Source organism: Ischnura elegans, chromosome 7, assembly GCF_921293095.1.
Source record: "Ischnura elegans chromosome 7, ioIscEleg1.1, whole genome shotgun sequence".
NCBI lineage: Eukaryota > Metazoa > Arthropoda > Insecta > Odonata > Coenagrionidae > Ischnura > Ischnura elegans.
The window spans coordinates 55,935,980-55,996,927 of record NC_060252.1 but is presented as its reverse complement, the minus strand read 5'-3'; the positions used below and the strand labels follow the sequence as shown (position 1 = coordinate 55,996,927).

The window sequence follows — 60,948 nt, the reverse complement described above, 5'->3', positions numbered from 1 at the left end:
TTAAAATTAGTTTAAAACCCTCTACTTATTATTAGTACCCTATTTTTTTTTAATTTCCATCCTTGGTTATGCCCCCCCCCCCCCCCCCCCCCCGAAAAAATTCCAAACTACACCACTGTCCCATACCTTAAAAAAAAAGGAATAGTTTTGTAAAGATCCAAAATGAAAATAAATTAATTTAGGATCTTCTGCACCACATAAAGAAAACATATCTGTGTAAATGTCCTCTACGAAGCAAGGGTCTCCATCCCTCCAAGGCTTAAGGCAAGAACTTCCCCCTCACCGATACATGATGCATCCGCATTTTAAAAATCCACTAAAATGTTATATTCCCCCCTCTAATTTTTTCTATGGCGCAACTTGCCCTCCTTCGTAGCACACTCATGCCCCTATCCTCACATCTTCTTCCTAGCTATAAATCAAGGGGAAATGCATCAGGAAGGGGACACAGCGAGACTGCATTCGTGTGCGTGTGTGGGATGCAAGGCCATAGCCGGCCGGCTCTTTCCTTCTCCCACTCGTTCCTTCCATCCAGACGTACTCTCCCATCCTCGGTCACGGAGAATACCGCCCCTGCCAAACTCCCTCCCCTCCCACCCACGCCCCTCCCCCTCCGTCGCTTCTTTTACTCCCCCTCCTTCCGTCAGTCTACCCCTCCAACGCCGACGCGTTCCACACCCCTCTCGCGAACGTATATACTCAGCGCCCCGCCCCGGCTAGCCGGCAGATACTCTGCGAGAAGGAAAGCGTCCAGGTCGTTCACGAGGAGTTATAAAGCGAGTTAATATCACCGGTTTTCCGCACCTCATTCTCAGTGATTTTTTCGTGAGACAGCAGTTGATTGAGGAATAAACCGCTTCGTCGGCTTCGAATCATCTATAATTTTTTTGACGCAAAAAAACCGCAAGAGATAACGATGGCAGACGGTGGAGTTAAGAGGAACATCCCCATCAAGCTTGGAGACTTCAGCGTGATCGACACAGAGTTCAGCAACATCAGGGAGCGCTTCGACGCCGAGATGAGGAGGATGGAAGACGAGATGTCCAGATTCAGATCCGAGCTCATGAACAGGGAATCCAACTTCTTCAAGACCACCACGAGGTAAGGGAAACAAATTATAGAAACCTACCTGAACCGGTGTCTTTCAGTGTGTGTTTAAGCCGACGAAGAAAGGACTATATTAGTGGTGTTGTTCGCATTAAGGACTTCCATTTTCGCTCTCGGTGGAATCCGTTTCTTTGGCGTGTGCTGGCCTTCTATAATTTATTCTATCCTATACTCACGGGTGACTCATTCCCTGGCGAGCCGAAGAAAAGTGTTGCTTCGTGCCATGATTGGGATCTGCACCCATCGTTGTTCCTCTCCGACTGGTCCCTGTATGATTTTGACACCCTTCCGAGGCTGGCCCGTGCACTCAAAAGGCCGCTGGTTCGTTTCTCGCCTCTGACTAGAAGTCGACACATTAAATTGACCCTGGAGATATAAGTTAGCGGCTCTGCATCAGTTACCAAATCTTCTATTTCAAAAGCATACTTCTATAAAGTAGCCACAGATATTCCTCTCTCTGTACATGAATGTGTTTGTTCGCTCTAAGGAATGCTGCTGTTTGTGCGTTAAGCATTTTTTCTTATCTCACAGTACGTGTCTACGCTTTAAAATTAGCGAGTAATACCGTCGGGAATTTCAGGGTCTCTGCCGGCGTCAGCGCGGCGCCCGGCGGAATGTGAGCGAGGTAAATAAATCGAAAACGTCGATGCTCTTCTATTTCAGTGAAAATGCAGATATGTCCCTTTGAAAAGGTTCCACTATACTGAATCTGATGAAAAGAATTTACCAGTTAATGAAGCTCATGGATTGGGTTGCAATGTCCCCATTATTCATACCGGTGATGATACTTTTATGTTCGTAGCACGCAATGTGGACTATTTCTCTTAGCCAGGCAACAATGTGAAGGGCACAGAAGTTGCTCTAAACTAAATTGATCGAATAGAATGAGACCAGGTTAGCGTATAATGAAGGTCATGGACATAAGGACCATGGTCATGGATTTGGGTTGAAATGTCCCCATTATAAATACCGGTGATGGTACCATGTTCGATACCTCAGCTGCATAAACGCTCAACAATCGCCCACCGAATCAAATCCGCTCATCTAGATAGCCGTTATAGTACATACTAGATGAACAGATTTGATTCGGTGTGCTATTGTTGAGCGTTTTTGTTGTGGAGGTATCGTGTTCATACCGGTGATAGTACCATGCTCGTAGCAGGCATTGTGACATATTTCTGGAAACCAGGCAACAAGTTTCAGGCATTAGGTTTTCCTAATAGGAGGCTGACGACCCCGCACCCGTCGTAGCTAACGTCGCCGGAGCCACAGTCACGTTTCCTCAACCCTTCCCTCCACACGAAACAGGAGGAATCTCAGAACTTGTGGAGTCTAACGCGAGGTGTTTTCGAGACAACTCATTAGCGACGTCGGGAGCCGGAAAAGAGACGGGGCGAGGTAAAGCAAGCAATGGTGGAGATGTGGAGAGCGATAGAGAGAGGGTTGGTTGGGAGTGCTAGGGAGATGAAGGGAAGTGGGATGGGAGACCCAAGTCATCTCATCCCTGTGGATGAGAGAGACGTTGGGGAGAGGGTGCTGCATTCGGCGTCATGTCCAAAACGGGAGAGAGGAAGAGGGTGGGGGTAGCGGAGGGGAAGAAGGGCTTGCATACGTCACGGGCGGGACACCACGAGGAGAGGGGGGGAAGAGAGGAATTCATGGGGGAAAGGGGCACATTACGTCATCAGATGGGAAGCGCGAGTGGGCGTAGAGCTAGTAGAATCGGTGCGCAGGTTGGAAAGATCTCACATAATTCGAAGCGCCGCTAGCGCGTTTCAGCCAAACCGGTGAACCAAGTTCACCACAACCAGCCAGTGTTCAATAACAATGAATATTGTGCGCATCTGTTTGCGTTGTGTGGGTAGTGTTTTGTTTGTGTTGGCGGAAACATTAGATACTAAATTGAAAACATTGGTAGATTCGGATTCGCCCTTCAAGTCACAGTGTCCATTTTATAACCTCCCTACGTGCACACTTGAGCATAATAATGGACATAGACCATTAAATTTACTTCGCAAAATAATAACCTTTCATATTTTACATATACTTAACATAAAAATTTTCATGACTCCATAATTAGAAAAAATAGCTGACTGAAAAGTTTAATATCATAATTATCTTTTTTGACATATTTTATATATTTGGTCCTTTTTTCTTTTTTTTATATTTTTTAAAATTGCAATCAGCATTTTTTAGCGCTTCGTCGTCATTTTTGTAATTTCTTTTATTTCTTATTACATATATTCTTTTCTTAATAACAGGATTTATCCAGCAAACAATTAATCAATACAATCAATTCAAAACATTAAAGCTAGAAGGAAAGGCATGGGATATACTCACAGAAGAGTTGCTTGAAGAGACAGTTTACATTTAGTTGGAATTGAAGGATCATATTGCGGACGTTGGGTAGATGAGGAGTGAGGCATCTGAAGGAAAGAGGACAGCGAGTGCGCGGAAGCTCGTGTCAATTGTTGAGCGCTCCCCTTTTCGTTGGCGGGGCACCTAATTTCCCCCCGAGCACATTGTTGTGTGAAGGGGGATCCGCCTTTGCATTGTTGCGGTCGCGCCGCTAGCGGTCGCGCAACAAGCGGTGCGAGTCTCGTCGGTGTCGCGAATAAAGCACACAGTTAACCCGTTTGGATTTACGAATGGAATCCAGCCACTATCTTTTCATAATTAAGGAATATTACGCACACAGAAAATAAAGGATGCACATTATTTGCATTTACGCATCTGGGCATTTCAACTATAAATAAATTGTTTAATTAACTAATTTCTTATTCCAATCATGCTTTATCCAGGCTTTGGATTGACTAAATGATTAAATGCTGAATAGTTTATGGAAAACCTCAAGGTTAAAATTTTCAGTCAGTTATTTTTTTCTAATTATGGAGTCATGAAAATTTTGCCAAAAAGATCTGTTATTATTTTGCGAAGTAAATTTAATGGTCTATGTCCATTATTATGCTCAAGTGTGCACGTAGGGAGGATATAAAATGGACACTGTGACTTAAAGGGTGAATCCGAATCTACCAATTTTTTCAATTTAATATCTAATGTTTCCGCCAACACAAACAAAACACTACCCACACAACGCAAACAGATGCGCACAATATTCATTGTTATTGAACACTGGCTGGTTGTGGTGAACTTGGTTCACCGGTTTGGCTGAAACGCGCTAGCAGCGCTTCGAATTATGTGAGATCTTTCCAACCTGCGCACCGATTCTACTAGCTCTACGCCCACTCGCGCTTAAAACACTTGCACAATGCCTGAATAATATCGCAGTATCATTCGAACCAACATTAAACAAGCACAAAATACACTTCTATTACCTCTCTGGCACTGCAAAGAAAACCCACATTTCAAGTAAAAAAAGACCAAAAAATGCAATTAAACTTTCCACACAATATTACGCGAATAATTGTGGGCTTACATTTAACACAATAACGCCATATTTAACATAAAACGTCAAATACCGATCACCAGCAACGGCTGAACATTGTCAATAACTTTTAACGCAGTTACAAAAACAGCGTAGAATCCTGATTCCTCAATGTTAACTGTTTGTTAATATATTTACAGTCTTATCAGTGTAATTAGGTTCATTCAAAATCAGCAAAAGTGTAATAAGTATTGAAGCAATAAACGGGCTAATTTATTGCGGCCCTTTGAGGATAAAGAAAATATTGTATCGCGAAACAAATATCGACACTCTCATCAAAATAAACAATGCCAAAAATCGCATTGATTCATTGAATTTTTTAACCAATAAAGATCAGTGCACTTAAAAATAATATGTCATCATCATTAGTCAACAATCCTAAGATTGGTTTGACGCAGCTCTCCATTTCTCTCTCCTATCCGCTAATCTCTTCATAGTTACATATTTATTCTCTTTTACATCCTTTATAACCTGTCCTATATAACTCATTCGGGGCCGTCCCTTGCCCTTTTTCCCTTCCACTTGTCCTTCAACGATTGTCTTCATCGTGCCTCAAAATGTGGCCAACTAAGTTGTCCCTTCTTCTGCTTAATGTTTTTAGGAGGCTTCTCTTTTCTCCCACTCTCCTTAGCACTTCCTGGTTACTCACACGGTCAATCCATTTTATCTTCATCATTCTTCGGTAGCACCACATTTCGAATGCTTCCACTCTTGACTTCTCTGCTGCTGTCAACGTCAAAATAATATGTATTTTTAAATATTTTATTGATGTGGTGGTAATGTGACGTGGAGCATTTTGGCCCTCCGTACAACGTGAAATCTTTTTTTGGCCATTACATTAAAAAAGGTTGAAGACCCCTGCCCTAAACTGTCACATTGGCCCTTGTGCGCTTTCTTCTCACATATCTATGTTTGCGCTTTTTTCGCTTTCCGTTTTTTTCGCATACCTAGCCTTTTCATCGTCCCGACTCGGCATCAACAATCGGAACATGGTGCGTCGCTAACGGGCCGTCGCAATGATCACGTTCCTAGCGATTGGAGGGAATTCCGGAATCATGCAATTTTTTTTCTCCCTAGCCCGCATTCCAATTTCCGCCCCTGGCGAGGAATTCTGTGTTATTGCGGTGAGGTTAGAACGATCATCACGAATCATCAGTCACGAATGCGCGGCATGAGAGAATCACGATGTTGAAGAGACACGACTGAGAATCACCGACCGGAATCGACGCGAAAGCGCAAAAAAGAATAATAGTTCACCAATTCCGGTTATGCAACGTCCGGTTTGGAAATGCATTTCCTGGCTTCATGATCTTATGCATCGATTTATGCTCACCTGAAAAGAAGAGGTAGGTAGGCATGTCGCAAGGCACGTGTTGGAACAAAAACACGGGGGGAAGTTATTGAAGACCGGTTCTGCGGTGACTACGTCTCAATGACGCCGAGATAGAGATGAAGAAGGATGGCGCATGAAAAAATACATTCTACACCAATGGTTTTTTGTGTCATCTGAACGGCATTATGTAATTTTCAGTCTTATTTTAAGGCGCAGACGAAGGGCTTAAACTACGGAGAAATTTCCCGTCGGCATTTCCCTTCCACTACTCCGGCAATCGTTGAAATTTACTTTCCTTGAATTGAGGAAGTTTAGATTTAGTTGGAAATGTGATTGAATTGATGACGCGAATAAATGTTTATCCTAACAGGACGGTCATGAGCATGGAGTTTATTCTCGCTGGTAGGGAAACTATTGATCATAATTTTAGGTAGGATGTCATTTGAGACTTGTTGAAGTTATTTCGGGTTTCCCACCGGATAAGGTTCTCCATCTCTGCCGACGTTTCGATGGTCGTGTCGTCCATCGTCATCAGCGTTGAGTGATCCCACTTAATTAGTATGGGCTCCAGGTCAGGTGACTTGTGATTGGTCCGCCTATTTTCCCGGGCCTCGCTGACGTATTTAAACACCGGTTTCCAGGAGTTGCTTAGGGCGTAACCAGAATCACGGTTCATGGTGTTAGTCGTCGTTCGAATTAAAATAGCTTCCTTGGTCAGCCTTTCCCAGAATCTGTCCACACGGCACAGGACCTCATATCTTTCTTCTGTCATTTGAGACAATTACCGACCTCATCTATAGTTTTCATTCCGCCAGGTAAACCAAGCGTGCGTAATCAAATGTTTATTTCCCGCGAATACCAGCTGTTTTCAGGCTATATTCACTTCCACCAGATGAAAAGCGTATGTAGAAGATGAAATGTAAGGTCAGGGAGATGTATATTTTTACATTTTAACAGCGTCGATGAAATTAATGGAGTAATCTCAAGGGTTTCTATCCATATTATGTGATTTTGTTTCCTCTTAATCAGCGTATAAGGATAGAGCATAGCGGCCAAATTACATGTACTTCTGCCCCTCCTGATTTCTTCGTCACCACTAATATTTATTTCTTAGGCATCGCTTTTCTGTACCAGTAATAATGTTTTTCTTTTCGTTCATTCTTTGTAATCATCCATTTTGACGTTCTTGGTGGTCCTATATTTTTCTAAATTAGGTGTCTTTTCGAAAGTCATTCCTATATCGACCTCATTTTTCTCACTGTCATTCCACCGTACATTAGCGTCCTCTCAAAAATATATACTGGGATTTATCTTTAAAAATATCTTTTTTGTGTAAGTAACCAACGTCTCAAATTTCCCATTTCTCTAATTCCATATCATTCTCACCCATCATATACTCAGTAAGCAAGTTCTATCATCAGATTCCTCACAGACATTGTTGTGAATATCCATAAGTTTCTATGCATATTTCTATGACGCTATCAAATGAACAAGGCTGATGGTTACGCTCATTTTAAAAGGTAGTCGACGTTTTATTTGCTTCCTCAAATTTTCGAGTGTTTGTTCGATTAACTCTAAAGGTGGGTGTTGTGAATTTGTATGTATATGTTTCAATGCATGTTGCTATGATGTTTTATAGTAAACAAGGTTGTTGTTACGCTTAATTTTAAACGAAAGTCGTCGTTGAATTTGCTTCCTAATTACTTAGAAGTACTGCAGACATGACTGATTTCATTTGGCTGTAGGAAGTGTTCACATAGTTATATTTGATAAGGGTTCTAAATATAGTCGATCTGCAAACATGGTTTATTTACTTCCGTCTTCTTTTTTAGAATTTTTTCTCATTAATATTTGACTTGTATGAACAGTCATCATCAGGAGGTAAAAAAAACGTCATTTTCATTATTTATTATACTCAGGTTTCCCTCCGTCAATCCCCGTAATGGCCTGAAAAATATCATTTTTCGTCGCGGACGAGAGACTAATTTATCATTCCCACCACCCTGAATTTGTTATTCTCCCGGTTAAGCGGAGAGAGACGAGAGAATTAAGGGAAGGAGAGTGAGTCTACAGTCCTCCCCCCACCACTAAAATTCCCCCTTGCAGTACCCGACCAACCCCGCCACCAACAAAGCGACCAACCAAATCGATAGGAGGGGGCCGGGAGAGGGAAAGAGGGTTGTGGGCTGCAGGGGGGTGGGGGTTCAGTGGGGGTGAGAAGGGAGAAACGGGTAAGACCACTGGGGGTGGAGGTGGATGAGAGAAAGTGAATCTATCGGGTGCCTACCAAAGGGTGCCTCGTTTTGATACATTTTTTTTCTTCGGACAAATTTTCAATAACCCAGCAACACTCGCCAAACCGTATCTATTTACGGCTATGGATGTGAATTTTGTGTCCGAATCGATGAAAGTATACGGTCGGAATGTCTTTCTCAAATAATATATATACCGGCGAAAAATAACAACTCCGTTATCTTTATTTTAATCTCTATGGCGACATTTTGAGATGAGACGTATTGTTTATGATTAGCATTTTTTATTTATTTCCAAATTCCCGTAAATAGCATGTATGATTTGCTTTTACACCGGGGATTCCAACATCAACTATACGTAGCACAAATATCCACGCTCTGGAAAGGAACCATCTACCTGGGCGGTACTCGAACCCGCGACCTTCGGTTTGGCCGGTCAGGACACTACTCCAGGGCCACCGAGACCGGCATTCATGAACTCTGCAATATATAAGTTTTATGCATATCTTTCGTCGATTAGTTGACTACATTAGGTGTTTCGCGTGGTCTTTAAAGTTTCCAGTAGTTACATTTCCGCAAGTAAATATGTCTACTTCGAATAATTCCATGAAAGCGTTTTTCTCGGTAGAAGTAATGGCAACAAATTATTGAAGTAATTCATGTAGACTAGGGAGTTTAATGATACCTCATTTCTTGTTAACTAATTTTCACTATTATTCGTGTTTCCTTATATTTCTGGGCCAGCTAAGGATAAATCTAATGTCATCATCCCTTTCATTAGCCTCAAATATTTGTCGTTAAGAAATTCTGGCAAGATATTAGTAAATATTGCGGACTTTCCCAGCGAATGCTATTGATAAAATCTTCTCGGATTTGGCACGTGATTAGATTAGCCGGCGTTTCGAAGAAAAACTTCATCATCGTCAACAGGGCTAACACTGACTATCGCACGCATGGTTTTTATTTTATTTTTTAACCCGACGAGGACCAAACTCCGCAATCAGTCTTAGCTCTGATGACGAATAAGGAGTTTCTCATCAAAACGTTGGCCTTAAACAACCGTATCTGTTGCCATACCCGAGAAGATTTTGTATGAGATATTGGTATTTGGAAATAAATCGCACCTGAAATAGCTAAAAAATAAGGCTTATATAGCCGTGGATGGTCCTGCTGCCGGTGAGTATATATACCACCTCTTCAGCGGCGATGATTGTACACAAAGTGCATACGAGGGCCAATTATGACGATATAAGTGTAAAGGGACCAGTGTAACCTTTCCAGCGTTAGTGAAGGAGAATTAGAAAGACAGGCTTCTAGTGAGCGCGTGCAAAAGCACTCTAAAATTACGAAGACGAAACCTAACCGATATCGGAAGCCGGGAACAGCCCTGATTGGCCCAAAACATGACATTTTCACTATTCAATATTTTTCAGGGTTTTTTCACAATAGGGTAGTTTCCTTCATCAAAGAAAACGATAGGCATTGATTGCGATTCGTTACCCACCATTAGTGTATTCATAATACACAAATTATTTGGTTTTTGAAATACCGGTTTAGACGAATGGCAAGAGTCAAATTTTATCCTCATTTGAAAAAGGCCAGATTGGCGCCCATGCGATTCCTCTCCGCGTGACGTCACAGGGACCTAGTTTCTACACGAGAGGATAGGAGTTATACATTGTCTGAGGTTACCAATGCATTCATGAGGCACAGAGCTCAGGGAAACATGTCTTAATAATCACCTATTAAAACTGGCTAAGGTCGGAAAGTTTTCTTCGTTTGATAAGGTATTAATAAACCTTTTTTAAGCCAAGCGCTACCATTCAGCAAGGTACTCTGCTATCCGCTAGCATCCTGCGTCCTATCAGCGCTCAGAGCCTCGATCAAGGTCACTTCACAAGGAGAGAGGGGGAACCAGAAATGCGTCGCACGGACTTTGCTACTTACGCGTCGCGTTTTTGCGCGCTTGAAATTTTTCACTTTTCATTTAATCGCGAAAAATAGATATCGTCATTTAAAAATCTAAAAGCGCGAAATACGTACTCCAGGAGTAATAATCTTTCGATTTAGGCAATAAAAAATAATAGGAAACCACCCTATTACATCATTTTATTGGTGTATTAGTGTGCATTTTGTTCATTTTATATTTTTTTGCATATATTTTACCAATTTTGTCATTTTTTTGTTTCTTTCTGTGAACAGAGTGGCTAAACTATGCAATTATATATACTAGTACCTCCAACCCCCATGTGTACTTAAAATGAATCCGCAGCGTGTTCCTCAACTAGCTTGTCGGCGGCGACGTCTCTCGTTTGTTTTTTTTTTTTGTGGGGCAGCCGTCCGTGCCGCTTGCTGAGGGAGAAAAAGGTCGTCCGGGGTCACGCCCCGCAGTGAACACACACACTGCGACCAGGAAAGCGGGAAAAATAAAACGCTCATGAATGAGAAAAAAGGGTTGATTATGCGAGGAATGAGGAAGGCGGAGTCACACTGAGAGAACTGAACGAGGGAGGGAAATTTCCTCTCTCAGACGAGGCATTTATCGTGTCTGCTGGTACGAACGAACACCGTGACAATCGAGGAGAATTTTGGAAGTCTACTCTGTCGAAAAATATCATTTTAAAGTTCTTTTTTACAATGGAAAAAAAATTTTTTCTTTGGTAAAGCTTGGAATTAATTCCTGAAATCGATTTTTGAAGCACTTTCTACGCATGGCAGTGAAGATTTCTTGGGTCTCACACCGGGTAAGGACCTCTATATCACTTTCCGACGTTTTGATGTGCGACTCGCTCATAGCCCTCAGGGATTCAGGAATTGGATTGGATTCAATCAGTGGCGTAACTATGGGGGGATGAGATGATAGGTACCCCCGAAAGCAGGGCCGGCCCTAGCAGGTGCGGGGCTAGGGGCGAACCTTCAGTGCGGGGCCCTTCACTTAAAATATTAAACTCTATACCCCATCTACAAACTCGAGCATTTTGAATCCCTACCACTCTCTGGCTAAGTATGTGTTCCCCTCCCAAATTCGGACTTCGTAATTACGCCGTTATGATACCATCACGCAGTTGAGTTTAAAAAAATACGGACAAACGCAATTGCACAATAAAAATTACTGCATTATTATTCCTTTTTCATAATATTATTTTTTGTCTAGCACGGACTTAACAATACAGTAATAGTTGAAATTGCGTTTTCAAAAATATCGTATATTCTAATTTTTTTTTCACGAACGCCGGGCCCCCCAAAGCGCGGGGCCCGGGGCGATCGCCCCGGTCGCCCCGCCCTAAGGCCGGCCCTGCCCGAAAGCCTCAGAGAAATAAAAAAATTATTAAAAACTATTGTCTAGTTATGAAACGTAATAACTGCATCTGCTTAAGGTTAAATTTTAGTGCCAAAATGGTTTTAGATGTATATTCAGGCATGTTATTTTTCATAAATGTTCCCGGTTCCCTGGTTGCCACCCCAGGCTATCCTATCCCCCCAAAGTGTATTCCTAGTTACACCACTGGATTCAATTGTACTCGTATTCCCGAATCCGTGAGGATGATGGGCGAGTTGCACATCGAAACGTCGGAAGGACCTTACCCGGTGTAAGACCCGAGAAATCTTCACTGCCATCGTTCGCCGGGAAAAAAATAGGCATTACATATTCTAATCATTATTGCTTAGTAATTATTGCTCCAATAAAATGTTGTAATCGTATGTATATTACTTAGCTCAGGCTATTTGCGCTATAGTACTTAGTACATTAAAGTAAATAAGATGTGAAACATTTTATATTTGTGTCCTATTGAGAGCTTTAACTACTACATTGAGAGGTTATACAGAGTGGGGCAGAGTGGGCTCCCTGATTTGAGAATTGAGACCAATTTTGGACCCGCTCATTTAGTACTATTAGGGCTGCTAGATGAGCGGATTGATACGGTGGGCGATTGTTGAGCGTTTGTGCAGTGGAGGTAGCGATTTTTCGTATGCTAAGACAAGAATATTTCTTTAGCCATGAGTCTGTAGGGTGTCCATTCTGACCTACCCTGTACATTATTTGAGTAAAGCTGAAAAATTACGTTGAAAAAAGATTGCTTCGAATATTTCGTTATCGATGTTCGCGAGTGTTTTTATCTTAATCACGTTTCATTGCCAGTAAAATGCTTGAGCTGGCACTTTTTATTCGCCTTTCCCATAAAAGACCCGGGGAGAACTGTCAATAATTTTGATGGATGAGGCAGATACTTTGTGGAGATCCATTATGAGATATGAAGTGAAATACTAGGCACTTTCCACGTAAAAAATGTATTAAACTACAGTTGACATGTTTCGCTGCACTGATGCATTATCAAGACTCAAGATTGCAGCACAGCGAAACATGTCGACTGTAGTTTAATAAATTTTTATGTTGAAAGTGCAAAGTGTTTTCCTTCACACCTCGAGAACTGTCAGTTTTAGGACCGCGTTCTGTTCCTGCGTTATTCGCTACACTCCCCATAGGGCGCCCTTCCCGTGACAGTCGCAACTGTCTTCGCCCCCTTACCCCCACCCTCGGCTTTCCACCTCCTTCCTCTCTCTCCCCGATCGTCTAAGGATAACTCTCATTTTTCTTCTTCCTCCGCCTCGGATGTCGCGTCCTCGTCCCACATTCAGCCAGCCAGAGGAGTCGGTCGCGGTACTACTACACGCGGCTCGGGTACCGCTGAAAACACGTTCTTTCGTGTTACTCCCACTCCGGCAATTTATTCGTCAAATGTACTGCTACAGCTTTCACTGCGCTAACAATTAATCTCTGTCTTTTTTAAATTGGAGTTTGTAAATCTAGGGATGAAACACTTAGTGTCGTCACTTGGAAATTAAAAATTATGAATTACGAATTTATTTGGTTAAAAAATCATTACGCTCGGTGAACGGTTGATCTCTACTGGTCTCTCGTTAATCCGTCAAATATCGAACCAGAGCACAGCCGAATTACCGAAAACCTGGATTACTATAAATCACTAATAAGTACGGTAAAAAAATAGAAGCAATTTTTTATTGTAGACATAGGTGTGTATAATATATTCAATTAAATACACTACGTTATTACATACTCGTGATTGAAATGTTAACGTAAAGTAAATCTACAATAACTACTTTCCCCCTCCCTTTCCACCACTGCACAATTGTTCTTACATCTCCCTCCACTTAGTAGGCACTACATATCCTATTTTCTGAGTTGAAATAGGCTCACCTGCGAAGTAGACTACTCGAAATACCTGCTTGGTAGATGCCTGTATAAAACCGCCGGGTTGTTTGCAGGGCCGTAAAGGTGAAGTGCTGGATTATTGAGGGAGTTCTGTAGATCGGTGGCAAATACCCCGGCGGACCCTCCTGCAGTCCCCTGGACTCAAGTTAATTACATTATCTCAATAAGGGCGCTTTTCTTTGCAATATATTTCCAGATTGGTGATGATAATAACTAGGGATTTATGAGGAAGTCTTACAACTTAAATCAAAATCTTCTTTTACGACATATTTCAATTTATCTTCTGGTACTTCTCGATATAGTAAGATTAATTTTTGTGGTAATATCACCTTGTGTGAGTAGAATTAAAAATATCTCACTTGTATCCACTATTTTATCAAAATATGTTCGCCACAGTGTCGCCACTCCTTAAGGAACGGATAAGATACGTCAAGATAGCGCATAGCAGGCGATGAAGGATGTGAAAGAGAAGATTTATGAGACACTATTAAAACCAGTTGGTTGGCAAATTGGAAAGAGCTGTGTCGAACCATTCTTCGGCTGGATAAGTGGTGATGATGATGATGATAAGGAACATGGATACATGTTCGATTACATACGGCTGTTGGATCCAGAGAAAGAAAGTAACAACTTTTTCTGTATTTTTCTGTTCGAAAAAATTGGATTTTTTTCTCCTGACAATTCTGAGAAAGAGATACAAGCTTACGGTAATTTAAATTCCAGTTCAAAAGCTATGGTTTTGTGAGATTCAACAGTTTGCGCTATTCGCCGCCGCCAAATTAACCTTGCTAAATAAGCTGCCGCTGCTTTCAATCTATTGGAAGATGCAAATTGAACTGTAAGCAGCAATGACGCTGTCATTACTATTTTTAAGCCATAGACACGACCTTTTGGCATTATATGCCTAGTATGTGCTAAAGGGGAGATGAGTCATAAGTGAGGAAACAGCATTACCTCACCCAGCTAAGGTTTAGATGCCGACAGCGGCAAGAAATTGATCTCGGAAAAGCTTACGTAACTTAACTGTCATCGCCTATGTTTCTCACTGTTATTATATCACTTAACCTTGGTTCCTTCTAGAACAAAAATTATCTTTGATTAGTGTCTTGGAGAATAGGTCTTGAACACTTATAATGAAACTGTTTGGCAACGTTTCGGTATATTTCAACACCTTCATCAGGGCTTTTTTTGGAATGAATTGAATTTTTTAACTGATGGCAACTAAGCTAATACAGTTCATAGTTACTTATCAATTTTGACTTCCTAATTAAATAGTACTAAAAAGGTTCTTCAATTTTCGATGTCTGATCTTTTATGGCAACTGTTTTTGTTTATGGAAATAAGTATCATTGCTTTTAATACTTTTTATATTACTTTCAAAACCTAAAATTTCGGTATTATCGAAGTCATAAGTATGGCTGCAAAAATTTAATCACATATGAAAAATATACCGAAGCGTTAAAAAAATTGAATTCAAAATTTTCAAGACCTATATTCCAAGATACTAATCAACGTTAAGCATAGGGGTCAAGAGGAAAAAACTAAATTTGCCTAGAGTATACCCTCTTTTCTGTTTCGTTTTAAAAATTTCTTTAATTCCCGCTCCATGTTATTTTTACCAATGTCACCATGCCAACAGGTCCATGTTTACTTTTTCAAATATCTGTGGTGAAATGATACTCGATTCCGAAAATATAAATGGGACACGGGCGCGCCAAGTTTTCGTAATTTATCGTGATGGTTATTTGAAAATAAGAGTAATTTAATGTTTTATTTATCGTTTATAAATCAACTTTTTTCCACCTTTATTTTTTGTTGTTGAATCTTGAATATTTCAACTTCATTTTCATGTAGAATTTCCATGAATCCAATATTTTATTTTCCATTGCTGTTTGAAAAAGACAATTTTAGCCCTTATCTATGTCCCCAACAAATTTATCGTTGAAGATATTTTGTTCTCAATGCTGAGGTAATCTTAGAAAACATTATCCATTATATTGTCTTCTTACGATTCCTGAAGTCGTAAATTGAGGCTCGTGTAGCCAAAAAATTGACGAAAAGGTTCTTCGTAACAGAATTGGTCATTACTTGTAATTTTATATTGAGGTCGGAATATCTCCAAGGGTTAGGGTAAAATTTGTCGTTTTCTTGTAATCTTTCTATTGCACACTCTTTCGTCTCATGAAGTGGGTCCATACCGAAGGAGGAGGGCTTACATGTTAGTTGCTTGGCTCTGTGGAGTCACATTTTCTTTACAATGAGATTCCATGACTGCGAGGTCCTTATGGCCGCATTAATAACATCTCGCGAAGAATAGCTACCGCCACAGGTCTCAGCAATCAGCGCGGTGAGATAATGTCTATGCAAATTAATGCTTCGGTGGACCTCGAATGAGGTTGGGAACGCCCACAGGACACCAACGCAGTGGGTAATTCATCACTGTGCATCTTACGAGGTGTTAAAACATAAAAGGTCAAAGGTGCATAAGGACAATCAGTTTGACGATTTCATTTCGAGGTATTCAAGTCACATAGGTGTACTTTAATTCATGCCTCGATTATCCTTTTGCATAAAAATGGAAGAAGCTCTGTTGTCTGAATATTTCATGGAGTCAGATAGCTACTTACGCCCAAAACTTTTCACGAGCCGTCTCTGGGGTGAACATAAGCTGAAGTTCAAAGAGAATTAAAGAGAGAAGGTACCGTATGAGCTCGATTTTACCTATTGAATTCTATGGAGCGCAGATTATATATTTGTTGAGCACCTTTACAATTCATTGTAACTTTCGTCGATTCTTTTAAGTCTGATATGTCAGCTTAAAAAAATTGGTATCATCAAAATTAGGCAGTAATATGTCCTCAAATGAATTATGCCTGGTGATAATCAATGACGAAGCCAATGCATATATGTAATCCAAGTTTTTTTTAATGTATCGATGCTTTCATCATTGATGTAGAGAGTGAATGTACTCATGGAAGACTGAACATATGCCGCGGCAGGATCAGATAAGGCAAAATTTCCACAGCCCTCATGTACTGAGATCAATTTGTTCATGCTCAATGGTTGATGATATTGACTTGAACTAATTGAATAAAATGCAAATTTTATACTATTTTGTCTTTTCATCTTTTTCTTTTTTCATAATTTTATTATTTTTATTTTCATCGAAAGTAGCTATTTCGTTCATTTCTTTTATTTTTATGTACTTTCTTGTGTGATAGTATCAGTTATCACCGTGAGGTTGTCTTCATTCCATTTATCCCCGTGATACTGTTCATTCTGCCTCCCTTGTAAGATATTTCACCAGTCCCCTCCATGATCCCGTCTCGGACAAGCCTTGAAAAATTAAAATCAGGAAATCCTCTTCCCGAAAAAACTCTCATTCCACGTGGCTTTGCTCGAGGCGTGCATCACTAATCTCACCCTTATCCAATCCCTTTTCTCCAGGCCTCGCCACTCTCCGTCCAAGCAGCGTCCATTAAAGCCTACCCTCAAGGCTTCCTGCCCTTCACCAGGTCCTCTTTACACGACGGTAGATAAGACTTGAGTCACAGGCTCCCCTTCAGATGCTGGCAGCGAAAGAACTGCCGACGCGACGATGCATAGAAAATGGAACGATATGCTTCAAGGCTTGGGTTTTGAGGGTACCGTCTGGATAAGCTGTACACGTGGCTTGATACCAAGAGTGGAAAGGATTTTTTCGGTGAGGGATTAGCCGCTACTCGTTCCACAAAAAACGAATAGATGAGGGGATATTAATAAATGTGATTTTGAAAACCTGAATACTTATAATCTGTAACAACCATTACCTCTTTCAAAAAATCGTTTAGGAATAAGGCATTCGATGCATTAAGTGAGGGTAAATTTGATCTACCTATCGCCCGTTATTGTGCATAGAAAATAATTTTCTCGAGAACTGGAATCTTCAAAGGGGTATTCATCGTCAAAAACTGAATCGTAGGAGTTGAAGTAATTAAAACTTTGCTTTTTCCGCATGATGTTTTATTTTTTCTAACCATAGCTTCGCTTCATAGTATCATTATCCTGGCCATGAAACTATGGTCGGTAAGAATTAAATATCACGTGGAAACAGCAAATTTTTAATTCCTTTAACTCGTACGATAAAGGATTTCGACCTAGTCATGTCCGTCACTATGACTTTAAAAAATCATATTAATCGTTAGGACATGTCATATGATTATTTATGCGCCTAGATATCTTACAAACCTTAAACAACGTGAGTAATTGGAATTCCTATCACCCATCACAGAGAAACAAAACTGAATTCATGCATACCCTCTATCTCGATTTTTTTGCTGAACAAAAGTGAATATCACATTTAACGATCATTAACTGAAAGAGTTCAAAATTTTCATCTGAGTAATGTTAATGTAATGTTAGTGTCAAGATGATCTACGTTCAAAGAGTTAGCAAGCATGAAGACTAATACTTTTATAAGAATTATTATGCGTGGTTAGGCTCTTGAAAACTATCAAAATTAAAAAGAACATTGATTAATGAGAGCGGAAGTACACAAATTTTTGAGGTTTTTGATTTTTTATGAGCCCTTTCGGAATTTCTTCTGTTGTTAAGAAGTACGTCTCGTTCGTAGCTCTTAATTTTTGCGGGCTACTATAAAAATAAATATCATTTTCTTTATTTGCTCATAATTTCAGGCGTTTGCTACGAATACTCACTAGTAGACGAGATTGCAAGTTTTCTCTCTCAAATGGTGGACAGAATTACTGATGCATTTTTTGCTCTTATGTCACCTTCTAGCGGCTCTTATCCTCGGATCTACCCGCTGCGTGTCCATATGACAGCCCGATGGTCTTAGTGTCACGAAAGACAACCGAGGAACCGGAATTTCTGAATGATTTATTTCTCAGTCTAAGCCTAATGATATCCCATAGCTTCCCGAGGTGCATAGTATACCTTTTCACGTCTAGTTATATTTTTTATTCATTCTCCCTCAGCTTCAAATCCTGGGTACAAGCTGAACCGCTAACAGCCGAGCTAGAGTTATCGAGATTGCGAGCCGAGATAGAGGTATCCGACTACTCCTTACTACAAGCTCTCTCTATTAATAGGTACATGGCAAGTTCTTTGCGGCATTCCACTGTCACGGCGGGCGTACGTTGTACAAATTAGCTATTTGAACCCAATTATTCACCTGATCACACTTTCAAACTTGGATGGGAACACTTTTAGATTCCTCCGTACTTCTCTGAATTTTTCTGTAATTTCTCACATCTTCATTAGTACCAAGACGCAGTGGCGTGGGTATGGGATTATGTGGTTGTTTTCCTGCTGTGGATTTTTTTCAATAAGGACGAAAGTCAATATTCTTAGGCGTATTCCAGGTTTGTTCGCATCTTTTTACACTTAGTAAAATTAATATTGATCACTTTGCATATTTTTGTTTTTTTAAGCATAATTTTATGTCTCTTTCGTTCTAATATGGCTACATTTAATTTCAAGAGTAATAGTGAATTCCTCTGCGAATATTTTCTATTAATTTATGACGATAGGTGAGATAGAACAAAGGTATCATCGCAGTGGAGGTTATAGGTATTATCAACACTTTTTAGATTGAACGTTTTCTTCCTCGGATTGAAAATATAATATACTCGGGATAGTAGTACCTATCCGTGTTTCGCGTTTACCAGAAATTTGGCAAACCAATCTTGGAAACCAAAACAATTTTGAAATTTTGCAAGTTAGTCAAAGAACCTTTTTTAAATGCCGATGCGTGGCTAAGCTTCAGACTTCAGATTCAGTGGGTTCGTTGAAGTGAACGGAGGTTATCATTGAAACAATAAACAGTTTAGCTTCTGCTGCTCATGTTTTTTAAAATATCATTTCCTCTATGCTTAGTTTGCTAGAGTTAACTGTCAAGTAAGGTCAACCGACGCGACGTATACCCGGAAGATGAACGCTGAAGAGTTAACTGATAGAGGTGTTACGGCTTCGGTTATTTTAGCCTTTCTCCTGAAGTTAGAGACTGACGCTATTTGATATCTCAACCGCTATTCCAAATTTTATGAAGGCGTAATAATATCAGGAAGTAAATATCTTATTGTTTCGAGTTAAACATAATATATGAGAATGTATTACGTTGAAACCTCTGTTTACGGACGCTTCTGACTTATTCATCGGTATTTATTTCCCGGGCAGAAAGGCATGTATTTGTATAAGGATAGAATTTTTAGTATATGTACTCTCTCACTTCCGAACACGGACACTTTAAAGGCGCAATTTTACTCTTTTAAGGACACGATGACCTAGAGGTTTCTGAACAATCTCGAAAAAATTTAGTTGAAAAATGTTTTTTTGATAAAAGCATTTCATTCGGCTGCATACACTATACTGGCGGAATAATATTATGTGTAAAAATGAGTTTTCATTCAGGTCACCTCCGAATTATGGACACCTCTCACTTACTGACACATTTTCGTTACTCAGGACCATTAGTGCCCGTGAAGGAGAGGTTTCACTGTATTTCCCTTTGAATGAACCGCAAGTTTGTGCGTCTCTGTGTAGATATGCCCGGCCATTCAACATGCCTGCCCCGTGAGGGATTGAGACGTTTCATAGAATGAATGATGCATATAATTCAAATTTATCCCCTCCATTCTTCTAGGAATAACAGTCATTTCTGAAAGGGTGGGCGCTTCAGCGAATGACCCAGCCTCATCGTCTAAAGCCTGAATCACAGTATCATTTTTTCCGTGCCTCGCGGCAATAGCTCCATCCAGTGGCGTAACTGGAGGGGGCCGATGAGGGGGATAGATCCCCCCCTAAAGCCTCAGAGAATTTTATAGTGTACTACTTTTTTCCTTGTTGTTATGTTTTCCCGCAGAATTACGAGTGGAATTCAAATTTTAAGTGCCAGATTGATGTAAAATGTATATTCATGATCAAAAGTTCCTGGAGTTTAAAAACAATGAGTGTACAATATTGAAACATAAATAAAAGGTTAAAAGAAGTATTGTTTTACAATATTATAATAAAAAAAGGGAAGACAAAAATTTTTTGCATCATTTGGCCTAAACTCCAGGAGCTTTTGATCATTAATAAATAGAGAAAAAAAATCTAATGTATATTCATGCATGTTATTTTACAAAAAATTTGGGGGGGGCTGGAGGAGGTGTCTCTCCCCCCCCTCTTCAAAGCATATTCGAAGTTACGCCACTGGCTCCAGCGACAGGATTTCAGGAATGAGGAAGTTTAGTCGCTTTTTCCGTAACTTTCCGGGTTTTCGATTATCATTCAATTATATACCAAGCGTTGCGTTACAATTGCTGTTAGCGGCCTTGCGTTCTGATTGGCTGAAGGACGGTGCCAGCTGTGGGATCAGCGATAGAAAAAGGGACGTGCCGAGTGATGGGACAAAGGATCCCTCGAGCCATCGCGGAAATTGACCGCGTGAAACAGTCATTTTTGTGCGCCATCGTTGGAGCTGCCCCTCGAAAGGGATGGAAAAAATGATCGTGTGAATTCATTTTTAAGTCTCTTAGTTGGTCAGGAGAGTTGCACACCCCAGGGCCGACCCTGAGTACCCAAGAACCAAATAACTTGACTTGATATTGTCGCAGCCGTGAAAATTCCAATTTCCTCATAATTTTCATCTGAAGATTTTCACAGCTTCTTTTATCAATGTTGGTGGTGGTTCTCGGGTATTGCTACACAGCAATACCCGAGAACCACCACCAACATTCCTCATAATTTCAGGAAAAAAAATGCTTTTTTAGTTTTATGTATTTTTTCATCTCGCCATATAGGCCTTTTTACAACAGGAAATTTATAGAATTCAACTACGAAGGACATTCACAGACACCCACGCTCTGGATGGGGGCAACCTACCCAGGTGGGACTCGAACCCGCGACCTTAGGTTTGACCGGCGAGGACGTTACCTCGCCGTCACAGAGTTCGCTAAGACTGATCTGATAAAATGTTATCAGTGATCGATAGTCCAGCATCAGATAGACACAGTGATCGCGGGCGTGAAACGGTCATTATTTCCGCCATCATTTGAGCGTTCGCTGGTGCTGTCCCTCCAAAGGGATGGAAGGAATGATCTTGTGATTCAGGCTTTAGCTCCGCTTTCTCAGCTGTCTCACACTCCTCTCATCTTGGAACTCACTCCTCGGCGACGCTTACAGCGCCGAAAAGCCGTTATCTTCGCGCCTTTCCATTCTATTCGCGATCCCCCTGCGATGCGCCATTGTTTGCTCGGAATTTTGGCGCCAAATCGTAATTTACGTCTCGGACTAGCATTAGATGAGGACGCGAGCCATTTTACCCCTCAAATAATAGGTATATCGAGGTCGAAATTCTCATATGCTTCGGTGCTTTCGCGCCGAAAACCTTCCACTGAGGCGGGAATTTTTTTATATTTTTATTCCGACGAGTCTCCCCGGAATTTGGGTCAAAATATGCGTGTCCGGAGGGAGTAAATTTTTTCTATCGGTTTCCCGTCATTCTCCGCCTACTTATCCTATTTGATGTTTTTCTTCAGAAGATTGTATGCGGTCGAATAAGTTCTCTATTACCTCTGCTCTGCATATTTCGTGGCTTTGGCGATAAAAATGAGAAATATATTCTCGGAGCCCGGGAGAATGACACGGAAGTCGTACCTAGTTTCATACTATCGCCTCCACCCCCTTCTCGTTCTGGTGCTCTTTAGTCTAATGGCCACACGGCATGAACTTAGCTTGCAGTGCGCTTAAAAAGCACTTGCAAAGGCCGCTTGTGGGAGGCCTAGTCTGGGGGATGCACGGGGTATTTAGGGCGATGCTCCCACCCAACCCCCGCACCTCCCCTTCTTTCCTTTGCAGTCAATTCTTCTCTCAATCCGGTTTCTGCGGCTCTCCGGATGCCTCGTACAAACCATATCGAGAGAGTGCAAGGCTTAAGTATGTTCAGGCACGCTGGGGATTTCGTTCTCTTGCACGCATCACACTGGTAAAAGGCGGAAGAACGAATACACACAGAAAGAATTATGCACTTTATACGTGACATTTCGCCTATGTTAATTTTTATCTATTCACAAGATGTTATACATCAAAAAGAAGACGGGAAAATTTATTTATAGATATATTTATTTGTTTATTTATTCCTGTACCACCGAAAACAGCTACGTTGGCCTTTTAAATTGGGGTTTTTTAACTTTTCAATTAAATTTACATAAACACCATACCCGGGATAGGGGCTACCTACCCCGGCGGAAATCGAAACCGAGACCTCTTGGGTGGCGGGCAAGGACTTTACCCCACCGAGGCCGTAATCGGCTCCACATTTTAATTTCTCGTATGGCAATTTTTATTTATTCCCATATTGTCATCCTCTTAGAAGAAGACCAGATCGGTTTCATCATCTGCGTATGCATTTTAAATCCTGTGAGAGCCACCTCTAGGGTGTTTGGCAGACGATGACTACTCACCGACATGCAATGCGGCTCTTGCGTACTTCATGGTCATCAAAAAAGTATTACATTATAAATGAAACGTGCGCCTGAAAATAGGTGTTAAGAATTGGTGGTTTGATGCATGTAACTGTTGGAAGAACTATGGAACAGGAAGAACTACAAAAGAAGGCCTCGAATTAGTTCTATAGGACTACTTCTTATCGATGTTAACGAGAAGATAGTAATTATGAGATACTAATAATTAAGATACGAGCTGATTGGAGATTTCAGGCGACAGCTGCGTATAGCCAATCACAGAAATGCGTAATTTTGGTCATGATGATAATGATAATGACGTATAACTGAGAACTTAAAAATATGGAAAAGGCACTTAAATCTCGTTAGAGTGCGCCACGAATGAGAATAATTACCGATCAAGGGTGGGACATATCGAGAAGAGTTTTAGTAAATAGACAATTCGGAGACATTAACTACCGATATTAGGTATCAACCACTGAAGATGATGAAAAAGGTTAAGATATCTGAGAATTCCAGGATTGAACTGTTCTGGGTGGTCACTCATGATGAGATTTGTTCATTCAAAAGGGGTGAATGGAGAAGCTATTTTAGTTACATTCACATGCTTTGACTTCAGTCGCAAAATAGCTAATCATGAAATGTAAAAATCTTTATAACTCCACATTAATTTGATACTGTACGACCTAGGTTTCGAATTGTCACGTCATCACCACAGTATTACAGTGTAGTATTAAATTTATGTGGAATTACAAAGTTTTTTACATTTCATTGTGTTACTTAAGTCTACCCCATGAAGGCACGCCCGAGACAACGAATGATAGGAAATTAATTTGCTAATATCTCGAAAGAAGTGTGGTGTGACATACATCCAAATTTGATGGTATGAAAAGGAGAATATTTTGAAGTTTACGTGAAAATAGTTTCTACCTCCTTCACCTTAAACCCATGAACAAGGCTTGTTTTAATCCCTTTGGTGAAGCATTAGCAAGCGAAGCACTCACGCCATCTTCACGAAAAATCTCAAGCCGTGAATGAGGCGAAAAAATCTTGGGGCAACGTACAAGCTGTGTTTTTTCACTTAACATTAATTGCCCTATTTCGGGAGTTTTCCCCGTGGAAGTTTACGACGCAGATTAATCGCATTTTGTCTTTTTATTTCGGTACTTATTTTTAAATCAGCGTGCTTGAGGATGCAATCAACGAAAATCACTCTCGCTCAATCTCATCCGAAAAGAAAAACGCGCGCGCAAGTCGTTTTTCAACTCAATAATGGTAGGAATATCGCCGTCAGTTGTCTTAAAAATCTTCCCGCATTATTTCGCGTGACCCAGGAAATCCGAGTTCCCATAGCCATTGATCTTTCCATCACTTCGGAATGATATACGACGTGAGTATCATCTATTTCCGTATATCCGGCTTGGCATTTCGGGTTCAACGTCGTACCCTTCCGACATTTCGTGCGTCTGGGTTACGAGCGTATTTGCTCTCGCGTGCGCGCGGCGAAGTGTTGCTGTTTTATTGCTACGACAGGACGGACACCACAGCGCACCAGTGTCGCTGGGCTGAATCACTCCCCGGAGAGACGAAGCGAAGTGCTTTCGCATCAGGTTAGAGGCGGGAAATGAACACGATATGAGCCACATTTGGGAATTAAAACTTAAAAATCTCATTAAAAGAAAAATACCTCTCCTTTGATTTAATGCATTCATTCATTTCAATCTCCCCCGAAAAAAACTCATTCCGACTTTTATATCGTCATAACATTAAAAAATATTTGGACGATCATAAACACTGGTTCGCTTTCGCTCGGTGTATACCCTGGTCACTCTGCCAGTTCTTTAGGCCGTTTCACACTGAGCACGTAATGCGCAGGTTAGAATTGCATTAATTTCACATTATGAGGGCCCTTGCCCGAATGCGCGAACGAAATTAGAGCAGGGGCTATTTTCCATCTCATGTCCATGCATTTTCACAGGCGTTCTTGCTATTTACACGACGCAGTTTTGACTGCACCTTTGTACTCACGTCAGAATGTGCAATTACGTGCCCCGTGTGAAACGGCCTTTGCAATTTTTGACAGCCGTTTGTTCCTTAAAGATCGTTTTTTTTTTGTTGGTATCTAACCTTCTTAAACTGAATCTCAGGAATACCAAACAGTTCGTGGCTTCCAGGTCATCTACTTGTGTGTTAACAAGCTTCTCCACGGTGAGCAAATTCCGCATTACCATCGATGCTTCGACCGCCAAATCTCCAAAAACGTAGAGGCATAGAGAAAGTTGGCTACATTGTCATAGATAGAAAATTAAGTGTTTCGACAATTATTCCTTGGTTTTCAGATGATTTTAGAGGGGGTCGATTCTTGACGGGGGGACGATGACTTTTTTCTTATCTCGTCTCGTTCACACCGAACATTTGTATGAGATCAGTCAGTCAGTGGTTGGAAGTGGGTTTTCTTGTATATAGTAAATATTAATTTATATCTATCCAATGTACAAGTTACATCTATAAATTCTAAGTGTCATAATTTTTTAATGATCTTCGATATTTCTAATAAACATTACTCATCATCGTCTTTCAATACGTAACGCTTTTTACGGGATCAACACGAATATTTATGGTAATGCCCGTCATATTTATGTTATTCCAATTTTGTAGATTTTTCTTTCTCGTTTAAACGATTAATAAAATGTTGGCAAACTGATATCCAGTATGTTGTTCATTCTTTAGTATTTTGTTAGTGGAAAAAGAATCATTATGCCTGTTTTCTCGTGAATGACCAGCCTCATAGTCCTTCCATTTTATTTGTGGTAGGCACGTTCATAATTCCAATCATGAAAGCGTCACCGTGTGAGGTTTGCTATTCATTTGGAGAGTATTATCAATTGATAAAACTTTTGTGTTAACCCGCATCTTTTGGGTTAAAAGTCAACGTTTCAGAACTAATATGCTTTGGAAAGGTTGTGCATTTGTTTACATATCGTCACGGCGGGGGAGGGTAGGGGTAGAGGGGATTTGGAATGGAACATTCTGGTATTATCCCCCCCCCCCCAACGTGACGATACATAAACAGGTGCGCAACCTTTCCAAAGTACATTAGTGCTGAAGTGGTCCCCGGGAGAGGGGAGGAAACGTTGACTATTAATCCACAAGACATGTGTTAACTAAAATTTTTTATTAATTGACAAAATGTGGACCGCGAAAGTTTTTACAACTTCGAGAGAGAGAATTAAATCTAAACTTAATGCTCGTACGAATTCATTTTCATGCACTTTCTTAGTAATATCAATCAGTTTGGCGTCTTCCCTAAGAAGACGTAAAGCGGTTGCTGATATCCGTCCGCGGTATAAAATGTTCCTAATCGATAATATTAATGGCGAAGAATTAATGTTATAGATAACCTTGCCTGCTAAAATGTATTACTGTTTTTTTAACGCATTAAAAGGATTCTTCATGAAATAGTCCTTCGTTTGAGTGTGCATCTAACTTTACCGTCTTGAAGGTTACACGTGGTGGAAGGGCTCCATAATGGCAATGAAAGTAACGAAGTGCTTTTCCTTTGCCATTATGGAGATTATTAGTTTTCTCTACAATCAAAATACTGAGAAATTCAAGAGCCAGAGCATTTAGTGTTCACTTTATGTCAGTAAATGGTGCCAATTAGGACCACATCTTTATTTTTTTCGATCATTGTGAACGTACGTGCCGCATGGCATTCTTTACATTGGCCAAATGTCCCCTACCAGCTGATCCTCCCTCCTCATCAACTTTTTCGGTGAGTTTTTTTCGAGAGGCGATTTCAAAATGCATGTCCTTAATCAAAATCGTGTACGTGCACAGTTGAGGAAGGATGAAAAAAGGGCTGTGTCGCTCATCAACAGCAGTGAGAAGTCATTATTGGGATTGCGTTGTGTAAAAACATATTTGATAATCATGTAATGTCGTTTTTTTTCTTATCACGTCGGCTGCGTAAAAAAATTACCTGGTAGTGAGGTAATAAAAGTGAAAAGGAGTTCTCGATTAAAAACATCAGATGGAAAGACTAATTTTCTCTCTGCCTCTGTGTCATCATCCCTCTCTCTCTCCCTCTTCCTAGAATTAAACACGGAGAGACAGCAGCTGTCGAGCGTGAGATACGGCTGTAATTCGAATAATTTTTCACTCCCCCACGCGTAAGAATTTTATCTCGCTGGAACACTCGCCCAGTTTGTTCGCGTGCAGGGTTGAGAAAAATAGCTGTTACTATGGAGAATTAGGGTTCGTGTGCCCCTTCGGCCTAAGCAGTCGTAAAAGCGAGAGTTCATCCACCCCTTTCAGCTAAGTAAGAGACATATGTCCGTTTTAAGTGCCATAGATCATGCATCTAGATCTAGGTCGAGATGGGCAACCACGCTACACGCGTCTAGGTTGGTGGATTCATTTTCATGCACTTCTCTTAGAAATATCAATCAGGCTAGCGTGTTCCCCTTAGAAGACATACAGCGGTCGCTGACATCCGCCCCGGTAGAAAGTGCACCTAATCGATAATATTAATGACGAATAATAAATTATGTAGATAACCATGACTGATGACGGAGATTGCTGCCGAAAAGAATATACTTAATGCATTTAACGCATTAAGTATATTCTTTTCGGAATAATCCTGCGTTAGATTGTGTAACTATCTTTCTCTTCAGAAAATCTGTCATAGGATAATCCCATGGCGAATATTAATTTTATGCAGTCGTGATGCAGTTTTTTAATCGATTACAATGATGCCTTCTCAAAGATGGCTGGGTCTGGTGGACTTTTTTTTATCCTAAAAGGTCATTACAATGGCTAAAACTAAATTTAGCCCTAGATAAGCCGCTCATGCCTTTTCTCTCCCGCGCCATCCACTTCTAAAACGCTTTGCTTTCCACGTTAAAATTGTCCTAACTTTTATTCTTCAGTTTCACTAAATGAATTATATCTTCGTCCTTAATCTCCTCTCGATTTAATTAGGTAACACAATCTTTATATTTAGATAATTCCCGTAAATTTAGCCCTTTTTTCCTCAAATGATTAGCTCAATTATTGATTAGTAGTCCTTTCATTGAACGTGGGAAATAAATTTTCAGTCATAGTCATATTTCTCTTACGCCTTGAATCAATTGTACTTTTCGGGGCTGCATGTACCTTCGAGACAAATTGTTCTATGTTAAAAAAATTTTAGCGCCCTTTTTCCCTGCATTTGAATAGTATTTAATTGGTTTAATGCGGACATTTTTATGTGATTTTAATCCAACGAATTTACTATCTTTTGAAAAAAGCACTAATTGATCACAGTACCAGAAGAGATGATTACTCGCAATTTCTTTAAATAATTAATGCATTCAGTTTATGTTTTCATTGGTGCAACAGCCCATTTATACGAAACATCACCTTTCTTTCATCAAGATGAACATATACTACTATATCATGCAGAATGGAAGTGAAATTCTGGTGTTTATAAGGTTTTAAGTAATGTTTTAAGAGAATAATCTGTGGCTTGAACGTCATATCTGGCCACTAGTTCCCTCGTGCTTTAAGGAAAATGAGGTTGAATTGAGAAAATTTGTTTCGTTCTTAAAACCATTGTTTTCTTTTCAATTATGAATCATTTTCAATTCTCATGCACCTGACTCGCAACAGCTCTGGCAAAGCCCACGTAGTTGGAAACTTGGGCACTTTGCCACACTTAGTCATAGTTGGCGATTAGAATTTCTCGAAAAGGGATAATTGCTTCCCACATGTAATTGATTCCAAGGTGACCTGATGCGAGTAAAAAGTAGCTGTTTTACCTATAAGGCATTTCAAATACCAAGGAGGCCACTTTTTAATGAGTGGTATATTTATTTTTCTCAATCCGTGCACACTAAGTGCTCCTTTTTTGTTTGTTTTGATAAGCCTTTGTTTTGAGGAAATGCCTAGCCTACAACTGCTAGGTTATGATATCAAAAATGCTTAATATTCCAATGTATGTTTGGGTGCAAAGATGTTGCTTGCTTTTAACTTAATTCCATGGATCGATTAATTTAGTAAGTATTTTCAGTGTAATTTCATTTAAAAATTATGGCAATCGAAATTATATTCAGGGGAGATCCAGCTGTTGAAATGAAAATATAGAAAGGGTAGAATGTGTGCTCTCTGCGGGAAATATAATTTGACCAAATGGTTTGAACAATCGATGGTATTATTTTGGGGCCAGTTTTGAATAGGAAAGTTAAAAGTTATTATCTGAGCAAAGTCAGGGATAATTCAAAATTTATGAAAAAGGGAATAATTAAGGTAGTCGCTAAGGATCACAGTTGGAAGTAAAAATGGCTGCAGTAATAGAGAGAAGTGATATAAAATAATTCGTGCTACTAGGTAGCTTGATAGTATCTCAGAATGAAAAAAGAAGGCCGATAATGTTAGTGGCTTCTCAGAACCTTAGCAGTAATTTAACTGCTAGTTAATAGGTTTGGATATTTTTAGTTAACCCGTCACATGAGGAAAAATTGAGGGAGATCAGTCGATGACAATAATACCATTTTTTATACTTGGAAAAATATTCAAAGGTAAAATTCAGATAGTATATCAACAAGATGAATGAGATAGTATATATTGATACAGGGCATATCTGTATTCAATTGTCTCTTTTCCCTATCGGTAGATATATCACTTCTCTTTCCTTATCGAATTGGTGTCGCTATCTATGTCCAGATTATTATATGAGTTCAATTTACAATGTGAATACTACGTTTTCGAGGGTTAAAAAAAATTGAAGATAAGCGATCGCGGCTTTACTGATTGATAAAAGCCCCTAAAAAGGATAACGCGGTGGATGTCAATAAGTATATCGTCTCGTCTAATATAACAAAGACCCGCTTTCCTGCCTTCGTAAATTTCTTTCCCTCAGTATATCGGTACAAAAAACTAATCGAGAAAGCAATAGTTATTCACACAAACAATAAGTACTAAATGAAAATCAACCAGAAATTGTACTTATATTCACTCACCAATTGCTATCACATACACTATTATTATCATCACTACTGGTTGTCACAGAAATATGCCATATTTTATTTCATAACTAAGCGAAACCGTTCTGCTACAAACATGATTATTAGACAATTGCAAAGCGAGGTAGCAAATCTATTGAAATAATTAGAAACCTATTTTTTCAGCTATTCAATGAAAAAATCCCAATCTTATTTTTTCAGTGATAATACATTTTGAAAGAAAAAATGACACTGCTGCACCAGCAAGCTTTAGCATAGACCACCATTGAAAAACAGGGCACTAAAAGATGGGTTTTAAACTAACTTTAACATTTTTCATGATCGAAAAAACTTCATTTGTTAAGGAAATATTTTGTATATTCATGATTTTTAAATATTTTGTTTTCTTTTATGAAGGAAAATAATTGTGTTTTTATGATTCGGGGGGGGCGGACCCCTTGCCCCCCCTGGCTACGCCACTTTCGAGATACAACAAAAGATATGGTATGAGAACCTTCTCCTCTACACAAAATACAAACATGTCCCCGCTTTAATGGGGATCGGTAAACTAATGTCGCTGTTTCTATTGATTTCGGATGCACAAACATGCTCTTATATATGCATAGATGGATTTCATTCCTATATATATGGCATTCTTATGTATATTATATGTGAATATCTTTCAGCACTCCTTGGCTTCCTCTCCCGTACTTCCCCAGTACTTTTACTTCCCTGTGGTTCTTCCTACCCGTTCCCCTTCTTCCCTGTAGTCTCGTAATACGTCTGAGTAAACTGAATTTTCAAGTGCTTTATCTAGTTAGTTTTTTTAGTGCTTTCAAGTGCTTCGTTTCGAATTCAATCTGAATGCTATAGCTGCCATTTTTTTCTCTCTTTTTTCTCTCCAGCTCCAGCACCACATCTTCTTCCACAAGCGACGGCGTTGCACAGCGCGGTGGAGAACCGAAAACGTGGCTCGATGGCCTCAACTCCCCGCTCATCCAGGATGAGGGAGAGGGCAAATCCCTCAAGCTCCGCTTTGACGTGTCCCAGTATGTGCCAGAGGAGATCGTCGTCAAGACCGTGGACAACAAACTTTTGGTGAGCAACCCTAGCTGCTGTACCTACTATAGTTTGCCTTCTCAACGCGATCACGATAGCAAATAGCTGAGAAAATTGTGCTTATGCAAAGGCGAATATTGCGATTTTTAAGTTACATAATTTTATCTGGTATGGTGTTAGGCGCGATGTGGTGGAAGTTCGGGGAAAGGTGGAAGTAGTAGTAAAATTGGACATTGCAATATTTCCACTGAGTTTTATTTTGTGTTGTTTGTTACAACGAAACACGTAGTATCAAAGTAAAACTCAGTGGAATTATTGCAATGTCCAATTTTGGCATAGTTTTTTAGCGTGGTTTGTCCATGAATACGTATTGACTCGAGTAATATTTGAAAGCCTACCGCGTGAACTGCGGTGAAATGTATGAATATATGATATGATATGAATATATATGATATGTATATGATATGAAATACCATTATAAAAATTGGCATGGGAGTCAAAGAACCTGGATAGCGTAGTGATCTGCGGAGTGTCCCGTAATGGCAAAGGTCAGTGGTTCGATTCCCTGTCTATGGAAATTTGTCTCATGACAATTTATGTATGCGCTCGTAATAAGAGGTTACGATTTCGCAGAAGTTCCCAGTTTTCCGATTTTCTCTTATATCTTCAATAAGATGATCAACCTATCAGTTCTGCAATCTATTTCCCTGATATTATCCTTGTAATCGTTTCTTCCATATTAAGTCTGTCGAAATACCTTGAACATCAGGCAAAAAGTATTCTACTTGAAATTTCCGCTATAGATTAAATGAAAAAATTTTCCCTTCGATCGCTTAGACTATCCCATTCAGAATTTCTAATTTATTCAGTCACACAACTTCGTTCATCGTAGCAAATTTTTACAATCCTTGATGATCACGTACGTATTCCATCTATTTATTGAAACCATTCCTTTTTTATACAGGTCAGATACACTAGCAGCTAGTCGCTAGACACTGTTTGAATTAATTTTTGTCTTTAGGGTTCTCCTCGAACTGATGTTCGATCGTAGAAGTTCGTAAACGTTTCAGATATTTCGTCAGGTGCAAATGTAAAAAAACTAACTTTTTACTCCTACATTTTGTTTTTACATCTGAATACAAAAATAACGAGAGAAGGAGCTTTAGGTGGTCTCCAAGGTCATAGGACCAGAATTTAGCCACCATCAAATAGCAAAATGTATGCCAATAAAAAAAAATAATGCAGTAAATGATTCATTAGTGTTATAAATAAATAACATCAAAATACATTTGCAATTATTTCTTGCGAGAAAAGCCAGTCTTTAGCAAGTCTTATAATTACATTTGAGGATTAATTTTTTAAATTCTAGCGGGCAGTAAATGAAATAACTTTGGCCCCATGTGAAGAAAACAGCGTTTATATAATTTTAACGTAGGTCTGTTTGCTAATAGAAATGGCTCACTCCATGATGTCTTTTATGACTAAAGTCCGTAGGATAGAAACAAAAAAAGCTTCGTCAATGCGACTCTCTTCACTGTACGAAATTTTCCACTCCGACTCGCTGCACCTCACATGAATATTTGGGCCGGCATTGATGGGGCAGTTTCATGAAGTCGGTCCAACTTTACTCCTCACGCAGAACTCTCTCGAGCACTTGACCGTCTGGATGCGAGCCGCCTCGGCCTTGTCGTGCCATTTTTAACCCTTCGGCTATCTTACCTCCCCCCCTCCGTCTCTCCCTCCCCTTCTTCCTCCTCCTCATACACTCTTCCTCTCCTCCATTCTCCCGTTCAGCATCCGTCTTCATTCCTTTTCGCCTACCCCTCCTTCATAATCCCATGCGCATCCATTGAAATGTGAATAGCGACATGCATTGTTGGAATTCGCCACTGCACGATTCAAAACAAATACTTTTTCATATCTATCTATATGTATAAAATATGATGTATATCTGTTACGTACATATATGTCTGTTTGTTTGTCCGTTATGCATTTCCATACGGCTACACAGATTGTAACCAAATTTAGTACGTAGGTGAGCCTCATTATCCCAAAGACTCTATTGCTACTTCCGGTAGTGTCGGACGCGTCCTATACGTAACTTTCTCACTACCGTTTGTTACGTTACGTCGCACTACTTCTGTCGTTGGACATGGTTGGGCACAGCTCTTGACACGCTCAGAAGGAAAACATAACTCAAAGGATTCTACACTTAACGATTAATTCTCTCGGTGAAAACCTTTTTTCTGGGGTATGCGTTCACACGATGACTTTAATCTACGCTCGTTAGGACGTACATAATGATCAAAGTTGTGGAGCGGGGTATTAATCGATCCTGTTTGTGGTAAACGGAAATCGTTTCTTTCCATTGTTTTCTCTTTCATATGTTCACCATCACAATAAATGCTTTGTTCATTCACCTAAAAATCCTGCCATGTGACCATGAATTCCAAGTTCCTAGTTTCCCACTTATCTGGGTACCCTTCCCGCGTTACGCCGCGTGGTCTGCTAGTTTACTATAACCGAAATGGTCATACGATAGTAATCACTGCGTTATTATAAGGATAAAGCATTGGAAATGGAAGAGGGGAACTTTTAAGCGGTGGCATATTCTGGTAATACAAACGCATTCAATATATCTAGCACCGCATAGTATCAAGAGAATATTTTCAGATAGCGGAAACAAGGGTGAATGTCTTTGGTAATTTCGTAATTACACCCACGATTCCAGGAAAAGCTATCACTGTTCAATTTGACAGCTTTCTCTAATTTATCCTATTGCAGGAACCTGGATCTTTCGTTGCTTGTTTAGGGGTGCATAAAATTCTTCATTTCCAGTAGTCTCTTCTACATCTGTAAGGTCCTCAAATTAATCCTCTCGAACATTAATAATTGCTTCTCGTGCAACGCCGAAGACCTGCTATTACATCACAAAATATTAAACACCAGTTGTAATTTCCAAAACTGCCATAAATAACTCCTCTACCTACCATGGTTTCGACACTTTCAAGGACTTGGAGTTGTGTGTTATTAAAGTTTGGAGATTACTATTTTTTATGTTTTATAATGAATATATCGTAATTTCACCAACTCAAGGCTGACGCGATTTCATAATTTTCTAGTTAAGGGCATTACTTTTATTGTTATCGTAAATTTTATGGTATAAAGAATATTACATCATTTTTTTCTAAAACATTATGCATATATTCAAATGCACAACATTATGCATTTGTTAACGTTTTCGTATACCTAGGCAAGTGTCGTCACAAGAAAGTGTAAAAAAACTGAGGATTTTCAAATGAAATATCCTGGCAACAGCCGCAGAAAAACTGATTTTGTGGCCATTTGTCAATGGGGTATAATTAAAAGGGTAAATTTGGAAATATCCACGAAAATGACATGTACTTCGGACCAGGGGCGCAGCTAGGAATTAAGGCTAGGGGGGGTTTCAGGCGCAAAACACTGGGGTGTCTGAGGGTGTGGAATACCCGCCAGGGTAAGCGGGGGCCCTCCCCTAGAAAATTTTACAGATAAATGGTTCGAAATGGTGAGTTTTACGACCTTCTGAGGAACATTTTATTAATATTTACAATATTCTATAAGTAATATTAGTCCTGTTAAGTGAAATGGATTAAACTTTAAAAATTCTCGCAGCTCTAGGGGGGGGGGGGGTGGCTTTATCCCCCAAACCCCCCCTCGCTGCGCCACTGCTTCGGACCAACATCCTAAATTCGAATTCATAGAGTGGCGGTGGGTTGGCGTTAAGGAGGCTATAAGCCTTTGGATCAAAATTCATTCGAGATAAAATCAAAATTATTGGAGAGTGTCACTATAAACAAGTTTTTAGCTAGATCTGTTTACGGCATATTTATCGGTAGTAATTATTTCAGTATTTTATTCCAAAATTTAAAATTTTATTTAAATTCCATATAGAAACTACCTTCCGACATCCCTCATCTACGATACATACAGTAGAGGCTGAATTATGCGTCGTTTGATGGCCGATGGATTATCCGCCTACCTATCACGCGCCTCACCACTCCTCTCAAACACTCCCCTACTATCCATTTCCTACCTTACCCTCATCGAAAAATGAGTGTCTCAATTTAATGAATGCAAAAGGTGGAGAGACAGTTAGATACAGTAGCCAAGGTGAACATATCTTGGATAATTATCATGAATGGATTAGCGCTTTCGATTAATCTCTTCGGCCTGTACCCTCCATCGAAGCTTCATTGTGCATAATTCAATCGGCTCATTGCCATAGGGGCCCAGTCACCCTATCAGCCTTTCGGCGTGCACGTGCAGGAAAACTCGACCGCCTCTCACACATGGGGCATAATTCAATTTCAATCAACGAGGCGCTATCTCTAACGATTACCTCATCGCTTACTCCAGAACGCAATCTCGACTTGAACTCCCAATGCCGCCACTGTTCAAAAACTGTTTCATAACGTGATACAGTCCGGAAATATATAGACCGTGCGATTTCGAAGTATTTGGAGTGTGTTGTATGATTTTGTTCTTTCCCGGCGTATGATTCTGGTGAAATATTTTCGGGTTTCCAATCGGGTGAGTTGCTTGTATGCCGCCGTTTTGACATCTACCTCTGTCGTCGTCCTCTGGGCAATTTATTGCTATATTAATCCACTAAAGCGTTGGCAGAGAAACGTTTACCTACAAGAAACTCACCCAGTGGAACACCCGAGAAGATTTCACAAAAATTAGAGCGTCATTTGAAGCAAATCTTACGTAATGTAACCAATCTCAAAGTGTCATTGAGTAAGTGTTTAGGCAAAATCTTCCAATGCCACTGGTAAATTTAGAAGATAATTCAATTAAGTTTATGTCTTCTAGTTCCGCTCCTTTGTAATTATCGCAGCATTTACGATTTAACGAAAGCAATAAATTTATTACGGGGTGAAAGAGCATTTTGTCTCTGAGTTAGTTGCCGCTGAGCTACAGTAGTTCATCAGAAACCCCGGTATTCATGGTTCTGAGAAACATTGGTCCCCAAATTTCACCTGATTATGAGGGTTTAGGTCTAAACTAACTAATCTCAGTCTTTCTGAATTAGAAATCAATAGGTTCATAATATCGTATTTGAAATGGATTACCGGCTTTTTCCTCACTAAAACGATGTTTGCAGAGCTGAAGTTGCTTTATAAAATATTTCATTGCGAATTTAGAGAGTTTTTCAAGCCTAGTCTAGTCTAACATATTAATAAATTTAAAAAATTCGGGACTTTTTCCATCAATACTTCTATTTCATGACAGACATCCCTTTACTGTGTATAATCATGAGTCCAAGATAATATAAAATGTAATGAAACCGTTTGGGAAATGAAAGGAGTTTAGGAAAATATCCAGTAACTTTCAATATAATAGTATTTCATCAAGTTCATTTCAAAGATTTTTTTTCAGAAAAATATTCTGCGGTCTTCCAATAAATTGAGTCCCCGAGATGATATTGCAGCCATATTCCCATACTTAAATAGACGGTACATTTTGAAAATCAAGAAAAGAAGGCCATGACCTCCATCAAATAGGCTAAGTTTAATTATGCCTTCAGTTCCGTTTGCTTGCGCGTTGGTTTGTATATTTCGAAATTATTTGGCGTTAGCAAACAACTGTTAGCTTCCATATATTATAAAAATGTAGGACGCCATGAGTTACATTGCCTCTTCCTATGAGGTAGATAAAAATGTATTTTCTGTAGAGACGGAGCTTTTTTCTAGTGTTTGTTTTTTACTAAAACCAGTTTTTTATGGTGGAACAGCTGTTTAGGTAGTAGCTTGTTCTTAATGGAATGGCTGTGAAATGAAACGTGGAGGGGAAACATTGGGGAGAAGAATTTCGTCTGGCTTTCAGTCACCGCTATCTCAGGACACAACTCCACTGTTTTAGACATCAGACTCCATCTATTCAGACTGTGTTAAACTGGATAGCTTTTACAGTCTATTAGTTGTCATAGGGTCATGCCAGGTAACATTAAAATACTTAATTAATTTTATAATCTCAGCCAAGAAAATATATTCCTATTACATCGATAGCTATCATTATGGCGATTTTCATCGCATTTGGACTCGACACGTTACGATTCATGCAACGTCCAGAAAGAAATGTATAAGTTGAGTAGCACCTCACTCAGTCTTGACGACGCTTTCGTGTTCAATTGAATATTCAGCGTTGAAGTTACTCCGATGACATACCCCCGTCCATGTAAAGAGGCATGTGTTAAAAGCAACGTCTGGATCTTCTGAAATAAGATGATAAATTCCAATGTATGATGATGCAATTCCAATTTCTCAGACGCTATAAACGAGAAACGCTGTGTTCAACTAGATCGTTTTTTCAGTTTATTATTGTTGTGATAGAGCCATGCTAGGTAGTAGGTTATACTAAATGAATTTATAATGACGTCCAAGAAAAATATTTTCGTTTCACGTCTGTTCTTATCATTTTGGCGATTTTCAACGCATAGACATGTATACAAAGTTCACCAAAGGTTTTATCCGTAAAGATTTCCTTGAAGTTTTCTTTTCCTAGCATCTTACAGCTCTGATGCGATACAATACCATTTTCTCAGACGCCATGAATTAACTTTTTGTTGAACAAGATCGTAATTGCAGGATATTACTTTTGTGATAGAGCCATGCTAGACAACTTAAGATATGAAATTAATTTTATTATCACATCCTAGAAAAATATTTTCCTTTTACATCTATAACTATTATTTTGGTGATTTTTCAACGTATTTGGACTCAAACTGAGTACGATGTATTCCTTTAATTTTCCAATACCCCCGGAAACAGCACCATTAATCTTTTCAATCAACGTTTTTAACTTAACAATTAATTTTTCACGGACATCCGTTAGCAGGTTCGCAAAACTTTTATTAGTAAACCTTCCTTGATGTTTTCTGACCTGCATAAACCTTAAGACTTTCTGAAAAAAAAATTCTGCGGAAATCGGGCGTTGCAACGATGCTCTTTTCGATTTTATCATTTGTCATCATCGTCCACGTCATATATTCCGGACTGGATTTGCGCATGGAGGAGGCCAAGGCGATGGGTGAAGCTGGCTGATTCGTTAAAGAGGAAAGAAAGGAACGGAAGAGAGTTATCACAGGCTACCATTTCGAAAAAAAATATACACTTAAGATGAGTCGAGCTGGAGAGAAGACACGAGACGCGTAAGCTAGCGAAGGGGGGTGGAGGACGAAAAAATACGTACAAGCGCATGTGGCGAAAATAGAAGCGGGTGAGAAGTGAGATGGAAGGTCAGTGGGAGGGAGTGTTCGCTAAAAGGATGCCAGTGGGGTGAGGGGCGGATTAGTGTGGGAGAAGTATGTATGTAGTCAGTTAAAATATATATACATTGATGAATTCTTCTCGGGTTCTCTGCCAGGTTAATTCTGTCGTCAAACCCATATGTTAATTCCTCATTTCTTCTTGGATTTCGTGGACCCCTTATGTTAATTCCTGGAAGAATTCATCAATAGTATTCACCCGGAGATATTAAAATCGTTTAAAACATATACATATTTAACAAGAGTTTTAACACTTAGCGTGCCAATCACGTCAGTTGGCGGAATGCTCTTTTCAACAATATCAAAATGATTTATTCTGTCACTATACGTAATCTATGAGTCTCTGTTCATTCCTTGATATATTTGGTTCCATTCGAAGCCGACATATGTAGAAATATAATTTTTACAATTATCACGAGTTGAGTGGTTCTTTTGTAATGGATTTTTGAAAAGTAGCAAAAACGGCCGGCATAATACAGGGAATGACCAGCGGTTTTTGGGCCGGCATGTTAAAAAGTATAATTACGACGTAACGATATTTAGAACACAATCTTGTTTTGTCTGGAGTCACGTACTCAATTAAATCCCTCGCCAATCAATGAATACATCATTATCGAACTCTAGTTTCATCGGCATAGAGATATCGCGAGAGTGGTGTTCGGGGTTTGAATGACGATATTATTTTATGAAAATATGCAGGAAATTTAGAGAAAGTGCCACGTATTTCTTCCCCATACGGCTAAGTTCGAGAAATAATAGCTTTATAAAGATTTCGCGCGGCATCACTCCGTCTAGATTAACCGCTCGTCTCTAACAAATCCCCATAGCCGAGTGCGTTTACACGAGGGATCTGTAACCTTTGGCACGATTGACCTGGGTTCGAGTCCCTATGAGGGTAATTTATTGTAGACAAGGCGACAGTACAACTAAGCGATTTTTGGAAAACACTAAAATTTCGGACTCGTTATGTTATATAAGGCGATTGCAATACTTATGTGAGTATATATTTGGTGTAATTCTGTATTAAAGCACCTGGGTGCGTAGGCGGAGCCAAGGACGTTTAATCTAGTTCTTGCTCGCTGACAACGAGGTTGAGGGGAAGGTAATCCTTGTTGCGAAGGGAAAGGAGCTCGCTATGATAGCAGAGCTGGAGATGAGTCTTTGGAGCATCCCATTGCGCTGGGAGTCTCCCCTTCTCCAGCTTCGCGAAGGAATTCCGTGGTGGGCAGCCAAGACTCACACGGCGGGGATTTTCGTGATCCTCTCATTAATCTGGGGAAGCGAACTCATTCCTGCACCGATAATAAAACCCCACTTAGAACTTGTGTACATGGTGAGAGTTGGAGAGAGCTGGCTTATGAAGTGAGTGCGGACGGTGCGACATTTAAAGAGTTGTTATTCTAAACTCACTTACTAGTTAGCATAAAATTTCTAGGAGAGAGAAATCTTAATGTGTATTAATTTGGCTTTCATGATCTTTTCATTCGTATCCTTTTGCCTTTGGTCAATTCTTTTCCTCTTCAGCATAATGAAAAATAATATATTTTAAAACAATATCTCAGCATCCAAGAATTGTGGTTATTCCGATCGATTCAGACTCAAGCTCCCTGAAAATTAAAAATCCCGAAGTTGTTGCTTGACGTCTCCAGGTATGAATATGAGTTTAAACGAGTATTTTCCCTACATTGAATCTTTACCTCGCTTCTGTAAGCCTAAACTCAAGTCGTCTGTTTCCTCTCCTACGCAAGAATAAACAATTCCTCTCCATAGCCGCTGTCAGTATGTCGTTTCCGCAGTTATTTTGTAACCATTGCTGTGTCTCAACCAACATTCCTCCCCTTCAATCTGGAAGCTGGAAGGAATTCACAATTTTTGTTCAAATCATTCTTATCACATTTTTCCAAAATATGTTAAATAATTAAAATAAATTGATATTAAATGAGAATATATATTGTTTACATCTTTCTTTTCGCGGTAAGTATATTGATCTAAGGACAATGTCAATATGCCAACAAAATTCTCTCAGGACATGTTTACGCCCTCGATAGCTTATGGTTCCCTTTCAAACATCATCAGCATCTCTATAACTTAAATTTTTTCTCAAGCCGAAAAGGAGATACTCTCTTTCAGGCGGCCCAAAGATTTCTCTTAGCGCAAACATTGGGTCACGTTAGCTATTGGGTGAATATCTTCACTCAATTGCAAATACGGCACATGAAGATATAGGTGGAGGACCCCGCATGAAACGCAGCTTTTAAGATGAGCCGATAGGAGATTTTTTATGAAAATTCAATAAGTGCATTCATATATGAATATACATCGAGACGAATGATTCTATTCAAGGAACTTTAACACTAAATGCCTTGCGGGTATGAAGTTGAATTGAATTCACTGAAGTATCGATTATGATAGAGTAGTATATATTTTATTCAATATCATTTGTAAAAATCCATTTCATTTCATGGCGGCTATTCATTCATCTGTGTACAGAAAAATATTGCTTAGGAATTTTCCTGATTTTTTTATTACAATGATCAAAGACGGGAGGCACCCAGATGTATTAAGCTGCCTTCATTAATATGCTCTGAATCAAAGTGATCAGCTCTGCCGATCGGATCTTTTAGAAAAGGAGGGAAAACGTTTTTTTATCCAAACGAGCGTGGCTTCTGTCTGCTTCCCTTGGAATGCTTCAGGCTGGAAATCAAGATTTTTTTCAAGATTCAGGCTTCAACTTCAAAGGACTGCGCCACCCGATTTTTCCGTTGGTAGTGAAAATGTTTTCCGTAATGGAAAATGTATTCGTCGATGATTTTCTCTCTTGTGCCGTGAAGGTCATGATTGCCAACTATGATGTTGCAATGTTTCTCGACGTGAGGAGTAAGAGAAACGTCGGCGAGTCTTTTTGAGTTGGTCGCTTGCAGCGTGCGAAAGGCAAATAGGAAAACCCTTACGAGGTCCTAATGAACCGCGTGGAACGACATTTGCATGCTAACTCCTTGGCTGCGTCTGCGTGTGTTTTGCAGATTATAGTGTTTTCGGTGTAATCCTTCTTGATTCCACCCCTTTGGCATATTTAGTTGTCATTACCTCAGAGTAAGCGGCACTGCCATTCTAAAAAGTTTTTTCATATACTCTCTTTGTTATTCATCATCTTGCTACTCAATTTTAACCCACTTTCCGACTAGCAAACTAGCTGAAGTTTTCAGGATAAGTCAGAACCAGATGACAATGCAATATTCTAACAATTTTTATTATGATATTAACTGTATCTCTATTGTTATTAAAAACTTAATATTATGCAAGGAGATTAGTACACGCTTGTCCATCGCACCCACTAGAGCTTGTAGTCTTCTCACTGACTGGATAATCAACGCCTGATCATCCGCGTACCTCTCGGATTTAAACATCATTCCCCCTACTTTTACTCCAGGTTACAATTCATCCTGCGTCTAACTTGTGTTTCCCATGTTTTGTTACCGTAAAAATGGAAATATCAACATGAATCAACGGCAATCAGACCCATCACGTATTGTATGATTTTATCATATCTATCTTGAAGAAGAATGGAGAAGGTGAAATGGACGGAGAGGAAAAGGAACGACGAAGTGCTGGATATGGTTGGCGAGGTGAGGCAGCTTTTAGATGATGTACGGAGGAGACAGAATGTATGGATGGAGCGAATACTTAGCGGGGAGGGGATGTTGAAAATGGTGTTAGAGGGTAGAATGTTAGGTAAACGAGGGAGAGGAAGGAAAAGAATAGGATTTTTAGATAGATTGAAACGGAGTAGGCCTTACAGTGAATTGAAGAAGGCAGTGCTGGAAGGAAAGGGAGGCTCCCAAATCACTTCTTTAGTACTCCATGGAAACCTGCCTTAATCGGTAGAATACTATAATAATAATCTTGGCCCCATGCGCAGGAGCCGGCGATCGCTCATGTACATATTTACTCTGAGGCCTACCTACGCCGGAAAGAAAGAGTGCATTGAGGGGATGATCTCCAGGGCAAGGCCTGACGTTGTATTATGCGGTGGTCTGAGACGTTATGTCGTGCAGATATTAAGTAGGGCGCCAGCACGGTGGATGAGTTAGAAGGACGAAATTCTGGAGAGAGCGGGTGTAGCTCGGTGATACTCATGGCTGTCGTGCGACTTTCCACAGGGATGAGAAGGAAACCGGAAAGGAAGGCCAGCGTCACGCTGATGACATGAGGGTAGAACGGGGCTAAAATAAAAAAGGAGTGAAGAGGAAAAGCCCACTTCAGCCAGACGAATATCATTCGTTTATTTTTTTTCTTTCTTGGAGTTGGGAGAAGTCGTAAAAAATCGCCATTGCCCGGGTTCGGTCGACCTCGTGTGTACGTTCTCGTCGCGACGGGTTTAATGGACTTGTTATCATCCACACGGCTGAGTCGCGTAAAAATAAAGAGCTTCCGCTATGACATATTGCTCTAGGTTTTTACGATATTTCCGCGGAATACGAGAAGATCTCCGTGCCGTCATCCTACTTCCGTCCGACTTCCCATTTTCCGCTAGAAGTTATGGTCCAGAGTGCAATATCCTCGCGTACTGGCGGATCCAACGTTTCTCTTATCTGTGCATTGACCCGAGCACCTACAAGCCTTGCTGCGTTGCCTTGGGGAGATAAACCCAATTGAAAATCGTACCTAAGTGAAAGAATTAGAAATTTGGATATTTATCCAAATTCTTCGTCATTCTTCAAAGAGAATGAATGGTTCTTAACGGAAAGAGATTTGGTGATAATCAAATGGCCAAATTCAGTAATTGATGTTCGTAATTTAAATACCTTCATGCCTTTCTCCGAGCTTTTTTCTATTTCGGATGTATCACTTTTAACCCACCAACTTAATTTAATACTTCATGTACTTTCAGGAATTGCGCGAAAACTGTCAGCTTCGCGTGGTATTATGTTTATCAGTTTTAATGGGGATTAATGTATTCACATACAAGGAAAATTTAGTGTCCCTTAGATAAAGGTTTAAGCCAAATGCTGTGTGATAAAACGCTTTATGTATCATTAACATTTATTTTATTTATTTTTTATTTACTAAATCAAATTAAACAAATAAAATGGGATGAAAATTAATGATTCAGTCAAACGTTATATCACACACAGCTTATGGCTTCAACCTTTATTTAAGGAGCACTAAATTATTTTGAAGTTATAGCGAGGGATTTTGATTTGAAACTGAAAGTAACCGTGATAAATTTGCATTATTGTTTTAAGCCCCGGGGTTGATTTCTTGAGCTTGCAGTTGAATCAAACACTATATAATTGTGTCTAATTTTTGTGAAGGGAAACTTGCGATCTGTGAGGTCTTTTCTAAATATTTATGTACACAACATGGATAGCCAGACGCCACGGCTTTTAACATTGAACAGTCTGCAAAGTGATGTGATGCAAGTAGCTGAAAGCAGTTCCTAATGTATTCTGCTGTTCACTCTTAGATCTCATCAGCTTCGGATATTCGTTGCACCTGGGTGCATCCTAGGACGTTGCACCCTGTAGGGGTTGCTCATAAAGCTTGAGACGGTTGGACGCGAGTTCGCTAGGAAATCGATGCGGGTGAGATAGGTAGCATGTCTCAAACACGGGTGCAGCAGTAAAACCGCTCAAGCAGTTTCCACTCCTTCCAAAGTTCTCCTCCTTACAGTAAATTTGTTTGCACGATCCAGACCACCGCAAGGGTTATGTCCATGAACGTACATCCCCTCAATATTCATAACCCTTTCTAATCCAGAGCTGCTTCTGTGTGAAATTAAATTAGCATACTTCTCATTTTTTTATTTTTAAATTTTCTACTCAATCATAATTTATGTGACAGCAAGATATTTTACCATTAAACTTTGCAGCACAAAAGAATATGTAGTTTAAATCTTTCCTGAATAGAGCTGAGAATGTATAAATGTGTGATGTTGCTTAGAAGCAACATTGGATTATAATGAGTTAATGATTTTCGAATGAAGGGTAAATTTATTCCCATTAAAGGGAAATATGTATAAATAATGTCGATTCTACCCAAATTATTGGGCCTCCATTACATAACCATTTACTTCAGGGTCTGGTAATAAAAAAGAGGAAACGGAATAACATAGTTTTCTGTTTTCCGTCATCTTTAACGGCAAGGAAGAAGATACGCATCTTACATTCCGCTTGCAAAACGCCAGAGCCTATTGACTGAGAGCTTATACAGTAAACTTGACAGATGGTAAGCTTTTAGAAAAGCTTTTGTGTTCTCAATCTTAAAAAAATATCTGCCGTATTCTGTTAAATCGTTTAAGCCCACCATTCCCTGAGAAATAGTTTCGCAGAAAAACGCAGGCTGGTTATTGGAACGTCGTTATTTTACGTAATCTTATCGCACGAAAAAAATATTCCAAAATTTCCCTGCGGAATTTTCGCGAATTGAGATTTTTTAGGGTGACTCCAGAAAAATTTTACGCTGTCTGCGTGTTATTTAAAAATTATGAGAAAATGAATGAATAAGGAAGATCATTTTCATTATGACTTATCTTTCGGGTCTCGGAGAAGGTCCCCATTCCGCTTTTAAGAAACCGATGACAATTATATAATTGACCCGCTACTATTCATCGAGAGGTTTATCACACAATGTGCAGCGTTACTTTCGTACCAGCAGCAGAGGGCGTATCGAAGATCGCATGTTGCCCCTCCGAGCATGTCTCGTGGTCAAGGGGTGGCGGATGGACGTGAGCGGGGTTCGAAGGGGGAAAGGAAGCCGAGGGAGCGAAGAGACGGTGGGAGGGATGGAGTAAGAATACAAAACCAAAAGATAGGAGTGATAGCGCGCCTCGAACACTACCTCATAGGTGGCGTGGAAACGTGGGTCCCCAAATCGTCCTGAGTGCGAACAATATCCGAAATAAGTCTTCTATTGCTTCAACAGGAAATTATAGGTTTAACTTCCTCATTATTTAGCAGTAATAAATGCCAAAAGCCTGTTGAATTTGTAGCTTACAAGGCAATGAACAATATGTTCACAGGCATTGATTGCGTTTTCAAAAATATCAGCCAAAAGTGGTATCAACGCATGTACTTGTATTGCTGAGTGGTCCACTAACAATATAAAAATAATGGCGAAAATGGCTAGTATACCATTGTAGCTATTATAGAGAGTAATTCTTCATTCATGAGGGTCAGGGAATTCCAAAGGCCGTAATGGAGGGAAGGCGATGAAAATTAATTTCGCTTGCCCCGCTGAGAGTATGATCATCAATTGAAATAGTTAAACCGGTTGCAGATGCACCTACAGTCAAATTTAAATTTTCGCTAAATAAAAAAAAAATTCTCTTACACATCAATTCACCTGAGTAATTTTCATACAATTTGAATACTTTATCATAGTCGGTATTCTTGAATAATCTAAAATTTGATATTTCTCGGCGCCACCAACCTGAAAGACCTCGAAAGGAGGAGACGGAGAAGAAGGTTCCAGACTTCGTTCATTCCTTCGAGAGAGGAGTTGGAACGACACGTTTGGTCTGCTTGCTTATATGGGAGAAGAGTGGGGAATAAGATGGAGGGGGTTGGTTGGTTGGCGGTGGTCGAGCGAGGACGTAGGAGGATGGAGAGTGGAGGGCAAACAAAGGCTGGCAAACTTTCAAAGAAACCAGCGAGCAAGCAGTCTTCGGACGATAATGTTGCCCGTTTTAAATGAGACGGGGGAGACGAGAGAGTTGGTTGCTAGCGTGGCCAAAGAGCAGGGAGGGAGCAGAGTTTCTCTCTTTTCTATTTATTCTCATTTTTTTTAATAGGCCAGGGATTTAAATAGACCAGGTGTTTACGTTGTCGATTTTAGTGAGTCCCTCTTTCTCTCGGCGATGTAACATTCCGAAACCCCAGAGATGTGTGAAGAAGCAGCAAAAAGTAAATGGGCTTGGCTAACGTTGCTTTTTTTTTTTAATTGGAATCAATTAAGACTTCAAGGTCCGATCTTGAAATGGTGGTAGTTTCGGTTACTCATACTCTTATATTTCTTTTTATTTTTTTTTTTACTTTTGAAGTTTTCCAAATGATCTTTCTCTCCTTTAACATAGAGAAACCCAGGGATATGAAGAGAAGCAGCAAAAATTTCTGTTACTTTAAAAACAATTTATCAGCTAAGATATCAGGGTCCAATCTTGAAAAGTAACTGGTTTCATTTACTCATACTGTTACATTTAATGATGATAAAAAAGTTGTCCAACAATTCTCCAAATGATAAAACTCCCCTAGCCTTGACCTCGTATTTTCTTTTCCCTCCGGGTCGAAACGAAACATATTCGTTTCGTTTCACTTACCATCCCTGCTTCAAATAGATCCTCAAGGGTGAAGGGAGGGATGAACAAGCTGCATCTCATCTCGGCATGAGGGTAGTTCAAGGGTAGCGATGAAGCAAGCCAACCTCGCGGACTGGCGTGTTCATATTAGAGTGTGAGTCAGCGATAGATAGAACGGCTCGCCGTTGGTAGCCGTTCAAAATATTACCTACTCATTGGAGGCCGTAATATTATTAAACCTTTGGTTGGATTGCCTAACGCCATCATGTAGCTTTAACCTCTTTGGCAAGCTTTGGGAATGATCTCGTATTTTAGAGATTAAAAATAGCGGGTTATTCTAAATGATGTACCCGTTTTCAAAACTTCGTATTTCACTACAAATCATTACATTACAGTACATCCAAGTAAAAATCCAAAATTTACAAGCTTTATTTCAATGAGTAGAGAAAGTTTCAAAGTTTTTTTCGTAATGCGTTATATCAATTTTATTTGATAAATTTAATAATTATTTAGTTTTTTATGATTATTTAATAGGTATAGACGTTATAAAAGTTATACATTTTCAATGTGGCCACCGTTGGCTTCACGGCAATCATCGACGCGGTATCCGAACTCTGCTGCATACCTGCTGCTGTATCGGTAGCAGTTCCCCAGATCGTTCAGAGTGGTTGGTAGAGGTGGGACGTAAACAGCATCATTCGCATGATCCCATATTAAAACAACAAGCATTAAACACATCATCATCATCATCACTGGTCAACAATCCTAGGATTGGTTTGACGCAGCTCTCCACTCAGTTCTCCTATCAGCTAATCTTTTCACTCCTACGTATTTCTTCTCTTTCACATCTCTCTTTACTTGTTCCATATATTGTGTTCGAGGTCTTCCTTTTCCATTCTTGCCTTCCACCTGTCCTTCGACGATTGTCTTCATCAGGCCATCATGTCTCAAGATGTGGCCTATAAGGTTGTCCCGTCTTCTTATTAAGGTTTTCATGAGGCTTCTCTTCTCTCCTACCCTTCTTAGGACTTCCTCGTTACTAACTCGGTCGATCCATTTGATTTTCATCATTCTTCTGTAGCACCACATTTCAAAGGCCTCTATCCTTGCTTTCTCCGCTGCGGTCATTGTCCATGCCTCACTTCCGTATAGGAGCATACTCCAGATGTAGGTTCTTATAAATCGTTTCTTTATTAAACACATATCAATTTAATTTTCGGTATAGAAACAAATTATTTTTTTCTTTTCTTTCCAAATCAATTTCCCTTTCGATTTCACCCTAAATATTTCCGGTTATAGAGCAAATGTTTCGGAATATCCGGCTGACAACAAATCTGTACCTATAAAATTTATAAAAATAGCTTCAAGCGTGATGGAGTGGAATTTTTCCATATTGAAATGAATACTTTAAATTTTCCAAGATTATAAAATTTATTACGACCTTTGTTATAATGTTTCTACATCATCTTTAAGGTACAAATGGCGTGTATTGAATTCGTTCCTTGAAGGTGATTTAGTAAAATCGAAACTTCATCTAGTTTGAATCTTTGGATTTTATTTTATATCATTCAATGTTTTTTTAAGCGGCCCTGTTTGCTTTCTTTTTATTTATTTCCAACTGACTCGAAAACAGACGACAACAGACATCTCAACATTTAACAACTTTTAGGGGATTCGAGCGATTAGCAATGTAGGAGACAAACAGTAGTATTTCGAAATCTGTACCTAATTATAGCTTCGTCATTACTAAGTTTAAACACATCTATCCTTTGCGACAGTTCTTATACGACTGCAGTTCGTGACTTCTCCCTGTTATTCTCTCGGCATAGTCATGCCGGACACCAAGAGAACACTCGGCAGTCAACGTGAGGCACTTCCCATCCGGGAAACACCTTAAATCCGTTCTCATGCTTCCACCATAGTGGGACTGCTGCCGTGAATTCTGATCACATAGATGGCACGAGCAGATGCATGAGTTAAAGGCCCTTGCCCCTGGCAACGTAGGCATCTACTTTGTTCCTCGCAATGTGCTGCTGTTTTTGGACTCCGATAAATCATAGTATAATGAGACTAACAAATGCTTGTATGATAGTATAATTTTAATGCAATTCCCTGGTAATAAAAAATTTCATTGCTGGCAGTGCTGCTACCTTGGGCAAATGACGTAATCGTGCAGAGCTGGTATTACGTGTTTCGCATGCTTAACTCGAACGGAAAACCAGGCAGGAAGCTTACGGTATTTTTTTGGTCTAAAAATCAATTTGAAGTGGTTTAGCGCGTGAGTTGGAATTTATGATTAGATCGATTCAAAGTAAAGGTAACGATGCTCATTCTAACGACCTCAGGACATTCCTATCTATATATTACACAGGATATCGCTTTGTTATCATTTCATATCATAATAAAAATATTCTATTTCAATTATTACAGAATACGTATTTTCTTGGTTCGGGTTTAAATTGGGATAATCGATGAATTCCTTTAACAAAGGTTAATGAGACGTAAATAAGCAATGCAGGAAGGACTTATAGTTGTGAGTAAGATTAAGTAAGAAAATAATGATCAACTAGGGAAAAATCTGCTAATTTTTCCAAATTTATCTTGTTGTTATATAAGGGATTTTATTGCTGTGACTTCGATGAATTAAAATATAGTAAACTATAATTTACTAGCGTCGCCTTTGTTGTACATTTTTTTACTCTTTCAGCAGAGGGACTTAAATGTTGTCCTTACTAACGACAAACTTATTGTTAGATCATAATAATCAACGAATATATGGTATTGCCCTCAAATTTTATTAACAGCGTACTCGGCGATACTGATGGGTACTGATGATGATTGTGTAGCAATCGAAACACAAGTACTAAGCTGTTATAATAAAATTTGTGGGCAATAATATATCTTTGTTGAACATTAGAAGTATTATTCCGTGACATCTCTCCGCAAAAAGTTGACTATAAACTTCCATCATTACTAACAGATAAAACCCACACGAACTTCGAGAGTCAACCAAAAAATTACCACCCTCGCTTGAAATATTATTTCAGAGCCCATTTAATGATGAGGTTTTACGTCTCATTAAGATGAATTTGTCGTGGTAGAAGAAAATTACGCCATCATGATTGACGATCATGTCTTGGGGCGCCGAATGATTTACGTGCCGAGTTACGCGGGGCTTTTCTTATTAATGTGCCCTTAGGGTGTCTCGTGAGTCACATTTCGTCCGAACGTTGCGACACTCGCTCGGGCACTTAATGTCGTTCCGTACCGCTGCTCCATAAAAGGAGACGCTCCCCAAACCTTAATATGGTCACACCCGTCCAACCCGGAATATAATGTGTGTAGGTAGGTATTTATGTAGTATATACATACATAAATGAGGGAGAGTGTGCCTTGAAGAGACCCGAAACCCAAGGTCGATTAGTCTCGTTCGGAGACTGTCCCAGACGAGGAACGTCTCGACTCGATTTGGGTTGCAAGGGTTAACCGCTAGAGGGGTGCGATCCATAAAGGTCGTCCCGCATTGAAATTGGCCCAACACAGTGCTCATCGTAGGAAACCTTGGCTATGCATTTTAGTTCTTTTTCTGTCGTGGGAATTCTCTTTGCAGGATTTTCTTAATCATTCCCGCGGCAATGATGCCTACTGAGCTATAGCAAGGGGTATAACATTAATTTCATATTTTAAAGATGTAGAGAAGAATATTTTGGACACTTCACGGGTGGACAATTAACAATTTGTCGGCGTGTCCGCCCACAAAAATTCGTAATTTAATAAATTAATATTCAATAAAGTAATAAGAATACTTTGATCAATGTTGTTGCTGAGGTGTCTCGGATCTCTCATTATATTACTTTATTATTCGGCTCTAGGGGTTAAGAATCCTATTGGTTATAAATATAATCAACCATTCCTTACCCTATTTCCCCTGAAAATGTGGTTTAATACAGCATAGTGTAGAACCATATGGATCACTAAACAGGTCGCTTTCAATTGGGAAGGAGCTAATTTTTTCAGTGGGTTAAAAATAAAAATGCATGTTTGAGTAAGGTATTATTTCCTCAGCAAATTTTAATGAATTAAACACGAAACTTAAATATATATCCACGCTCCCCCCCCCCCCCTTCGTCCTTTTGCAATAAGTTAACGCCTTTTGGAATATATACCGAGGGATCGGAAGTACCTCTGCTACTTCTTTAATGTTTTTAATCACATTTTTCTTTTTCAAGTATAAAATCGATATTTCGGCGAGGGGCCATACCATCAAAATGGTTCTTTCTTTCAAATATGATGACTTCGTCAAAATGTTTCATGATAGCGTGCATAATTCAGTACCTTTCTCTACTAGTTATTTTATCTCTTCCTTGTATACATATGTATCTTTATATCCATATGTCATTGCATCGCGATTACGAAACCAATTAAATGGTTTATTTTTCGAAGGTTATGGCATAAGAGCCATAATTTTTCAGCCACTTGATATTGCATCGGAATGTTTGCGATATTGATCTAGTATTGTATTATTCCTTTGTCTAGTTCTTGTTTTTTTTCCTAAAATTATTTTTCGTTTCATCTGAAAAAAAATAGAAATAGAAAAGATCTTATATAAAAATGATGGGGTGTGTGGGATGGATGGATTTATTTCGCGACTGCAACTTATTCTCTAGTCTCATGACCTTATTCTTCTTCTTTACCCGCAGGTCCACGCCAAGCACGAGGAGAAGACAGATACAAAATCCGTGTACAGGGAGTACAACAGGGAGTTCCTCCTGCCCAAGGGTACGAACCCAGAAAGCATCAAGTCTTCGCTCAGCAAGGACGGAGTCTTGACGGTCGAAGCGCCACTACCAGCACTCGGCGCGCCCGAGAAGCTTGTGCCCATCGCCCACAACTAAAATATTTAATGAAGAATGAATGAAGAAGAGAAAAGGAAGATATGAAGTAACACCTCTGCCAAGAGAAATGAAAAAAAAACGATGAATGCGAGATCCCCAATTTATTTAAATGAAAATCACCGTGAAAATCAAACGCGCAAGATGCATGCGAAGTGACTTAATACTGACATTGAGATGAATTTTTGTGTAAAAATTCTGATGTTATCTACAATATAACCTGATGAAAAGCCCAGCTTCTTAACTGCCTCGAAGCACGTGCCTCCCTTCCCATTCACAGCCACCATTATTGTAAAAGAAATGAAATAAATCACAATATTCTTTTTCCCCACGATATATCCCTCGCAGGGGAAAGATAATGATGCACCATAAGATTTATACGCTTATCTTTTTTATCCTTTTTTGTTAGCTGCGCAAGCGTGGCTGCTTCACCATTTTCCCATTCCGGTCACTTTTACCCAAACTGGAGCTCCCACGCTCACTTACTGGATACACCACTCTCCACCACTTCTATATTCAAATTAAAAATAAAAGAAAACACGAGTTCTCTCACGCTCGTACACCTCTGCCGGCCTGTGCTCCTAAGAGATATCTCTAGTTCCTACAAACAAGCCACAATAAATCTCTCTTTCCCTCTACCACACAAAGGCAGAGAAGTTCTCCTCTTAATCCCCACCGTTTTCTCTCCACAACCACCTAACTCTTTTTTTCTGGTCGCTTGAGGGGTCGTTAAACCTCTTAGAAGGGGCACGCATGCACTACTGGAAGGACTCGCTTCTCCTTTTGTATATTCTCTTTTTTCAATGTGCTTTTTTCTATATAAATAAATGATAAGTGTAAAAAATGCTGGAGTAGGTAGATAGGAGGCCTCCCTGTTGTGTGGAGGCCACCATGGTCGTTCCTCTAAAACATGCTCGACGATGTTAAGAAATCGAGGAAAGCTGAATAAAAAAAACACCTTCCCTGGAATAAAACCTACTCCTCGAGACTGAAGTGTGGTTCTAAACTGCCCTACCAGCAGGTGGTTTGCCCGAAAATACCCACGCTACTCGCCTCACACAATACATCTCTTTATACTTTCTCTTATACATCCACTTCGGAGGAGATGGTGCATGCGAGAAATGTCCCCCCTTATTCCTCCGACTTCTGCGAAGTGACTTGTGGTGTGCCTATAATAACCCATAGAGGAAGACCAAAACTATCTCCTTATGGCACATTTTGGAAGGAAAATGACGCAGATGTGAAATAAATAGCCGTACAAATACAATAGGGAAGGGATTTCACTGCACTAAGGTTTCACTAGGGTGGTCTTTGCTATCGGTCGCTCGTCAACTTTGTCGCGATCATAATCGTCGTCTTCATCATCATCATCGTCATCACTTATATAAATAATAATTATTATTATTATTATCAAGCGAATAATAAAATTTCACTTCTCCTGTCGAAGAAGTGGTGGCACTTAGTGGAGAAGAACGACATCAAAGTGAACTAGTTTCATATTTTGCACTATTTTTCCACGGGGTTTTCTTATTTGCTGTTGCTGTTCATTTCCAAGTGTGAGAATACTGCAAGAGTATGTATAATTTATGTAATTAGGTGTCGCCTGCCTGTTTGGTGCAGAGGGAGTGCTCCAGGCTGGAGGGAAAGGTGTGACAAGGGAGAAGGTCAATGTAGTTTTCTACGAGGGTAGATACAGGAAAGAAAGAAGGAAGATACCAGCATGTCTGAAAAAGAATTAAAGCCTAATAGCTTTTTATCTTCTTCCCCGAGTTGCCTCTGTCCCTTCCGCTTATTTCACTGCTGTGGACACCAATTAAAAGACATGATAAGGCATGAAAACCAACGTTGGCGTCTTATTGCGCCACAAACAACGAATTTCCAACTTTTTTTGTAAGCGCTTGTTCGGCTTTTTGCCCCTTTCGAAAAAAAAGAATGAAAAACCCTATTTGAAAGTGGTATTTTTTTATTGATATTAGCCGTGTCTTTAGACGGAAAATTAGTTATTCCTCACGACTTCACGCTGATGTGATTTTTAAAAACTAGAATTAAAAATTTAAAAAATGTATGTCCATGTTTTTGGTTTATGTATATACTGAAGGCAATTGATGTGAATGGGATATTATAAAAATAAATGTGAAACATTATACTTTCAATGATTGCGTGTTTACTTCATTTTACAATCCCTCCTTCCATGATAAGGGGCTTTTACTGTGGTAAAAAATATAACAATATACCACAATTCCCAATATAAGATAATATTATTTTAATCCAAGTCCGATATTATCCCCTGGTGGCAAGAAAAATCTAGCTACAAGTCGAATAAGATATACTGTACGTGACTGCTGTAACGCCTACCAGCAGTAAAATAAACAAGTAATCACTTGTACTGTTGGGGGCAGTAAATATCTCTTTCGCCAAAACTCATGGGAATGCAATAGCTACGCATAGCTAGCTAAGAGGGTAAGGTGTTCCAATAGCTTCACAAGGCGAGATAATTCAAGAACAAGTACTCTTAGCCGCAACAACCACTTTTGCCTGACTGCGGCAAACTTGAGACTGGAGCTGAAACCTCATCGAACCACAACTTCTACCTCAAAATATATTTTTCAAACTTCCCTATATTGTAATAATAATGTATATTTACTCCATAACTATTCATATTACTTAAGTACAAACAATTCGCAGCTTTAGGTAACTCAAAGGTACAAGCACCTGTATTCAGACTGCCTTCCGTAAATAAATACATGACATTGCTTGTGATGTCATACAAAATTGAAATTTTCCGAACGAATATATGTACAAATATAAGGACAATTTCATTTATGTCCGTTTGTGAACAGAAAATATGTCATTTTAATAGTACATCAAGCTATATTATAGAAACACTCATAGTTAGTTACAATTTTGAATATAATATGAGTTATATTATTATTATAGTATTCTACCGATTAAGGTAGGTTTCCATGGAGTACGCAAGAAGTGATCTGGGAGCCTCCCTTTCAATTGACATGTATAATGTCACCACGTGAAATTTTCATCTTTATTTAATTGAGGGATGATTACACAACTCTTCGTTAAATTATGTTCTTAGATAAATGTCACAAATGTCCCCTCGGCGCTTTTGATTCACAATTTGGTTAAAGTGTATTTCAACCCTTATTTTTGGTGCATTAGCTTTAACGTGACGGAATTCCAAACATAGGCATCCATCGAAAAAAAATCACGCAAACTACCTCATGAAACATAAAGGAACAGAAGGAACCTTTTAGGCAATAAACAAATGTACGTGGGTGTTGGGCTGTTTGTGGAGACGAGTAAAATTTGATTATACCCTGAAAATAGGTAGGCTATGTGAGCACATCTTAAGGAAGATAGAAGTAAGGAGAGATAGGATGGACAGAATCTTGTGTTGAGGTTAGCTTGCTGAAAACCTTTTAACTTTAAAGTTTTGAAAAAAATGCATTTGTATTTCCCATCCCAAGCGCGGTGTAACACTCACAACATTAAGGTATGGCATAAGGTATATGTATGTACAGGGAGGAAAAAGAGTGTGTCACGAAATTTTACCCCTGGAAAGCTGATGCCAGTAGTACTGATGATATTTCGGGCGAAAACGCACCAATTTTAAACTACAGAAACTTTGAGCCAAGCGCTACGATTGGTCGTGAGTTTTCCCTGTCGCCGGATGCTGTGGACAATGGCAAAGGCAAATGCAGACTAAGCATTCGGGTTCATGAGTTGTTCAGATTTCACGGCAACATGGCAAACTCGCGCCCAATCGGAGTGCTTCGCTCAAATTTTCTGAAGTCAAAAATTGGTGCGTTTTCGACAGAATTGAATTCAAATGTCAAAAATAATTTGCAATTTCAAATATATTTCCAACCACTATTTTTAAGTTTCCTTATTCACGCAAACAACATTTACCACAGCTAACGATACACATGCGCCATTGTTTGATTTTCATTATGTAAACTGGCTGGTTGGGGTGAGTTTTATACTCACCGGTAGAGCTTTATGATACGCTCCCTCAGCGCGGTTACCAAACCTCATCAGTAATTTTGGTTCCCACTGGCATTAGTTATCCAGGGTTAAAACTTCGTAACACAATTTATCTCCATCCTGTATAAGGTAATAGCGTGGTAAACGCTTATAGCCTAATAAAACGCTGGAGTTCGAAGTGTCCGCGCTTGAATCTTGGCTGATTCATTTTTTTGCTATGAAAAGCTTCCGATGGGCAAGTAATAATTTGGCACTGGATATTACAATTGCCTGTGCATCTGTCGTGCTTTCACCCTTATAAACTGAAGGTCGATGGTACTGAAGATGACGAAGACCCGACTGATAGAGAAAGTGATACAAATCATATCATCCGCTAAGATTATAAAGATTCCCATGTCAAAAACTGTGCAACACCAAGTTCTGTTAATCGCGGACAAGTCAGCGGCGTACCTATACGAATTGCACATCAAGTGTGACAATTCAACGGAGAAAAAATCATTTGCCATGGCATGAATTTGAACCGGAATGTTTTATTAGTGACACCTAAGAGTGAGCCCTGAGGATGATGTCCAAGTCGGACATCGAAACGTCGGCATTAATGCAGTTCCTGACCCCGTGGCAATCCCGAGAACACTTCATGCATCAGCATGTAAGAGGATTCCCACGTGCACACCACATGGTCATAAAAATTATCCCAAATCATGTTCCCAAACTAGAGCGTCACCTACAAATAATCGAAATTTACTGTCTACTATTCCACCTTTATCGTTAATATGGAGAAGGAAGAGGAGTGGGCCTATGACACTACCCTGAGGGATACCAGAAGTGACTCGAACGTTGTTGGAGACAGCGCCGTCTATTACTATCCATTGGCTGCGATCGCTCAAAATTTCTATTATCCAGGAAGTTACATCATCATCTAGGCTGTAAGATTTCAGTTTTATTAATAACTTTATCGAATTCTTATTTTTAATCAAGAAAAATCGCGTCTACTGGTATGTTGTCCTCTCCGGAGACTAAAATATCGTGGACGAAAAACGCTACCTGATTTTTTCATCATCTACTTTGCCGGATTCCGTGTTGAGTTCTCATCATAAATGGATTTTACTACAGCCTCCGTGGCAAGAGGCTCAAATTTGCCGAACAGATGTGCTCTTGTATCACACCTGGCAACTTCGATTGGAGTCAGATCTTAACACACTGCCTACCTACCACACCCACGTTAAAGGACTCAACGTTGAAACTCGTTCATCGGAACAGTGAACGGAAGGGGATTAAAATGCTACGAGGCAATTTGAAGAGAGGAAAAAAACCAGAAGAAGAACGTTCATTCACGGGCGAGAATCGCGTGGTTGCGTCATCACGCATAAAGCCCACGTGACGCTTGTCCGGGTCCGTTCAGCTATATCCCATTGTGTGAATACATAAACAGAGTCACGCCTGATGGGTTTGGAGCCCACGCCACGCCTTGTCCGGTTCGCTTGGGTGGGGGAATGAGTGGGGGGCAAAGTAAGCCAAGAACCGACCGGACACGATCCCATTCCACCAGAGGCGGGCTTTTCGATCCATTTCAGTGATTTCATTCATAATAGTTAGTTCATGCCGAAGAATAGTTCTTACAAATCATTCATGGCTAGTTCTATGCAGATGTAGATGGTGTTTGGTTTAAATTATATTTATTTTTGAGATGTACAATCACAAGTTAACGGATACAGTAGCAAAGACATCAGGAAGCGAATTTCACTAGCAAAGGAGGCGTTCATGAACAGGAAGGAGCTTCTGAGAGGATCGTTATGCAAGAGTTTAAAGAAAAGGTTAGTGAAGAGTTTGATCTGGAGTGTAGCTCTCTACGGTGCGGAAACGCGGACATTGAGGAAAGAAGACGAGAGAAGATTGGAGGCTTTCGAGATGTGGGTATGGAGAAGAATGGAGAAGGTGAAATGGACGGAGAGGAAAAGGAACGAGTAAGTGCTGGATATGGTTGGCGAGGAGAGGCAGCTTTTAGATGAGGTGCGGAGGAGACAGAATGTATGGATGGAGCGAATACTTAGCGGGGAGGGGATGCTGAGAACGGTGAGAAACCTACCTTAATCGGTGGAATATTTAATAAATAATAAATAAAATATGCATTTATTACGGAGGCTTCTGCGGTGATTAAATTGAGGGAAAAAAATTGTCCGTGTCCTCGGGTCCAAAAAAATATGTGCATAAAATAGGGGAATTGCATGTCAACACTGATATAAATTGCATGTATACAACTTGTCTCCTTCCAGACGAAGACCTAAACTGGTCGGAAATTCGAAACTTCACGTGTGAGAGTCCTTTTTTGTGTTTAAGTTTTTTGTAGCCTCTCACGGCATTTTTATATTTATATCACCTGTGGTGTCCTTCAAATGTAACATATACATGCATTTCTCGGTATGTTATAACCAGTGGTTCCGGAACGCGCCGGAACGCCGTTCCGGCACTGGTTAACAAAAGACAAAATAGTATAATAACACTTTTATCAATAGTGTTGCCTCATAATTTCTGATATATAAATTCGTAACCAAGACCATTCGTAATTGTAATAAAATGTAAATAATAACTTGTGATGAAAGAACACACAGAGTAATATTTCACCTCTAAAAAAAGTTTACGGAATTGCGTTCCGGCACTGCTAATTTTACCATGACGTCACTGGTTATAACTCATACATGAATCACTTACTACATTGACGTTTCGTTTCCCATCACTAACTAATGCAGCTGCCCCCCCCCCCTATATAAGCAAAAATCGCTAATGTCATTAAGGAAAATAATATTTTTTCAAGCAAATAATTTTAAAAACTAATAAAGAGCTGTTACAGTTTTTTCAATGTTGATTTCATTCATTTTTTCCATGCTTAAGTCTTATCTACAACTTGAACAATTATGGCTTGCCCTCCCCTCCTGTTTTTGATCCTGGGTACGCCCTTGACACTAAAAATTGAACATTGACTCAAATAACCCAATTTCAAACTCTCCATCACTCAATAAACCAATATGTAATCAACCAATAAATATTGAACAACTAATTATTCATAAAAATTTTCGCATTTGCGGGGAAGATCTTCAAAATAATTTCAGGTAGGTCGTTCCATACCTTTATTCCTCTATGTAGGAAGGATTTTTTCAATTGTTTGTTTTCTGTTTTTTTTAAATTAATTTTGAATTTATGATCTTTCCTTCCTATCTAGCAGGATGAGTTTAGCTAAAGACCGATTTCTTTCCAACCCCGTTCTTTAGTAAAGACATTTTATACCCCGCATAACCTATTTATGGCTCTTCTGACTTTTGGAGGTTTCCATCCTAAACACCTTAGCATAGCACTGCACTTTCTCCACTTCTATATTTCCCTAGAATATACCTGGCTGCCTTTTGCTGAACTTTTTCAAGCTTTAAAGATTCATTTTTGGGGATCCCACACCGAAGTAGCATATTCTAGTACAGGCCGACCCATAGTCACGTTGGTCATTTCTTTGGTTTATTTTTTTACTGTCTTTTATATTTCTCATGACCCAATGCAGAGTTTTAAACGATTTCCCTAACACCCGATCAATATGCATTCCCCAATCAAGTTTCGATGTGAATTAACCCCCAAGTATTTTAAGTCGTTAAAGTTGGAAATATTTTCCCCGAGCAAGATGTATGGCAGATTGGCCTTGTTTCTCCTTCTTAAAATCGTAATCAAAATGGTTATTTTTTGTTAATCGCTAAAACGGGGATATTACTATGGGCCGACCTCTTCTCGGCGTGAACACGCGTGTTTCCACAATTTCTTCTCCTCCCTTCATGCAACGGTAGTTTATCAGCCACATGACGGTCATGAAATATTTTATTTTATATGAACCATTTATCCTTCCGTTGGGCGCAATGGATCTGACAGGGACAGCGCGAGTTTTTTTTCCTCCGTGCCACAATGTGGTATAGACCCTTGACACTTGTAGTGGCTTTTTGTATAGACGCGATCTATGAAACCTTTCACTTTTCGCATTTATGCAGACTCATCTGTGGCGGATTATTCAGCATAATCAAGCAAATTAATAGCACAATAAAGAAAAATAAAAGCATTATTAGATAAATAAGATGGCAAAAGAAAAAACACTGACCTTATAGAATTCGCATGCTAAAATACATTACATATTATAACACTCAATAGCCTAAAGCAGTGGCACAGCGAGGGTGGGGTTTTGGGGATAAACCCCCCCCCCCCTCCAGAGCTCAGATAAATTTGAAAATTAATCCATTTTACTTAATTGCATTGATATTACTAATAGAATAGTGTAAGAACTGATAAAATATCCCTCAAAAAGCCGTGAAACTCACCATTTTGAACCATTTATCTCAAAAATTCCTCAAACGTATTAATCTCGCACCTACCGCTTATCCTGGTGGGTATTCCATACCCCCATACACCCCGGTATTAGTTGCACCTAAACGCCCCCCCCCCCCCCCCCCCCATCCTTAATTCCTAGCTGCGCCCCTGGCCTAAGGAGCACGTTTAATCGCACCTTGCTGGATCAGTCCTGGCCCAAATGACGGCATCTAAAGGTGTCTATGCATTGCTCGAAAGACATTATGTAAGTGTTCTTATACACTAATAATGGTGCTTTAAACTTCAAGGCCTGGCTACAAGATAAAATACCACGTACGAATTAATGCCTGTTTGCGTGAATGATTTTGGTGGACCGGAACGGAATATGTATGAACGCATGAGCCAAATTAGAACACGTTCTATTTTCTGTTCGTGCATTCGCACGAGTTGGGTGGCTACACGGTGCATTTTTGTGTTCATTCTCGCGTTCGTACATTTCGGCATTAACCTGTATGTGTGAATGTACCGTGTAAACAGGCCTTTAACCCATTATAACCTAATGTTGCTTATAAGCAACATCAAAAATATATAAATGTTCTGCTCTATTCAGGAAATATCTATACTACGCAATATTGTGTGGTGTTAACTCTAATGACAAATAATTTAGCTACCACGATATTTATGATTGAGTGCAAAATTTTCAAGTTTTCTTAATGAAACATTTTGCTATTTGAATTCTCCCAAAAGTAGCTCTTGGTTAGAAAGAGTTAATGGTGTACCACTGAGCCATGCTAAGAGTTAATAATGTTTTTTTCACATCTGTGACTGTCAGGCACATTGCGCCAGAACTCATTGTCAGCAATCCCAATATTGCGCCTGGCGAAAGGATAAAATGAATACTAACGTGATTCAATTCATTCCGTTCACGACGATTGATCGTTCATACAGAACCATTCACTCATGAACGACACAGGTCCGCCGAGAGAGCCCACGCTGAGCCGCCGACTGACGCCCACTTGTCTTAGTTTCCCGTCGCCCACCCCGAGATCGCCAGCGTGGGAGATCCAGTATATGGGGAGGGATGGATAGGCGTAACTTGTTCGTCCCTGCGCGACGGACGGTGACGCCGTCGGTGACGGGGCAGAGGACTCCGCTGGACCGTGGTCCGCGTGGGAGCGTATTGGAGGAAGGGATTTTCCCTCGCCGATTTCACTCGCTCTGGTGTCGCATTTCCATTCGACTTGAGCAGTGTCACC

General features: G+C 39.7%; 1 protein-coding gene across 1 annotated transcript; it reads left to right on the top strand.

The window, feature by feature from the left end:
- Positions 1 to 722: 722 nt before the first annotated feature.
- On the top strand, positions 723 to 53,511 carry LOC124161824 (alpha-crystallin B chain). The gene is made up of 3 exons (XM_046538019.1): positions 723 to 1,101; positions 30,705 to 30,897; positions 51,167 to 53,511. Exons 1-3 carry the CDS (start codon positions 917 to 919, stop codon positions 51,359 to 51,361), a joined length of 573 nt encoding a protein of 190 aa, XP_046393975.1. The 5' UTR covers positions 723 to 916; the 3' UTR covers positions 51,362 to 53,511.
- Positions 53,512 to 60,948: the final 7,437 nt, after the last annotated feature.

Bases quoted from the DNA above. Each gene is read 5' to 3' on its own strand.
- LOC124161824 (XM_046538019.1), top strand. From the start codon at position 917: ATGGCAGACGGTGGAGTTAAGAGGAACATCCCCATCAAGCTTGGAGAC. The intron at 1,102-30,704 runs GTAAGGGAAACA...TTTTCTCTCCAG, and splicing joins TTCTTCAAGACCACCACGAG to CTCCAGCACCACATCTTCTT. The intron at 30,898-51,166 runs GTGAGCAACCCT...CTTTACCCGCAG, and splicing joins CCGTGGACAACAAACTTTTG to GTCCACGCCAAGCACGAGGA.